The following is a 72089-nucleotide window of genomic DNA, read 5'->3' as shown; positions in this document are numbered from 1 at the left end:
ACACAAGCAATCACAAGTACAAATTTGGCTCCTAGACACAAACTGGTGCATAAATTAAAGAACTAATCACAGTGTCCCATGTCACTGGAGAGTATACCCAAGACAAATATAAAGGAAACAATTCAATAATATATTCGAATCCATCATTAATCAACCGCCATTCTATGGTACCTATAATTGATCAATTTTCAAACATTCCACAATTATCATCAATCAAAAGTTCACCAACCTTTCACAATTATCATCAACATTCATAATTAATCAACATATGACCATCTAACAACTATATCTTCGATAAGCACTAATAGTTATTTATTACCTTGCCAATTCTTATTTACTAATCCAAGTACTTACTATTCATCATGTACCTTCTAATTGTTATTTATACACTATTCACCATATAATAACTATTCATTGGTTAACAACTAGTCATCCTTCACCAACTAGTCAATAGCTAGCACATAGCCAAAATTCATTGCTAAGCCATATTTATCAACTAGCCAATATTTATTTTTAGGCATCAAACACTCACTAATTACCATTGATCCAATAACCGTTAATCATCAATTATTCACAATCTAATATATTAACTAAGCGTCATTTAGTAAATAGCATCACTAATCTATAAATCCTTATTTGGCAACTAGTCATCATAGTCAACTTAATCATTACTACCACTAAACATCATTGTTATAAGTCTTCATCTATGCTAAACATCATTATAGATAAACATCATTACTAACTAAATCACACGTCCTCATTGTTGCTAAGGTTCAATAATCCATAAGTCATTATTAACCTCTTAATTTATATTCACCACTAATCATATTTTCAACCTTAAATCAACAACTATACCACTTTATACCTTAATCATAAGAAAACTATGGTCGGCATCAATAATATCAATATTATACCTAACTACACAGGAGCATAAATAACATATAGTTGGATCTAGTCGGGCTCAAACCGGTAGATGTACTTATAAGTACATCAATAACCATCCTCTGGCCTTACCGGGTATATACATATCATCATAATCATTCTCCATTCTTTTCAGGTATCATCATATCATCATAATATCCTCCGGCCTTATCTGGTATCATCAAATCATTATAATATCTCCCGTCCTTGCCAAGAATCATCATACTATTATAGCATCCTCTGGCCTTGTCGGGTATCATTATATTATGATTATATCTTCTAGCCTTTCCATGTATTATCATAGCATCATAATATTCTCTGGACTTGTTGGGTATCATCATAATATCCAAATTAATATTAATAATAAAGAGCAAGCCCATGAGAGATAAAGTAAAGGACAAGCCCACGAGGGCTAAAGTAAAGAACAAGCCCCATGAGGGCTAAAGTAAATAAACATAAAATGAGAAGCAAGAAGATCATACCTTGTTATTTCCTCATTCATCATCAATGTCACATTATCAATAAGTTTATGTATATGTAACGTGAAATTTATAAATGATAAGTCAATAATCTAGTCGATTGGGCCATGAGCATAACCATAAGAATTATCATGAGTAATAGACCACAAGTAACATTAATTGGCCAACCATTAACATAAAGAAATTTTATCACTAACTTGAGCAATATCAATGCATGGCACAATCTATAGCTTCTTTATAGCATAGTTGATATCGCACTTTAGCGCTAAAGCCATGTTATAGTCAAGGTACCATTCAATATGGTATTCGTTGGCCCAATCAATAGTGAAGAAATGACCTAATTAATAGCATAAGTAATAGGCATATCCAAGTCTTAACAAATAACATGGTCATAGGCTTCTTTAATAGACTAAACAATGGCTTATTATGGCATCATCAATAAATTTACTATCAAGGTTTCTCAATATTGCTGAAAGGGGCCTTTTAAGGCATAATATAAGCATATATCAATCTCACAGGGACTACCTCAATCTTGGCTTAAGGCAGGGCAAGGCCCACTTCTATAACCCTTAATATACCTTTTAAGTTTATTTCTACCCTGATCTAGGCTAAGACATCTAATTCAACTCTAATATGTATAGCAAGCCACCATTAAGTCCAAGGTAGGGATCCTACTCAAATACTATTAAAAGTCCATTGAAACTAAAGCAACTTTATTTGAGTAAGCCTCTAAGGCTAATCTTGACCTAAGCATGAGTGACAAAGTCACTCTAATATAACTAGATTAGCTTTAAGCATTCTCATGTTAAGAATGAGACATTAAGTCTAATCCATTAAGTTTCAAGACAACAAGCTAGGAATTTCACAATATGGGTCAAAATGACCTAAAAGATCCAACTAATGGCATTTTACTATATGTGTTCAAATAACCTAAAAGATCCAATTAACCACGTATTAAATAATCATCAAACCAATACCTAAAACCCCTCCCAATCTAACAAGATATCATAGTTCTACTACAACAAAGCTTAATCTAACAAGGAATAAGCCTAACCTACCTTAAATCAAAAAAATGCTCATCAAGCTACCAAACCTTTATCTTCTCCTTCCTACAAGCCTCTTTAAGATGCCAAGCTACAAAAAATATAATCTACTCATCAATACAAGCATAAAGATACCCATGTTGCACCATTATACTTTGAGTCCAAAACTGACACAAAAATCCTAAATGGGCTCCACTTATGAAAATTACATTTTCGAGGTCAACCCAACATTTATACATGAACAAAGAATTATAACCCTCAAGAAATAGATGGGTGAGCACAACCTAATTTAGGGCTAAAATCAGGACCTCGAGCTATTGGGGGTTTTGGTCAAAAATTCAAGAAATTCGACCATGGATTTGAAGGATTCTTACCTTAAATCCAAAGATATTCACATTAAAATATGTTAATCAATCTCCCAAGTTATCTACAAGACTCAATTTAGAGTTATCTCACCCTTCTAGGGCTTCTAGGTCTCAAAGATGAAGAGAAAATGGCCAAATCGTGACTTGGGGCCCTATTTTAGCCCCTTCAAGCATGGATATTCTTATATTGACATCAAATGGACCACGATCACCATGTCGAGATTGCCATATACCTTTCTGCGATCGTAATGGCACCAATGCCAGCAAAGTCAAAAAAAATTTTGACCCTCAGAACTCATTCAAACTCTGATTTTCGCAAATGAACTTAGTGAAGTTGTATATTACATCCTAGGTCATTTTTATCAAATGTAGTTCCCACACCCATACTTTCTAATTTTTCAACTTTTTGATCAATATGTCGAAATAAGCTCAGATGCATTGGGGCCCAAACCAAAGGTCTACCTAGCCTAAAATCAATATTCTAGATTTTATGGAATAGTTATAATTTGTATCTGAGATCATTTTACAGAATTTTTTTCTTCATGGCCATTTACAACCAACAAGACTTCCAAGTAAGAAATTGGTTCTAAAAGCCTAATGAACTGCCTGGTAATTGAACTATCGGTCCCAGTAAGTTATAAATGACTTGGGAAAGACACAGATAATTTCTAATGATGAACATACGCAGAAATAAGAAAAATGACTAGAAAGAACCATTATTCCTTAGAAACCAGGAAATGTTTTCTTAATGAGGAGCTTAAGGTCGATCGAGGATATTTATTTAATTTCACCTGATTTTATACTATTTTACCTTGTTCTAGGGGTGTACTTCCATGCAACACATTTTTTTATTTCATGTTTCAAAGACAAACCACCTTTAAACCAAAAAAAAGCCATTTCACCTGTTCATCACTTCGGCTTTTTCTTATGCCTTCATTTATCATCATCTTCTCCTATGTGTTTTTCTTTGGTTTTGAGCTTAGATCTACACTGCTCCTTTTAATCTTTCATGAAAAATTTTATATTTTTTACCTGCTTAAGAGAGTTGTAGATTTCTTATCCCTACTTTGTTCTTCAAACATCACCATGTGTGATTTATATAAATAAGTTTATAAATAAGTTCTCAAGTCTACCAAAATTTAAAGATCAAATATAAAGAATTATTTTGTGATCTAGCTATAATAAGTATATATTCGTCATTGTGTAGCTGATTTGTTAGATGTAGGGAGGTAAAGAGAGTGATGATTAGAATAAAGAAAAGAGTGAATTACATGTGTAATCCATAGAGCCTATCGGACTGATATGCCGATACTCAATATCCTCCTCGAGTAAGCATAAAAATACCTATATGGACTTTAAGGGCATGTTGGTCTAACCATCGAGGTAAAGTTGGGTTTTAAAAGATCGAATAAAATAATATAGACAAGTAAATCTCCTATGGGTTCTAAGGTATTCCTTTAATTTAATTAATAAGAGTTAAGGGATTTACCATTTAAGAGGAAGTAGACTACTCGAGAATATAATTTTCATTGATCTTGATATGTCTCTTCATTTGAAGTAATTCTCAGTGTGCTTATGGGAGAAGAAGCGATGATGTTATCTGGGGCATAAGCATTCCTACTTAATTATATGTTACTTTAAAATTTCCAGTATCCTCTAACATTCTTATTTCTTGGTGATTCTGCTAGCTGTTATGTACTTTGGTATATCTAATTAGGTGACTTGGGTAATTTTTGAATTTTGAAAAGTTTTGAACTTATATTATGGAATATTGAAGTTGAATTTGCTGTTTGTTTGTTGATCTTTTGGTACTTCCAGGCTTAATTTATTATTTGGTTACATATAATAATTCTTATAAAAAGATTATTTCTTTATTCTGTTGGTAGTTGCTTCGAATAAGGACTTGGTAATTTGTTGAATTGTGCAAGTTGTATAGAAATGCTCTAGACTTATATTTTTTGAAATTGAAGTTGAATTTGGTCTTTTATTGTTTGGTCTTAGGAATTCTTTCTTTGTTTTGTTTTATATCAAGTAGAAGCTTTTATTCCTTTTTAAACAAGGACAGTGGTATATTGTTTGTTCAAATTTGAAAGTGATGGTAAAAAAGCTCTAAACTTTAAAATTTCTAAATTTGAAATTCTCTCTTATTATTTGATATGTAGAACCTTTACTGAGTTCTATGAATCATGCTTGTTTAACTTTATTGTATATCAGGTAGAAGGGTAAAATTTGTATTTGTGGCTTTGTTGTTAGTGTTTTGCTTTCTAAAGGGTGGAGTGAGATAATTTTATCATAGTGTAATGATCATATATTTGTATTCATTCATTGTATGTTTCTTCAACCCTAATTGGCTTAATAATATAGGAAAAATCCTTTATGTCTTGTTATTTACTTAAGTAAAGTGAATGATATGTATTGTAATTGGAGAAGTACCTCTTGATAACTCAATTAATTTAGATTTATGTTCAGAAAAGATAATCTGTTGGAGAGATTTCTTGGTACACAAATGTTAGTAGGCTCAAAATATCTTTTAAAGATTTCAGTAGTTGAGTCATATAGCGATGCACGGTAGAACCATCATTTGCTCAAAAAAATGATATCATATATCCACTTCAAAAGGTAATTAAAAACTTATATACTTTTCACAAATTTAATGATTCTAGTATATGTGTTTGGAGTACAATTTTATATATGAATGTATCACCATGTTACTAAGTATTCAAGTGCTTTTCTTTTTAAGAGGTGGAGTGGGACAATTTTGTTAAAGCATAATGATCATACATATGTATTCATTCATTTTATGTTTCTTTAGCCCCAATTCACCTGTAACGAATATAAAATAACATACCTACAAACTTATCGATGCTCTTTTAAATTTCTCATATAGATTGTATTTCTTTACTCTCTCTTTTGATATTGTAGTACATATTTTTAAAGTAATTAGAACATTAGCACTTCTCTATATTAGGTTCTTTTACTGATGGATTCTCAACAAACAAGGAATCGTTCTAGCAATACAATAAAATCTTATGATAAGAACACCAAATAGCGCTAGTCTTGCCATGATATGCTCCAGATGTAAAAAAACCACTTCTACTACAATGGTGCTTCCATATAAGAGAAGCAACAACTAAGGGTATTCTTGAAAATGGAGATGTTTTGAATCATATTGAATTAATTATGTTCGACCACACAATTTTGATGTTGAATGTTCTTCTTCTCCTTCAAAAGCAAGTTATGGTGTCAAATTGACTATTTTTTCTTCTACCTATATATGTCTTGCTATTCATATTCATATATATTTTCTTATAGTTGCTACTGAATGCAACACCCCTATAGTATCACCCATGCCTTAAGAGGAAAAAAAGTGGTTCTTTAATCCCAATTCCTAAAAAAAATTAATTTTATTAATCCTTCTTATTCTTGATATAAAGTACTACCTTCACATTCATATTATTGTACAATTTATATATCACATAATGACCAAGATTATTATTTCAAAGATTCTAATTAACAAAAATAACTAAAAATTATTTAGTCATTCCCCTATTTATCCTTGATGTGTTGTCCTCAATATTAAATTAAATTGCACCAGCATGCTGAAATACCTAGGGTTTGAACCCTTAGAAAAAATTCCCTTAGTTGAAGTTTCTGGGAAGGGTACGATTTGATCATGCCTCTCATATGCTTGGGTATGAGTAGTACCCTTCCCTCTCATATAATGATCAGCTTAGATTGATAAAATACTGTCCAAGATATGGTTTAGCCTCTCCCAAGTCATATGTTAGGGTATGGGTCGTATGTGGCCTAGTCGTATAAAGTGTTAGACTTGGTCTAGTGGACACTGTCTTGGGTACGCTTTGTATGGTACCACTCATACCTTAGGGTACGATTCATGAATGTATAGTCATATGATGGTCAATATGGGGGTCCTAGGTGAGGTATAGGGTATGATTTAGGGTACCACTCATACCCTAGGGTACGGGTCAAGGGTGTGAGTCATACCCTCCTGGGTTCACTTTTCAGTTTTTAAGTTGAGGATATTTTAGACTTTTAACACCCCTAAAACTTTATGACCCATGACTTATAACCTTGTTTGGACATTCATTCTTCATAAATATAGGTTCAAAAATACTCTTAAATCCTCTCTCAACTTCTCTAACATGATTGGAGGCTAGGGTTTCAAGAGTATTCATCTAAAGGCTAAGGGATCAAGAATTTCTCCATGAATTATCTTGTATAAGGAATGTGACTCTTCCCTTATTATTATTTCTCAAAAATCATGTTATTTAAACAAATTTTATAACTTATTAATGGTGGGTTTTGAAACAAATATTGAGAGTTTTGAAGTATAGTGATGTGTAATATTTAATCTTGCTTAAACTTATGTCTATACATGTTTTTAGTGTTGATTGGCACAGGTGGGCGCATATTGATTGTGGTTTAACAAGTGGTTCATGAGTATCCCTGATATTGATGGTTTTCACTTGGTTTTTAGTCATGGTAATGGGATGCCATCAAGGTATTTGTAAAAATATCTACAAGAAATAACTAGTCATAGGTTGATGGTGATTTGAATTGAGGTAATGTCTTAATGAGTAAGAATGACTGTTAAATGACCTTGTAAAGACCTTGTTGTCCCTTTAATGAGTTAATTGGTGACCTTGGTGGTTGGTTCGGTTAAAATGGGGTTTGAGTCCCTAAGCATGAAATTAAATTATATTTGAACAAAAGCTTGGTGTAAGAATGTGAGTGAATGGTTTGATAAAGGTCTAGAACATCACAACTTGACTTGAATGGTAGCTGAAACTAAGGCATTGTCCTATTAAGGTGATTAATTGATAATAGTTCATAAATACCTAGTATTCATGTATGGTGTTTAATGGTGGCCTTAATGGCTTGAAATGGCTAAGTGGGTTATAGTCCTTAAATGTTAAATTGAGTAGATGTGAATGCATGGACAAATAGTTAGATTACCAATGTAGACTAGTAATGGACACAATGTCTTGTGGTTAGAGTTCACTTATATAATAAGATGGCTTGGGGTTAGAGTCCACTTGTCTAACAAAATATTTTATGGTTAGAGTCTGTTTGTCTAACAAGAGGCTTGTTGTTAGAGACTACTTTCACAATAAGATGGCTTGGGGCTAGAGTCTTCTTTCTTGATATAACCTAAGCGAGTGGAAGGTTAGATTCCTCCTCTTTATAGTTCATGATTGGGTGTTTTGAAATGTATGTTATGGCCTTGTTATCTCTTAACACTTGATGTATTTATATATATCTATATGTTTATGTGTATAAATGTGGTGGCTTATGATGCTTTGACTTGGTATTGAATAATGACACTATTTGATCCTTACCCTTGAGTTACATACTAGTGCTCCAACTACTAACCATCTCCAAATGCTGTGTCTCCACATGACACAGGGGCCAAAGCTTTTTCTTCTCTTCTTAAAAGGTGATGAAATATTTGAGCAGATTATGTGTTGACTTTAAAGTGGTTAGCTTCCATACTTCAGAAGGCATATATTTCATAGTCTCTTTATCTCATGTCTTAGACTTGTATTAGACTTGGTTTTTAGATATTATCGGGGGTATATCCCAATTTATTATAGACATCGCATTGGTAGAGGCTTATAGATGATTATGGAATTGGGTAGGTTTGATGTTGTATGTTAACAGAATAAAAAGATCAGACATTCCTAAGTGATACTTATTAGTCTTTTTTCTTCTATCTAATTATATGTTCAGAGTACATATGACACTTATGGATTGATATGATGATTAGGTCAGGTAAATGGGGCAATCTCCGATCCTTGTTGGGCTTGAGATGCCCATACAAAAAGGCCAGGTTTTGGGTCATTTTAAGGTGGTATCAGAGCCTAGGTTCATGGTCATTTGGGTATCCACAAAGCGTGTTAAGTAGAGTCTCTTTTATGGGTGTGTAATATACCACACTTATAAGAGGGGCTATGAGACATTTAAGAATGTTTTCCTTTTTTGTGGTTCTATCTCAAGCTATATAGTCTAGGGTCTTGGATTTCTCTGATTCCTATTTGCTTACCTTTCTGATCATGTCTCCAAGAAATATAAAGTTCCTACAAACCCTTTTGTCCCAACTGGGAACGATGTTGATGGGAATCATTCTGCTTATGGAGTCCATACTCTGTCTAGGGATTTGGTACTTTATGGTCTGGGAGTTCCACCAGTTCTCTTTAGCTTTCTCTGATTTCTCAAGCTAACATGATAAATGTTGAGTTTCGTCAGTAGATTTATATGATTGCTCAGTTGGTAGCTTCTCAGGATGAACTTGATGGATCTTATACTCCATCTTTTGAGTCTACAAAGGTTGGCTAATTTATTAGGTTGAGTCCTCCGACCATTATCGATGTTAAGGTAGAGGAAGATCCCTAAGATTTTCTGGATGAGATTGAAAAGATTTTTAGAGTTATGCATGCCACTAATGTGGAAGGGATAGAGTTTGCATCCTATAAGTTTAAGGGCATAGCATACTAATAGTACAAGGAGTGGGAATGGACAAGGGGTGATGTTGATGAGTCATCTTTGTGGGAGGACTTCACTAATGCTTTTTTGGAATGCTTCTTTCCTCTAGAGTTGAGAGAAGCAAAGGCGGGGGGGTTTGTTAATCTTAAGGAAGGGAAAATGTCCTTCAAGGAGTATGCTATGCAGTTTCACCAATTGTCTAGGTATGTTCTAGAGATGGAGTCGGATTTGAGGGATTGGGTGAGGAAGTTCATCTCAGGATTGTCTCATGAGTTCGTCCTTGAGATCTAGGCGGACTTGTTGACCAAAGATATGGATATCTCTAAATTGGTTGTCTGCATGCAACAAGTGGAGGAAGAGAAAAAAAATAAGTTGAGATTGATGAGAGTTAGAGAAAGAGGTCTGAGTTTTCTGACCAAAGTTGAGGCCAATATTTTAGTGGTAAGTGGTCCAAGATGAAGAATTGGGTGAATCCCAATTACTATTCTATGGGTAGTGCTCCTTACTCAAGGTTATCGAGTTATCATCGATCTCAGTTTGGTGGTGGGTTCCGGGCACAGGGTGCCTAATTTCAGGCTAGCGGGCTCAATAGGCTCCATCCTGCCCTATTTGTAGATTTTATGGTCAGCATCATTGTGGACAACATGAGAAGGGGAGGAACAGATATTTTAGATATGGTCAGATTAGGTAGATGCAGCAAGAGTGCCCCTCTCTAGTGGCTTCTTATACCAATAAAGCCCTAATTGCTACTTCATCCACTCTTACACCGAAAGGTGGTGCTTTTGCTTTTTTTTTAGTACCGATATTAGACTGAAATTATTATATACACTTGTTACTCGCCAGGAGTTTGAGACATCTCCAGATGTTATTACAGGTATGTTGAGACTTTTCTCATGTAATGTGTATTATTTGATTGATCCCGGGTCCTCTCTCTTATGTGACCCCATATATGTCTATGCATTTTAGTTTTGATCCTGAGTGTTCGTCTGTTTCTTTTTCTATTTCTAACCTGGTAGGAGACTCTTGGTTGTTAAAAGAGTCTATAGGGGGTGATATTTGTTGGTAGTAGAGAAACTATGGTAGAGTTGATAGAGTTAGACATGGTTGATTATGATGTTATTCTGGGGATGGATTGGTTGCATTCGTACTATGCTTCCCTATATTGTCAGACCGATAGGGTCATGTTTAAATTCCCGACAGAGCTGGTCAGTGTATGGGAAGGGGGTTTTTTAGTTCCTAAGGGGAGGTTAATCTCATATCTTAGGGCCCAAAAATTAATTTTAAAGGGTGTTTGTATCATTTGGTCCAATTTAAAGATTCTAACTTAGATGGTCCTTCTCTAGAATTTGTTCCTGTGATTAATGCGTTCCCTGGGGTCTTTACCTGTGACCTTCCTGGTATTCCTCCCGATAGGTAAATTGATTTTAGGATTGATCTTGCTCTAGACACATGTTTGATTTCTATCCCTCTTTATAGAATGGCTCCAGTGGAGTTGAAGAAGCTTAAGGAGCAATTGAAGGATCTTTAAATAAAGGTTTATTCATCCTAGAGTGTCTTCTTTAGGTGCTCCCATATTGTTTGTGCGTAAGAAGGATGGTTCTCATTGAATGTGCATTAATTATTGTCAGTTAAACAAGGTGACCATAAAGAATAAGTATCCTCTTCCTAGGATCGATGATTTGTTTGATCAACTTCAAGGTGAGAAGTATTTCTCTGAGATTGATCTTAGGTCGGGTTTTCATCAGCTGAAGATTAGGGAAGTGGATATCCTTAAGACTGCCATCAGTACCCGGTATGGCTATTATGAGTTCCTAGTTATGTCTTTTAGGTTGACTAATGACCCCCATGGTATTTATAGATTTGATGAATAGGGTCTTTCATCTATTTTTTTATTTGCTTGTCTTTGTCTTCATTGATGAAATCTTGGTCTATTCTAAGAGTGAGGCAGATCATGTCGATCACCTTCGTCCCATGTTGCAAACCTTAGAGGATCATCATTTGTATGTTAAGTTCTCTAAGTGTGAGTTTTGGTTGAAAGTTGTGACTTTTCTTGGTTATGTTATTTGTAGTGAAGAGATCATGGTGGATCCACAAAACGTTATCATGGTTAGGAAGTGGCCTAGACCTGCGACTCTGATCATTATTTGGAGCTTCTTAGGTCTAGCCAGTTACTATAGGATATTTGTGGAGAGTTTTTTGACAATAGCTGCCTTATTGACTAAGTTGACCCTAAAGAAGGTCAAGTTCTTATGGTCGAATCCGTGTGAGGGTAGTTTTGAGAAATTGAAGAATAAATTGACCTTAGCTCCAGTTTTGACCTTGCCCAAAGGTAATTATGGTTTTGTAGTGTATTTTTATGCTTATCGTATTGAGCTCCATGGTGTATTGATGCAGCATAGTAGGGTGGTGGCCTATGCTTCTTGGCAATTGAAAGTTGATAAGAAGAACTACCCTACTCATGACTTGGAGTTGTTAGCCGTGGTATTTGCATTGAATATTTGTCGTCACTACCTCTATGGGGTTCATGTTGATATATTTTCTGAATATAAGAGTCTACAATATGTGTTTACTCAAAAAGAGTTAAATCTCAGCCAAAGAAAATGGCTTGAGTAGCTAAAAGACTATGATATGAGTTTCTTTTACCAATTGTTGATGCTCATAGCAGGTTATCTATTGGTAGTTTAGCTCATGTAGATGAGGATAAGCGAGAATTGGTGAAACACATCCATTATTTGGCTAATCTTGAGTTCATCTCACAAACTCTGCGGATGGTGGTGTATTTATGCATCAGGTGTTGCAGTCGTCTCTTGTTATTGAGATAAAGAAAAATCAAGTGTTAGATACCAATTTAATGAAGATTAAGATTAATGTGGGTCAACAAAAGGTTGTTGATTTTACAATTAGTGGTGATGGTATCATGAGGTACCAAGGTAGGTATGTGTTCCTAATGTTGATGGATTTAGGGAAAGGATTATGGACAAGGCTCATGGATCTGGGTATTCTATTCATCCAGGTTCTACGAAGATGCATCATGATTATAGGGAGTTTTATTAGTGGAATGACATAAAGTGGGATGTGGCTAGCTATGTGGCTAAGGGTATTGTGTGTGAATAGGTGAAAGTTAAGCACTTGAGACTCAGTGTTTTGTATCAATAAATAGAGTTGCTCGAGTGGAAGTGGAAAGTGATTAATATCGATTTTGTCACCAGACTTCCTCGGTTATGAAATTAATGTGATTCTATTTGGGTCATTCTGGATAGAATGACCAAGTCTGCCCATTTTTTGCTGGTAAGAACTAGTTATTCTACGAAGGATTATACTAAGTTATATCTTGCGTAGATTGTGAATTTGCATGGTTCTTTGGTCTTTATTAACTTGGATCGTGGTACTTTATTTTCCTCTCACTTTTGAAAGCCATTTTAGAAAGGTTTGGGGACTAAGGTATGCCTTAGCACTGCTTTCCACTCACAAATGGATGGACAAGCGAAGAGGACTATTCAAACCTTCGAAGATATGTTGCGTACTTGTGTGATTAAATATGGTGGTAGTTGGTATGACTATTTGCCTTTAATTGAATTTGCCTATAACAATAGTTACCACTCCAGTATTTGTATGGCTCCTTTTGAGGTATTGCATAGTAGGAGATGGCGTTCTTCTATTGGGTTGTATGAAGGTCGTGAAGGTAAGATACTTGGCCCTGATTTGGTTCACGAAGCCTTAGATAAGGTGAAGGTTATTCGTGATAGGTTTAAAGTCACTCAAAATCACCTAAAGTCCAATGCAGATGTGAGGTGTAGGGATTTGGAGTTTTATGTTGGTAATTAGGTATTCTTAAATGTATCTCCCATGAAGGGAGTGATGCAATTTGGTAAGAAGAGGAAGCTTACCCCTGTTATGTTGGTCCATATTTAATTTTGAAAAGTGTTGGTAATATTGCCTACGAATTAGAGTTTCCTCCTAGTTTGGGCTTCATTCATCCTGTTTTATATGTCTCTATATTGTGTAAATGTATAGGTGACCCTTCGTTAGTTGTTCCCTTGGAAGATATTAGTATTTTGGAATCTTTGTCCTATGAGGAGGTCTCGACAAGGATCTTGGATCGTCAAGTTCATCAGTTGCAAATGAAAGAGGTGTCTTCGATGAATGTTCTATGGAGAAACCAAAAGTTTGAGGAAGCTACTTGGGCGGTGGAAGAGGACATGAAATCCAAGTATCCACATTTGTTTTCTAATATGGAAACTCATACTTGAAGTATGTGTTAATCTTCTTAACTTGATTTATGTCTTTTATAGGCCATGGGTTCAAGTCCCTAAAATTTAAATTGAACAAGTGTTTTGTTAGATAATGGATTCGAGTCCCAGAGTCAATTTGAATGAGTGGTTATTGATAGTGATCATGGCATGTGTCTTATAATTAGTTGTATGTCTTTGTGTTCTAACTTGGTTAAAAGTTAGATTGATGTCTAATAATATGTTAACTCATGCTTGTGCTTGCCTTACCCGTCATTTGAGGATGAATGATCTAAGTGGGGGAGAATTAAAATACCTAGTTTTGGAGCCTTAGAAAAAAATCCCATAGTTAAAGTTTCTGGGAAGGGTGCGGTTTGATCATTCCTCTCGTATGCTAGGGTACGAGTAGTACCTTCCCCTCTTGTATAGCAATGAGTTTAGGTTGATAACATACTATCCAAGATATGGTTTATCCACTCCCAAGTCGAATGTTAGAGTATGGGTCGTTTATGGCCTATTCGTATGATGTGTTAGGCTTGATCTAGTGGACACTATCTTGGATACGGTTTGTATGGTACCACTCATACCTTAGGGTATGAATCATGCATTTATAGTCATATGTTGGCCAGTATGGGGGCTTCTAGGTAAGGTCTAGGTTATGATTTAGGGTACCACTCGTACCCTAGGGTATAGGTCAAGGGGGTGAGTCGTACCCTCTTGGGTTCACTTTTTAGATTTTTAGCTGAGGACATTTTAGACTTTTCCCACTAAACCCTTATGAACCATGACTTATAACCTTGTTTGTCCCTTCATTCTTCACATATACAAGTTCAAAAACACTCCAAAACACTCCTAAATCCTCTCTCAACTTCTCCAACAAGATTAGAGGTTAGGGTTTCAAGAGTGTTCATCTAAAGGCTAAGAGGTCAAGAATTTCTCCATGAATCATCTTGTATAAGGCATGTGACTTCTCCCTTATTATTATTTCTTAAATATCATGTTATTTAAACAAAGTTATTAAATTATTAATTGTGGGTTTTGAAACAAATATTGAGGGTTTTGAACTATAGTGATGGGTAATATTTACTCATGCTTAAACTTATGTCTATACATATTTTTGGTAATGATTGGCACATGTGGGTGATTATTGGTTGTGGTTTAATAAGTTGTTCATGAGTATCCCTAATATTGATGGTTTTCACTTGGGTTTTGGTCATGGTGAAGATATGCCCTCAAGGTGTTTGTGAAAATATCTACTAGAAATACTTAGTCATAGGTTGATGGTGATTTGAACTAAGGTCATCGATTAATGAGTAATAATGATTGTTAAATGACCTTGTAAGGACCTCGTCTGCCCTTTAGTGATATAATTTGTGACCTTGGTAGTTGGTTCAATTAAAAGGGGGTTTGAGTCTCGAAGCATGAAATAGAATTGTGTTTGAACTAAAACTTGGTGTAAGAATGCTAGTGAATGGTTTGATAAATGTTTTGATGACCACAACTTGACTTGAATGGTAGTTGAAACTAAGGCATTGGCCTATTAAGGTTATTGATTGATAATAGTTCATGAAAACTTTGTGGTCATGTATGGTGATGAATTATGGCTCTGATGGCTTGAAATGGCTAAGTGGGATAAAGTCCTTAAATATTGAATTGAGTGGGTGTGAATGCATAGACAAAGGGTTAGAGTCCCAATGTCAACTAGTAATGAACACGATAGCTTGTGGTTAGAGTCCACTTGCGTGATAAGATGGCTTATGGTTAGAGTCCACTTGTCTAACAAAAGGCTTATGGTTAGAGTCAACTTGCACAATAATACGGCTTGGGGTTAGAGTCCTCTTGCTTGATATAACCTAAGTGAGTGGAAGGTTAGAGTCCACCACTTTATGGTTCATGATTGGGTGTTTTGAAATGTATGCTATGGCCTTGTTATCTCTTAACACTTGATGTATTTGTATATATCTACATGTTTATGAGTATGAATATGGTGGCTTATGATGCTTTGACTTGGTATTGAATAATGACACTATTTTATCCTTACCCTTAAGTTACATACTAGCTCCAACCATTAACCGTCTTCGAATGCTGTGTCCCCACGGGACATAAGGGCCGAAGCTTCTTCTTCTCTTCCTGTGCAGTGACCATGTGTTTGAGAAGATTGTGTGTTGACTTTGAAGTAATGAACTTCCATACTTCAGAAAGCATACATTTTATAATCTGTCTATCTTATATCATAGACTTGTGTTAGACTTAGTTTTTGACTATTGTCAGGGGCATGTCCTGACATATTATAGACATCAAATTGGTAAAGGCTTGTGGATAACTGTAGACTTAGGTAGGTTGGATGTTGTATATTGACATGAATGGAAAGGTTAGACATTACTAAGTTATACTTATTAATCTTGTTTCCGCTATCTCATTATATGTTCGGAGTTCACCCGACGCTTTTGGATTGCTTTGATGGTTAGGTTGGGTTTACAGCGCAATCTCCAGTCCTTGTTGGGCTTGAGATGCCCATACAATAAACCCGATTTTAGGTCGTGTCACATACTTACAGATTTCTTTCTGACAGACTCATATATCTTCCAACTATAACATATGGTGAGATTTATTCTGATATATGACTATTTTTATGCAAAGGGGCACATACAATCAATCAAAATTAGCTTGCTACAAATCAGGAGTCCTAAGACAACCTGCTCTTACCATACAAAAACAACTCAACTTCCTGAAATAGGTGATATTATGATAGAAATATTCATCTATCGATTGATATGATAAGTATATTATCATTTTTATCTTTGAGAAAGTTAGATCTAGTACTATTCTCCTTCACCCTATTTTACACCTAGTTGCATTTGATTTCCGCTTATGTATGGCACTTTATGTTTTTAATCTTTGAAAAATTAAGGTTTTTTAATAATATGTTTTTCATGGGTGTTCTATTTTACATCTACTAAAATATCTCTGTGTGTTCTTTGTACCAGCTATTCACCCTAAATTATGTCTACCTACATCGTGCCACAATTCAAGAAAATCAAAAGATATGTACAGCCCCTTTGTGATTCACGAAACAGGTAACATTGTCCTTATATTATATGAAATGGATGAATACTACAATAGAAGTGATGTTTTTCTCCTTCCCAGTACAATTATTAGACCAAAATAACTTGCCAACATTTCACGTTAGGATCAACATCTGGTCCATCTCCCTTCGCATTTAAGAACCCTATTCTAATGGACTTCGCTACTATTTCAATAAAATTAGATGGAATTACCAAAACTTACTTATCAAATTTTCATGCTCAAGTGAATTGGAGAATTTATACTTGCGATTATATAACTGACTGTACATATATGTTGCAATTGATGTGTTAGCTAATGAATCTCACTTATGAATTTGAAAATAGACCATGACAAACAAAAGAATATGGCTCCTTCATTCTCCATGCATAAAGCTGGTGAACACCATGACAAAAATAATATTTTTTCTCCCTTATGCTATAATTGTTACATAAAAGTAACCCACTATTCTGCTATCAGGCTCAACATCTGCTGCATCAAGATCTGAATGTGTTGTGACTTCAAAAACTATTCAAAATAAAGGTTTGTCCAAACCATTTGCTATAATATGTTTATATTCTAACTGCAGTTTTTTCTCTTTAATAATTTATTGTAATATAATCTTTATTTTAGTATTTTTTAAAAAAGTTAGCCCCGAAGCGCAGTGTCTTTCCCTCTATCATCTGATATAAGTATCAATGCATCAATAATATTATGAATTAGGTTTACTATTGAGTACTACAAGTCATTCCTTTATTCCCACCTTTGGCACGATTAAAACCAGTGGCTACTATGACCCCTCCCTATTTTTATCACTTTCGTTACTTTCTTTCTTAGAGTTGTTTCTAAATACAAACCTTATAAAAAAAACTATCATTAATATTAGTCTGCTACGTTCTGATTATGCTGAATTACAAAACATTCTAAATTATAAGTTTTGCAGCACCAAAAAATTTTAGTATGAAGCCCCTGGCTTTTGTTGTGGAAAAGGTACGACAAAACTTCTCATAGAATGCCAGCTAATCTAAGAAATTTATATTTGAGAAATGATGGAAAATCCAATCATTTCAAACATATATCAGAATATATAACAATTTATTTATTTTTACATCACTTGGTGTTAATAACAATAAAAATTTAGCCCAGAGAGATCCTGGTATCTACACATTTAAAGTTTAGGGACAGATGTATCACTCAATTTTTGCCTTATATACCAAAATAAAATGTCCAATAAATCTATAATTACACTTTTATGACAACACAAATGAGCTTAAAAATCGAATGGCTCACTCTAAAAAATTGCACAAATCAGTTGTAATACAATTAATGGACATAGTAAGATATATTCCATACTCAATATTTCTATGGTATTTAACTAAGATGCCAAACCTACAAAATATTCATATTGCACTAAAATATGATGATGGATTGGATTAGCGAGTGTATAATTTAACTACTACTACTGAGATTGTAGCAACATGGATTAATAAAGTTGATGATTCTGTCATTCATGCACCGCATGTTCAAATTTATTCTCACTGTGATAGAGCATAGAGGATAAACTATTATTTTAGTTGTTATAATCCTTTGTAATAACAATTACTAAATTCACACGTACAAAGTGGGTGGCATTGTGGTATTAAAAAGTTTTATGGTGAAAAATTGACTTCTAAAAAAATTGCTTTGTCTGACTTTGAACAATTGCCAAACATAAAAAAATTTGTCGTTGTTGATGGATTCCTTGATGTGGAAGCTAAGAACTTTGAAAAAGGAAAACAAAAAAGAGATATAATGTCAGTTCAAGAATATTATTGTTATAAACTTAAGATGAAAATGATGAGAAGATGAAATTTTGCATATGGGGAAGATTGTTACAACAATATTCTGTTGATGAATACATAAAATTGGAGACACAAAGATTAGACTTTTTTTCGTTCAATCAAGATTTATTCAGAATGAGCGTGTTACAATGAATTCTTGACATTTTGAGACTTGATAAACGAGATATTTCTAATGTTGAAAAGCAAACATTTCTCCTAAATTCCTTTACAAGCAAACCTAGAGCTATGCATCAACGTTATATAGATGTTATTGCATTAGTACAACACTTTGGAAAGATCAATTTGTTCATAACTATATCATGCAACCTATCTTGGCCAAAAATAAAAGAAAATCTACTATCAAGTGAAAAGACACGAAATAGACCTAATTTGATTAGCCGAGTGTTCAAACCTAAAATGGAAGAACTGAAAATAGATATATTAAAATGAAATATCTTTAGAAAAGTTGTTGCTTTTATGTATACTGTGGAGTTTCAAAAATGAGATTTACCCCATGCACACTTTCTTATTATATTAAGTAATGAGCACAAGCTATTGGTAGTAGAGGCATATGATGATATAATTAGTGTCGAACTACTAGATGAAAATACAGAACCTGATGTGCGAAAGATTTTCATTAAATATATGATGCACGACCCTTATGATAGTTTAAACCCATTAAATTCTTGTACCAAAGAAAAGGATTGTTGTAAATTCAAATATCCAAAAAGGTTTGCTCACCAAACACCAAAGAAAATTGATTCTTATGCAGTTTATAGAAGAAGAAATATAGGAAAAGTTGTAAAGAAATAGAATAATAGTTAGATAACTTTTTGATGGTTCCATACAATCCATATTTACTTGGCAAATTTAATTTCTATATAAATATTAAAGTTTGATCAGACATCAAGGTCGTGAAATATCTCTACAAATACATTTATAAGGTCATTACAAAATTACATTCTGTGTACAAAATAATGATACAGCCATGGAGATAGATGAAATTAAGGAATATCAGTCTGTTATATGGGTTTTTCCTTCAGGTTGTATGGCGTCTCTTTAGTTTTCCTATAAGTGAAATGGCTCCTAGTGTTTATCGCCTTCAACTATATCTTGAAGACCAATAATTTATTTCATATAAGAGCAATAAAGATATAAATACAACTGTAAATAATCCCATCATCAAAAAAATAATGTTAAAAGAATTCTTCTATATGAACAAAATTAACAAATACACTACAGAGCTTAATTTACTATACAAAGACTTTCCTGCATAATTTGTAAGGTCATCCACTGATAAATTTTGGGCACCAAGACAAAAATGTTATGTCGTTGGGTGCATTGTAATATGTCATCCAACAAAAGAAGAAAGATATTATATTAGATTACTACGAATTCATGTATGAGGACCAATATTGTATAAGGATCTTATAACTGTTGATGGAGAGTGTTGTAATACTTTTATAGAATCTGCGGAGAAAAGAGGATTGTTACATTGTGATAACAATTACATAGAGTATATGTCTGAAGCTGTAGCATCTCAAATGCCACATAATTTGAGACATTTATTTTCTACATTATTGATATATTATTTTCTTACCATCCCAACTAAACTATGGGAATAATTTAAAGATTCAATGCTCGAAGATTATTAAGTGTTACGAACTATTAAGAAAAAAGGCATTCAGTATCAAGCTTTAAACCATATCAACTAGATTTCCATGATATTAATGAATATGAACTCATTTTAAAAACTATCATATCTTTCGTAGTAGCGAGAGAAGAAAGATCTATTACTGTCAGTGAGGATGATGTGCTCTTACATAAGAGATTAAATAAAAATCAAATGATTGCCTATAATGTCATTGTAGATAAAATATTTTCAAACAAAGTAGGTGCATTTTTTATAGATGGTCCAGAAGGTATAAGAAAAATATTTTTGTACCATGCCTTATTAGCAACCATACGATCTATGGGATATATATCTTTAGCAACAGCCACCTCTAGTGTTGTTGCTTCTATTTTCCCAGGTGGATGCACTACACATTCCTATTTTAAAATTTCTATCGACCTTGATGAACATAAAGGCTGTAACATTAGTAAAGAAAGCTCGTCTGCAGGTTTAATTGAAGATGCAAAATTGAGTGTCTGGGATGAGGCGTCTATGGCTAAAAGAAAACTTTTGGAAGTTTTTGATCTATTGTTTCAAGATCTAATGGATACAAATGAATTATTTGATGGAAAATTTATAGTTTTAGGAAATAATTTCAGATAAACTCTCTCTGTTGTATGATATAAAAAGAAAGAAGATTTCATAAGCGAAAGCTTGTTATATTCTACCATTTGAAATAAACTTGAAAAATTATAATTATCTGAGAATATGAGAGCAAGAACAAATCTTGTATTGTAATTATCTTCTAAGAGCTGGAAATAGGCAAGAAACAGTCAATTCCGTAAATAAAATTGAAATACCAAAATCTTTGATTATTCCTTACACAACCAAAAAAAAAATCTTTAGATAAATTATTCGCAATGACATGCTCAAATTTGGATTCATCATGTTCTAATTCATCTTCTATAGATTTTTGTGTGATCAAAACAATCAAAAATAATTTTGTTGATGAAATAAATGACATGCTTATCAATCAATTCACAAGAAAAAGAAAAACATTTGTTGCCATAATGAAGCTTTTGAAATTAACAATAAAACATAATTTGAAGACCTTCTACACACTCTAAATCCTCCAGGTTTTCCCCCGTATATATTACGCTTGAAAAAAAATTGTCCAATTATATTATTACAAAATTTAAATTTATGTGAAGGTTTATGTAATGACATGCGATTGACTTGATGTGATTTAAAAATTCATGTTATTAGTGCTAAAATAGCCACATGAGTTTTCAAAAGTACACATATTTATTTCAAGAATACCACTATTATCATCACAAGATAAAAAGATACTCGTTAAAAGAACACAATTTTCTATTAGATTGTGTTTTCTATGACTATAAATAAAGCATAAGGACAAACTTTAGATTCTATTGGAATTTATCTACGAGAACCTATATTTTTGCATGGTATGCTCTATTTTGTCTTATTCAGAGCTGTGAGTTCAAATTGTGTCAAATTACTCATTCGGTCATCTACGTCAACTAGACATGATGATCATTCTACATCTAACATAGTATATGAAGAAATTAAGAAAGGTATCACATAATATTTTTATTGTGTGTTATCCTATTCCCTCATTCTACATGTTACATCAATCTTATTGGAGCATTTTCTTTTTTAAATTCATATGACATATCCTCCTTTTCATACTTGTTTTTCCCATGGAGCCTAATATTCTTACCCTCAGAAAGTTTAACATGACTAATTACTTTAATTTTTCTTGCTTTAATATTATTTGTAGTACATGTTCTTCGTGAAGTAGGATCACATTTGAAAAAATAAAGTTTGATGATTCTGCTACTTTAGAGAGCACTGCGAAGGAAAAAACCAACACAACTGATGAATTGTACCCCAAAAAACCTATAACCTAAATGTTATATTGTTTATGCTTTTACTTGCATACGCATAATCAATGATAAATATAATTTCCCTTACAGCAGCTAATATATCTAAAACGAACACTGCAACGATCGCAGCAGTCGCTGACAAAGAAAAGTCACCATGTATTAACATGTTGTATGTCTGTTAAATATTCAGTGAAGTGTAAGCTCTATGATCGTTTTTAGGTATTTGCTTATTTCTGTATTTCACCATTTTCTGGTATCATGATGGATATTTATTTTCTTCTGATATGTATGGCTAATTTGAAGAGAATTGGAACTTCCTACTGATGTTTATTTTCTTTTCTTGTTATAGAAAGTCAACATAATTGGAAGTTGTCCGATCCATTTTAGTCCTTACTTTTATAAAGTGATTTTGATTATCATTTTATACTTCATTAGGTCTTTAATATGTTTTTGTTCCTTTTTGGTATCCTGATTTATTTGTTTGTTGCATACAGGTATTTGCAAGTTTATTAGTTGATGCATATCAAATAATACTGGTTAATATTGCAACTATATTACAGCAGATCGGTTATGAAAGTGAGGTAACTTTTGTAAAGAATTATGCCATACTGAATATGATCACATATGCTTTCAGCTTATCAAATAATCAATCCTTTTCAAATTGTTGCAATTTATGTTAGTAAAACCTCAATTGAACATTTTTAAAATTAAGATAATACAAATTATGTCTGAGAGTACTTACAAGGCTTTAGAGGATGTTAGATTTGAGAATTGAGACGTTCATTATGTCCTCTTTAAACCCCACTTATAAGATTATCGTGGATGTGTAGTTGATGTGCTAATAAAAATTCCATAAGGAGTTTAGTCTTGGTTTATGTCACGATTCGAGTCGGGGCCTTGGCCGCGATGAGCATCTTGAACCATCAAGGCCTGAGAGACCCTGTAACGGCCCAACCCACTATGATATTATCCGCTTTGGGCCCAGGCCCGCACGAATTTAAAATGCATCACTAGGGTGTAAGGCTTGTTTACTTATATACCAAGCATCCCTCTTGTGTTTTGTCAATGTGGGACTCCTTATCCTAAGTTGGGGTGTTACATACACCCCCTCCCCTTATGGACTCAGCATCATCGGTGAGGTTTGTCCCACCAAATATGATTTGCCTAGACTCAAGGCTGAGGTTTGTCCTGCCTTACCGAAATTTGCATAAACTCAGTTTGAACTCTGGCCCACATCAATAGGGCTGACAAAAAATGGCTCTGATACCATTTTTGTCACGATCCAAGCCAGGGCCCTAGCCGCAATGGGCATCTCAAACTATCAAGGCTCGAGATACCTCTGTAACAGCCCAACCCACTAGTGATATTGTCCGTTTTAGGCCAAGCGATACACGGCTTTAAAACACGTCACTAGGGAGTAGTTTACTTATATACCCAGGATCCCTCTTGTGTTTTACCGATATGAGACTTTTTATCCTAAGTTGGGGTGTTATAGTTTAAGACATTATTATGCAATCTAATAAACATGTAAAATAAAAATAAGAGTATTTAAGCAAAAATAAGTAGAGATTATTGTGATTCCATGCTCCACATTGTATCACAATTCTACCGTTTATTAGAAATTTTGTGTTATGTGTTTCGATTTATTACTTCTACTCTGATGAGGGGGGTTTAACCTATTCAGAGTTTATAACGTTTTGCAGGTCAATACTATCACAGAGACAATGAAAGTTTGCTTATCAATCAGTGAAGATTCCTTCACTACCCCTGCACTAGCATTTTTCCACATCCAAATGCCAGAAATTCATCAAGGTCCTATAAAAGATATTGTTGGCATTGCCGGGAATATGTGGCATGTTCATCAGTAAACTTCAGAGTCTTCACGACCTTTATATTTTTAGGAAATATTAAGGCTATTTTTATAGGTCATGATCATATTAATGATTATTGCGGGAATCCAAAAGGTATATGGTTTTGCTATGGTGGAGGCTTTGAATATCATGATTATGGTGTAGTTGGTTGGCCTAAAAAAGCAACGGTAATACATAAAGAACATAGGAATGGGAAGGAAGCATGGATAGGTGTAGAGAAGATCAAGACATGAAAGAAACTTGATAACGGTGTACTGATAAGTTTGATGAGCAAGTCTTGTGCGAGATTCATACATTAACATGAAAGTATCAGGTATAAATTGTTCTTACGTATGTTACATGGTTATATTTATATTTTTAACTTTTCATTTTAATTGTCTTATTTATTTATTCAAATTTCTAAAATCAACTTATTTGAAAAGGTTTTTTTATTGAAAAGTAATTTGTATTTGGCTAATTAACTAAAAAAAATATTTTTGAATAATAATTAGTGTCTGCTGAAACTTTTAAGAAGTGTTTATCAGCGCTATTTTTATGATTTTTGATGTATTATACAAAGACAGTTTTCTGGTTAATCATGCTTGTGTCGTTTCTCCTCCGTATTTCCACTGAAGTACTTGGTTTTGCGGATTTAGATTGATGTCTGCTCTACTTTAACATATATTCTAAAATATTCAAGCTATCGATTTTGAAGTACTGATCCCAAATTGGCTGGGATAAGGTGGGCTATCCAAGAATTAGCAAGCCCGGTATAAAATTTATAACGTATTTGATTGACTATCCAAATTTATTCAACTAAGTGTTGTATAAATCCTATTCTAGTCTATATATATATCTCACCTTATCTCGCATACCAAACGACTCCTAAAGGTGGTTCACTTCTTTTAATAGACAAAATGCAATTGTCTGTATTATTGAGAGCATAAAGGAGCTACATATCACCAATATGTAAAAAGTTGTGGACCTCATTACTGGGTGGTCAGCTTATAAAAAATTAAACTCATGATATAATTCAATGAAGCTTAAAATAATAGGAGAGTTGGCAGTGATTTTGAACAAACTATACCTTAAAGGTTCAGGGCAAGAAAATCTTCTGCAGGCAACACATGAATATGATATAGAATTAATAGACAAGAAGCAATTGTCTGTATTACTGAGCGCATGAAGGAGACATGTATCACCAATATGTAGAAAGTTGTGGACCTCATTACTTGGTGGTCAACTTATAAAAAATTAAATTCGTGATATAATTCAATGAAGCTTAAAATAACAGGAGAGTTAGCAGTGATTTTGAACAAACTATACCTTAAAGGTTCAGGGCAAGAAAATCTTCTACAGGCAACACATGAATCTAATATAGAACTAAAATTAAACTCTCTGGAGCATAGCAAACCAAAAAAAGTAAATGATATGGTTAATGATTTTCGCATTATACAAACACATGAGGCAGTCATGGACAAGAAATTTTCTTTGTTGTCCAGTAAGTTTGTCTGTCTTTACTCCTGTTTCTGCTTGACTTCTCACCATAATTATGGCAACCTCTATACTCTAATATTTGTGAGATTTGTTTGAGACTGAGGCATAGTTATTATTGTAGGAGGTAGTTGCTACAATTCATCACGCTCGACTTAAGATGTTCTTTTCTGTGTGTTTTATCTTTTTTTTATTAACAAAATGGAGAGGGGAACAGAGAGATGGACCGTCGATTGCTACTATGGCCTTCAAGATTCTCACATGTTTTATCTAAATACACCATTTTTAAATGGGTAATTCTTTTGATTTGTAATCGATGTTATACACTGTTGTAAACAAGCAACCTCAGGACTTAGTAAAGATAAAGTGAAACAGTGTGTTGATGCTAGACTAAATACAGATTACCCTCCGAAGACAATTGCAAAGGTACGTGCACTCAAAACAAAAAAAAAATTTACCTATGAAATTAGATTCTAAGTAATAACCAAAAGGAGCGTATGAGGTGTGCATCGATCGGTTCGATTCGATTTTATGTATTATCAGTTTTGTTTATCGGTTATCGATTTTTAAATATGCTAAACCAATAAGATATTTTTTATCGATTTTCGGTTTGTCGGTTTTTAGTCCTTAACAGTTCGATTTTCTGTTTAACCGATAAGAAAATATGCATAAAATAGAAATAGTAGCAGATAACAAGAAAAGAAACGAAATCATAGTTGCAGCAAAAATTTGACATTATGTGTTTTATTTTACAAGAATCCTCACGCTTGAATAGGTTTTTGGGAAATTGAATAGGTTTGTAGTAATGAGAGAGAAATATATATATATATATATATATATATATATATATATATATATATATTGGTTATCGGTTTACCCAATAAAAAAATCGAAACCGAACCAATAACCCAATAAAAATTTTATAAAACCACTAAAAAATCGTTAACCCAATAACCCAATAATAATAAACCAATAACCTTTTTATCGGTTCGGTTTATTGGTCGGTTTGATTTTTGCACACTCCTAGTCTAAATAAGTGAAAATATGAAACGTTTAATTATATCCATCATTTCTGTTCAATTTTCATAATCTTCATTTTCTTACGTCTGCCTTTTGCTGAAACAGATCGGTGCAGTTGCTGCCTTATGCGTGCCATATGAAGCTGACTTCCGGCCAAATATGAGCATTGTAGCAAAGGCTCTTCAGCCTCTGTTGCCTCGGCATGTAAACATCAAGCACATGCATGTTCTCCTCACCCCAGCCTTTACGTGATGAAATCAGAAAAAATGAGATCGACATTGGTACAAGTCACAAGAGGATCATGATACTGATGGTCACCTGGACGACTACTGCACAACAATGTCACCCGCATCCCCCCTTTTTTATATCTTTATGTCGATTGAATGCCAATTAAGTATTGTATATTCACTGTAAGGGAAATGACTTTGCATATTGATTTTCATGGATTAATTTGCTGCAGAAAAAGAGTTGCAAACCCGTTTGGTGATAAATTCCTTAATGGCGGAATTGCAAATTAATAAGCCATGAATTTATATAAAAATAGAACTTTGTAATGCCCCAATTTCTCTACTTGCTATTGTCGCCTAATAGTTCTTGTGTTTGTTTTTTTTCTTTTTGTGATTTGAGCTGGGTGCACCTTGTGAAGTCATTTTTCTCATTCCTACCAAAAGGTCAGTGTACTAACAAGAAGATTCAGTTTAAAGCATGACAACCCATCGATTAAATCTATACTACATCATCTAATTTTTACCACAGCCCGAGCTCACCCCACTAGTATAAAGAGAGACGACAATTTTCTTCTAGGAAGAAACTAGTTTATAGTTCTTACGTTCAGAATCTTTTGAGGGCTACAAGTATCTCATAGATTGAGAAAAAAAATGGGGAAAGCTATAAAGGCACATTTATCCAACTTTATATACAGAATGAAGCTCTCGTGTTGGTGTTCTATTTTCTTTCTTTTCTGTATTTTTCAGTCCTGTTATACTAACAGATTAAAATTTGTTGAAAGGGATAAAAACCCATAAGTACTTGAAACCAATGATCCAAGTGTTTACTCGTGAAATAACCACAATGTCTATGGTCTTCCCCCTATACTTTTTTCCATCTAACAACCATTGAAATAGTTGGGAAAAAAACACTGAAATACATTATTGCGCATAGAGAGAAGGCAAAGGCACAAAAAGTAAAAGAAACAGAAAATTGGGAAATCTTGATCTGCTACAAATATACGAGACATTAATAGGATGGAGATCACTTCTTTGAAACTGCTGACATCTTCTTGAAGTGGTACAAGATACGACCAAAAAATAGGTTAAAGATCACCATTCTCTGAAACTGTAATATCCTTGTGGCCTGATTTAGAGAAGTGTTACTTTCGGATGTAACGTTACTGCCCATTCCCTTCCGTCTTCTTTCTCATCTTGAATTGCAATGTGGCAGGAGCACAATCCAGTGGTGTTTCACCTTATACAAAATGAACACGAATATAGAATCATCATCCAACTGACAAAAATAGATGCACTAACAGATTTTTAGATTGTCAAGGACCAGAATATTTGCATCCCTGAGTTTCGAACCTGTGTGCCAACTAGGGATTGACTAGCTAACTCTCCGGCGATGCTTGGTCAACCCACCCTCACCCCCCACCCCAAAAATAAAATTAAAATAATAATAATAATAATAAAATGAATATTCTAATATATATATATATAAGCACGCCAAAAGCTGTATTATGTACTACCCTTTCAGCAGGAGCAGAATATTGGTCTAAATTATGCTCTGTTTAACAAATGTAGAAACATCCCTTTACTTGGTTATGAGGTCTCAAAAAGGGTGTTGGAATTTGGATGCTAGTTGCAGCTCCAACTAAACTAAAAAGGTTCTATCCTTCAGATATACTTTACCTTGAGAATTTTTGCAGTACAAACTTGCTCCACTATCCATGAGGGCAAATGCTATTTCTGTTCGATTGAACACCGCTGCCTGCATCAGATAATGTCACTTATAATTGTCACCATCTAAAAAGAATTATATGCTAATTGTACTATGTTAGTTGAGCATGAAATAAGAGTACCAGATGTAACAATGATGATCCTTGCTTGTCACGGTAATTTGCATCAACTCCCTGATAAAATAGAGTTCAAATGTCACCAACTATGACTGACAAATGCCATATTGAATTACAAGAGAGAGAGTCTACATAAATACCTGACTTAGGAGCTTCTTTGCAGCACCGACATCACCATTTTTTATTGCTTCTCTTAAACCCTGCACAAAAATTGGCCCCCCAACCTATAATTTAACGGAAAAGGAAAGAAAAAATCTCGAATTCCTCAATCACACTATCTACTGTTTACAATCTAGCAATGTTTATATAAGTACATTTTACAACAGTAAGTTCCTAATAAACTTTGGTACTCTTTAGGGCCCCTTTTGTCATTTGTTTTCTATCTTTATACAATTACCTTGTGTTCCATATAACTAAATGGCTGATGAATCATTTGGCTTCAAACATCTATGAAATGACTGGGTATCCAATTTTGTACTTCCTGCTTCTTCAACTACACCCTCCTACAATCTTTCACTTTTCCCAGAACCAAGCTACTTCACTATCTGTAAGTCTATTCCCCCATGTGCAAATTCAAGGTTATCATCGAAAAAGCAAGGTAAAAGCACTATACCTCGCCACTGACTTCATAATCCGGTGACACTCTCTCCATATTGCAGCTGGTAGCTGGACCAATATTGAAAGTTGTACTGCAAAATATTTGCTTAATTAGTTCTGTGATTAAAGTCCTAAGGCCTAAGCAGGTAAATTGGGAGAGCATGAAAGCTTATGGATTTTGAAGAAAAGATTTTCTAAACTAACACTTAAGTGTCGAAAGTAGGAAGATGAGAACAACAAAGGTTATGGCTTTTGAAGAAAACATAAACTAACAATTAGCGTCGAAAGTTGGAACGGAAGAAGTAAAGGGCAGTCTAGTGCAATAAAGCTCCCGTTGTGCGCGGGGTCCGAGAAAGGGCTGGACCACAAGGGTCTATTTATTTCCACTTTCTTGACTCCCACATTTAGTTCGCATCTATTTATTTCCACTTTCTCAAAAGGACATTTTTACTACACTTTTAAAACCTTTTCATATCTAGTACCAAAAAGACACTTTAGAATCAATTATATTTTAAACATCCAGACTTCTGTCATGATCTCTGACTTGGGAGAGTGCCCATACTTCTTCAATCTTCAAAATATGCTTTGACAAGAATTTTTTCTAGTGATAGCTCGTTTCAGTTCTTATGGAAGACAAAATCTTCTTCATTTCAAGCGATAAATCTGTTGAAGTAATCGACTCAGGGGATGGGCGGTATGATCTTATTGAAAGAAGCAGAAGATTCAGGAGTAGAATCAAGACTGATGAGGAGAATCTCCAATGGACTTGTGATGCCCTCATTGAACCATCTCAGGGAACAGGAAATTCATATAGACATTGATGAAGGAAGATCAAGAATACATCTACAGGTTGTACGAAAATTACAATTTTATGTTCGTTTCACTCACATTGAAACTAGGTTAGAGATAGGACAACTGTCATCATACTAGAGACCATACACAACAGGACTGGAGCGATGTAGCTCAAGGAACATTTTACGCTTTTTTGGACAAGTCATGCACGATGGTCAGTTGCTGGAGAGAACACCAACCAATCGAAGTCTTACACAAATACAACTTCGATTCCCCAATGGCTTTGTAGAGGAAAGTTACAATAGCCCCAACCATAGCCAACCTAGACATTGAAGACAACAGCTTCCAGTACCTCATATCTAGTAGGCACCTTTTAATGCATGCACGCCAAGCCAAAATAAGGAGTTCAAGAGATTTGGATCAATTCAATACTTTGGAGGCTTGAAAGGAGCTTAGAATGAGGGCTTAAAGCTTAGGAGCATGCGCCATATATGCAAAGTGGCTATTCTGACATGCAAGCCTCACCCTTAAGAAGACTTTTGCTTCATTAAGGGTATTTGAAATTATTAGCGTAGGCTATCAACAAGGAGAACACTCCTTTAGACTTGGACTATTTAGATAATGATGTGTGAAACTCACATGAGAGTTGGGCTATAATAGCCTTGGTTGCTAAACAATATTTGATGGGATTGCTTCCTAGAGGAAATCATTCCTCCTGAGGGCTATCTCTACAGTGTAGGTGTTTGATTTGAATTAATCAATTGAGGTCTTAGGGTCTATTATGCTCTTTAGTTGCTTTTGGTTTTCTTTTCTTGGTACTTGTTTGGATTCTTAAGTGGAGGATTTAGCTTTAATATAGCTATTGTTGTCAATTAGTTCCTTGCTTGTCTCTTCTTCTCTCCTTTATCTTTGATTTCTTGTTATTAGAGTTAGGGTTCGCTTCCTCGTTTTCCGTACTACATCTTAAATGACCCATCTAATCACAGCCAAAACTTGGAGGTGATACAGAAATGGTTCTTGGACCGTCATTTTACTTGAAAGTCTTCATGAAAATTTTAGATGGTATATCACAGGGGGTATGGAGTATGGACCCCACGCTAATGCAAAAAGGGAAGATTTTTTTGCAAGAACTAGGAGGAATAAGGGAGTTTTGGGGTGATCAATGGGTGATTGCAGGTGATTTCAATGTGTGCAGGTTCCTAAATGAAAAAACCACTTGCACAAGAAGAAACAGGGCCATGTTGATTTTTTCAAACACAATTTCTGACCTCCAATTGACTGACCCGCCTCTTCAAGGCGCTCAATATAGCTGGCAAGGGAGGAAGACATCCTTCATGCTTCCTGAATTAACAGGTTCCTCTTCTCTCCAAAATGAAATGATTCTTTCAATCCATCAAACAATTTGCAACCCCAAGGATAAACACCTACTATTGGAAAATGGAGATTGGGAAACAAGAAGTTCCTATTTCAATGGAGAACATGTGGCTGCAGCAAGAGGGCTTCACTGACAAGTTAAACGGGTGGTGGAAGAGCTACAGAGTAGGTGGTTTCCCGGATTTCATCCTCGCTCAAAAATTGAGTAATCTGAAAAAAGATATTACCATCTGGACTAAGAATGTATATAGTGGAGTTGAAGAAAATAGAGGCAGAGCTCTGGCAGAAAAAACAGCCTTCAGAATAGGCTGTTGAGAACAGAACCCCACTCAATTGGTAAAGCAAAGGTTAATTAAACTAAAGTTGGATGTTAAAAATTTGGTCAAAGCTGAAGCAATTTCTTGGAGGAAAAAGTCACGAAGTGCAAATTAAGAGATGCTAAGATACTAGTGGAGCCAGTACATTGAAATTGAAGCTTGGAGGCCTCCTACCAATTTTGAAGATGTGCCCAACTTACCCGGATATGATAGAGACGACAACAACAACAACAACAACAGGCCCAGTGTATTCCCACAAAGTGGGGTCTGTGGGGGGAGGGGGGTAGGATGTACGCAGTCCACACCGCTACCTCCGAAGAAGTATAGAGGCTGTTTCCGATAGACCCCTGGCTCAAGATAAAGAATAGTAGACATGGGGATAGATGACATAACAGAAATAGAAATAACAGACACAGAAATAACAGAGATAAGGCGTAAGGAATAATAAAACATAAATCAGAGAAATACGCACTACGAGATATAAGGCAACACGCAATAAGAAAATAGGAACTGAGAAATTATGAATGGGACAGCCGCGTATAAGTAACAAACACTCACAAACCATAGGCACCTATGAGCACAGTCCTAATAGTACTAGCCCACTAGCCTTCTACCCTTATCCACGACCTCTACACCTTCCTATCCAGGGTCATGTCCTCAGTAAGCTGCAGCTGCTCCATGTCATGTCCGATCACCTCCCTCTAATATTTTTTCGGCCTACCTCTACTCCTCCTGAAGCCATCCAACGCTAGCCTCTCACACCTTTGAACTGGGGCACCCGCGTCCCTCCTCATCACATGTCCAAACCATCTCAGCCTTCCTTCCCGCATCTTGTCCTCCACCGAAGCCACTCCTATCTTCTCTTGGATAATCTCATTCCTAACCCTGTCCCCTCTAGTAAGCTCACACATTCAACGCAACATCCTCATTTCCGCCACCCTCAACTTTTGGATGTGGGAGTGCTTGACTGGCCAACACTCCACTCCATACAACATGGCCGGGCGGACTGCCACTCTATAAAATTTGTCTTTAAGCTTAAGGGGCACCTTCTTATCACACAACACTCCCGAGGCGAGCCTCTACTTCATCCAACCTGCTCCAATACAATTAGTGACATCCTCATCAATCTCACCACTCCCCTGGATCATAGACCCAAAATACTTAAAACTATCCCTCTTACAAACCTCCTGGGAGTCCAACCTCACCACCACATCGTCCTCCTGCCTCGAGTCACTAAACTTGCATTCCAAATACTCCGTCTTGGACCTACTCAACCTGAACCCCTTAGATTCCAGGGTTAGCCTCCAAACCTCCAATTTGTCATTCACGCCCCTCCGCATCTCATCAGTCAGTACATCATCCGCAAATAGCATACACCAAGGCACCTCGCCTTGAATACTCCGCATCAACACGTCCATCACCAACGCAACTAAGAACAGACTGAGAGTAGATCCCTGATGCAACCCTATCTCGACCGGAAAATGCTCTGAGTCTCCCCCCGTCATCCTCACCCTGGTTTTCCCTCCATTATACATGTCCTTAATAGCTCTAATGTACGCCACCAGGACCCCTCTCACCTCCAAAGAACCTCCCTCGGGACTTTATCATACACCTTTTCCAGGTCGATGAACACCAAGTGTAAATCCCTCTTCTTTTCTCTATACTGCTCCACCAATCTCCTCACTAAGTGAATTGCTTCCGTCGTCGAGCGACCAGACATAAATCCAAACAGATTCTCCGAAACAGACACGACCCTCTTAAATCTCCGTTCAACCACTCTCTCTCAAATCTTCATAGTGTGACTCAACAGCTTAATATCCCTATATTTGTTTCAACTCTGAATGTCACCCTTGTTTTTATATAGCGGAATCAACATACTCCATCTCCAGGCCTCAAGCATTCTCGCCGTCTTGAAAATGTCGTTAAACAAATCTGCCAGCCACCTTAGACCTGCCCCATCAGCAAACTTCCAAAAATCTACCAGAATCTCGTCCGGCCCTGTCGCCCTACCCCTCTGCATCCTACGAATAGCCTCTTTGACCTCCTCAACCTTAAAACGCCTATAATAGCTAAAATCACAGCTCTCCTCCGAGTGCTCCAGCTCCCCTAACTCAAAGCCTTTGTCCCCCTCCTCGTTCAAAAGTCTATGAAAGTACTCTTGCCATCTCTTCTTAATGTGAACACCCTCAACCAGAACACTACCATCCTCCCCCTTAATGCACCTCACTTGATCAAGGTCACGCCCCTTCCGCTCCCTAGCCTTTGCAAGCCTAAACAACCTCATTTCTCCTCTAACCCCGCATACAAGCTCTCGACACTGCTGACTTAACAGCCGAAACTGCTAACTTAGCCTCCCTCTTAGCTACCTTGTAAGCCTCCCTATTCACCCGTTTCTTTTCTTCATCTTTACTCTTAATCAACTTAACGTACGCCCCTTTCTTAATCTCCACTTTCTTCTTCACTTCTTCATTCCACCACCAATCCCCCTTATGCCAACCTGCCCGACACCTCAAAACACCCAACACTTCTCCAGCCGTCTCCGAGATGCAGCTAGCAGCCCTATCCCACATAACATCCACGTTCCCCCTGCACTCCTACGACCCCCATACCTGCCACCTTTTTCCCCATCTCCAGAGCACTTTCTAGCGTCAAATTACCCCACTTAATCCTAGGTCGACCCTCCCCGACCCTTCTCTTCTTGCTCTTCTTGATAGACAAGTCCATCACTAAAAGCCTGTGCTGGGTCGAGAGGTGCTCACTCGGAATGACCTTACAGTCCTTACATAACACCCTATCCCTCTTCCTAAGAGGCAGAAAGTCAATCTAAGTCTTGGCTATTGCGCTTCGAAAGGTAATTAGGTGGTCCTCCTTCTTTGGGAAGCTCGAGTTCACTACCACCAACCAGCCCAAAGGCCCTCGCAAAATCTAACAGGGTAGCTCCCTCGCCATTCCTATCACCGAAACCAAAACCACCATGCACATCATCATAGCCTCCCAGTAAGACCCCAATGTGCCCATTGAAGTCACCTGTTATGACGATCTTCTCCGAACTAGGCACACTTCTCATCACCTCGTCCAAATCCTCCCAAAATTTCGCCTTCACCACCTCTTCCAAGCCCACCTGCGGCGTATAAACACTACACACATGCAACGTAAAAACCCCAATGACCAACTTAATCTTCATCAGCCTATCACTGACCCTCTTAACCTCCACCACCTGACCTCTAAGCTCCTCATCCACTAAGATGCCGACTCCATTCCGACATCTCGCACTCCCTGAGTACCAAAGCTTATACCAATCCACATTCCTAGCCTTAGATCCTACCCACCTAGTCTCCTGAACACACGCAATATTAATCCGCCTCTTCTTAAGAATCTTAACCAACTCTACGGACTTACCCTGCAAGGTCCCAATGTTCTAAGACCCTACCCTCAACCTATCTTCTCTCGACTCTTGCCTCCCTCTAACACCCCTCCCTGACTCAGCCCTAACACCCGGCCTATACCCCCCATCCACCCCTGCCCTCCCTCCTTCACCCCCTCTCGAAACTGCCCTCACCCCCAACCCCCTCGGACATGACCCTATTCCACCATCGACCTCTCCAGCCACTACTCAAACACCAAAACAAAGCCCCAGGCCAACTAACCAACAACGGACAAATCAACCTTACAAAAACAGTCAGAAAAGGACACACAAAGTACACTATCCGGCCTAGCAGCTAGAACAGACAACAAAAATTCACCAATACGCAAAGCAACCAGTCACCAATATACTCACAAGCAACAGGGAATAAGAACAGGAAGAAACGAGAACAAGAGACCACAAATAAACAAAAGATAAACAAGAAACCAGAAACAAGAAACAAACAAGAAGGAAACAAGAACAAAAATTTCAAAGAAACCAAATAGTAGGAAGTGACTAAAATAATAAAGTATAGATGTCACCGGTATGCCTGTGCGCTGCTGTTTTTCAGCAATTTTGATGTTGAAATTGGATGCCGGAATAAAGTAATCAGAAAAAAAGGTCGTTGGTGCTTCGCCGGAGTGTCGTCGGAGCGTCTTCCGGGTATTGTCGGGATTTGGACGTCTGCTGACATCGTCCGACCTGCTTAACCGCTGTTGCACAGTTGAAACGTTGCCGGAGTCGAGCCGGCGGGCAACCTTAATCCCGCCGACGAGAGCAGTGAAGAGACAGTAGCAAAGGGTAGAGAGAGAGGGCGAACACTAGAGGAAACTGCGAGGAGAGAGAGAAACTCGAAGGGGGGTTAACCTTACCTGTTGCCATCGCCGGTGTCGGCGTCTGTCGGTCCGGCGAAGTTGACCGTTACGGGTGAAAAGGTTAGGGTGAACGTTGGTATTGTAACGTTCAAAGCGTCGCCTCAACGACTAAGATTAATTCCCACTTCACATGGTTGTTATATGGGTGATAACATGTTAATTATTATAGAGATGGTCAGGATATGATAGAGACAAGTCTGAAAAAAAATTTGGTTTTTTTTTTGATAAGGTGACACCTTGGATTTTGGCCCTTGGAAATCCTGAGCTTTGAGCTCACTGCATTGATTACGACTTGATCATACGAGTCATATGGTGTCTTGACAGGTCAGGTGACCCTAGTCATAGGGTGTCCAATGGATGGTGGTTGAGTTTTCTGTCTTGATTACGACTTGGTGGTGACGAGTCGTTAGGACAAACCATAACCAAATCAATAACTTATTGGCTTGAATTAGCTCTTAGTACGAGTGGCTCACTAGGAGACGTGAGGATAGGTTACGAGTCATGAGGTGAAGTCGTAGGTTGTCCCGTGTCTAACCTATTTGGGTACTGTGTTAGTCATGGCTAGACACTACAGGGCGTAGGGTCAAGTTACGAGTGGGATCATGGAGTCGTCAAGTGGACAGTGTATGGGTGGCCAACTCACTGACAAGGATACGACTTAAGGCTACGAGTCGTATGATGTGGTGACGAGTCAATGGGTCGACTCGTAACCAAGGACGGCTTTGTACAGTTTTAAGTTGGGGACACTCTGGACATTTCCCAATTTAAGTCTTTTTGATACCACGACTTAAAATCTCATTTGAGACTTCATTAACATATCATTCCCAATAAAACTATCGCAAATTCTATCTCAAAGTCTCTCAAGCTAAGGCTAGGGTTTCAAAGAAAGTGGTCATCTAGGGTTCTAAGTAGGGGTGTCAAATGGGCAGGTTGGGTTGAGATTAAAGATATTTAATGGGTTGAATTGGATATCGGGTTGGGTCATAACCCGCTCAAATTCACTTTGGGTTGAAATGGGTAAAAATCAAGTTAGGTCTTGACCCGCCCAATTTAACACACTTAATCTAAAGAATATTAACATATTAATATTTACCTCTTGTAAAGAAAATAAATTTGAATGGATTTGAAAAGTTGGGTGGGTGGGTACGGAGTGAGGGTGGGGTAAGAATATTTCTTTAAAGTTAAATTTTTTAAAATAAAAATTTATTTTTTAAGGAGGGGTTGGGTGGAGGAGGGGTGGGTTTTAGGATGGGTGTTGAGGTAAACAAGAATTTTTTAAAAGAAATTTAATTTTTTTAAGAAAATAAATATTTTTTTCTTAAAAAAAAATTTGGGAGCGGGCGGGGTATAGGGATGTGGGTGTGAAGGGTAGGGGTTAGAGAGAAAGGATGGGGATTGAGGTAAGAGTTTTTTAAACAAAAAAATTAAATTTTTTTTAAAATATACGTTTTGGAGGTTTGGGGGAAAGGGGGATATGTCGTATAGAGGAGGAAGATGTGGGGGTGTAGAGAGTAGGGAGAGATGGGGGTTGGGGTAAGATTAATTTTTTTGTTCATTTATTTACTTTTAAAAATTAAATTTATTTTAATTTTTTAGGGTGAGGTTCGGGATAGGAAGGGAGAATGGGGATAAAAAGAAAGTTTATAGAGATTTTTAAGAAATAAAAATAATTTATTTAAAGAAGGCAGAGTGGGGTGGGGTAAGTTGGCTTGTGGTGGGGTTGGGGTGAGGTGAGGTGGGTGATTTTGAAAGTGGGAGGACACATTTTCACTTTTTTCCCTACTTTCATTTAGAAAATTTTTCTATTAAACGGGTTGAAGTAGAAATTGATTGGGCTCATTTGAACCCAATTTCAAAATGGGTTGGGGCTTAATGGGTTGAGATTTACCCAATAACAAATTATCTTGAACTCAACCCATTAAGTTTTGGGCAGGTTGGGCGGGTCAACTCAAATTGGGTTCATTTTGACACCCCTAGTTCTAAGGGTGCAATTTCTTCCAAATTCCTTGGTATTTCAGGCATGTTACTCCTCCCTTATTGTTATTTTACCTAAAGCATTGTTTTAATGTATGGCTTTCATGGTATTGTTATGATTTTGAAATAAAGATTGGGGGGTTTTGAATGCTTAGGGTTGAATAATGTTTTTCCATGGTTTAATTATAGTTTTCTATGTTTAGATATGATTTTGAACATGTGGATGCATAGGTATGGTGGTGGAATTTGATAACGGTAACTTCCTCTAAACTTGTGACTTTTGAAGTGGTTATGAACCCCAACCCCGTATTGTAAAGTTGGTTAGTAGTTATGAGAAAAGTGGAAATTTGAATTAGAGGCACAATGGAATCCCGAAAGTGTTTGGTTTGACTTATTTCTTGAAACTAATGTATGGAATAATGGTTAAATGGTTAAGGATGGTTTTGAAAATCTTGTGGGGTACACTGAAATCCCCCAAGTGAATTATATAATGAAAGACTTGCGGGTACATGGAAATCCCCCAAGTGATTTTAATAATGGAATCTGCGGGATACATGGGAATCCCGTAATTGTTGGCAAGTGGCATTGCTTGCAAGCTATAATCGATATGACAATACCATTTATAATGCGTTAATAATTGACTCCTGGAATTGGTGGTTTGGTTGTGTGCTAAATGTTTTAGTTGGACAATAATAAGGGTTGTGATAACTAGCCGTGAAGGTGTGAGTCCGAAGGAAGGACACTGGAAACTCATGTTTGCCGACATGAGGGTTGGTCTTGGTGACCATATGCTTATGGGATACATGGGAATCCCCCAAGTCTATACTTGTATATGTGTATCATGGAGGGCAAAAGGTACACGAGCATCCCCAACCATCTATGATATCTCCGATTCGTGCGGCTACATGCAATGGGGTCCCTTCAGGGAGTAACACTGGACCCATATAGCCCGTGGGTGGATTTATGACGACAAAGTTACACAATCCAGGTTAAGGTTTTAAATGCATGTTAAACCTTGTTCCCTATCACGGCACAATATATATGTATGTATGTCATTGCATATTGCTGGTTTTAATAGAGATGAGTTAGAGAAGAACGCAGAGTTTTTTTTTTAAAGCTATATATTTTATTGATCATCAACTCTTCCTTGAATAGTGCTATTACAACTAAAAACAAATTAAACTTACCATAAAAGAAAACCTATTTGCTACAAAAAATAATAACTAGTCAATCTCCTAGAACAAATAGGAATCCCAATTTGACTAGGGGTTGTATGTAAAAAAAAAAAAAAAGGAGAAAATCAAAAAATAAATTGCGTGCATTATTCCTTAAAGCAACTTTTAACAATCCTCCTTTCTTTAGGAACTGCAAAATTTTGATCTTCTGTCTTGGGATCTCCATACTTGATAACCGAAAGCGCCCTTGTGAATAAATCTACAGATTCATCTTTTGGCTTGTAGCGAACTAAATTCACTTCTCGTCTTGAATGCAACCCTTGACTATTAAATCCTTTTGGCATGTCTTCCTCCTTTGTTTTGCATCTTGAATTTAAACTTGCCCCTTTTATTTTTCTGAATCATAGACAACTCCATTACTTCAATTCCTTTAGGAAAATTGAAATCTCCTTTAAACCTAAAGAGGTTCACATATTGCTTGTGCTTTTTCAATTAGAGGATCATCTTCTAATTTTTTCTGTCTATGCTCTTTTCATGTTCTACAGAAACATCTTCCATTGGATCAAATGAGAAATGTTTACCTTTTATCTTAATGTTTAAAATTTCTTTCCCAGCACCATCATTGATGAAGCAATGTTTATCCTCAAAGGATACTTTGTATCCTTTTTCTACCAACGGACAAATACTCAACAAGTTTTGATCAATATCAGGTACATAAAGACATCTGAAATTACTTTATTACCTGAACTTGTTTTGATGACAATAGTTTCTTTTCCTTCAACAAGAATCTGGTCACCATTTCCGATCCTAACTTTGGATATTTCGGTAGGCTTTAATTCTTTAAACAAACTCTTGTTATAAGTCATGTAGTTGGTGCAACCGCTATCAATCAACCAAAAATTTGTTGAAACCTTACTTAAGATACATGTTGCAACAAAAAGATGGTCTTCTTCTTCATTGACCACACGTGCATCTGCTTCATGGTTCTCAAATTTGCTTTTACAAATAATTGCATCATGGCTAAGTTGATTGCATTTGCTGCACTTTGCGTCTGGCCTTTTCCAACATTTGTATGATAGATGATCCATTTTTCCACAATACTCACAATGTGGGTAATTTTTTTTATATTTTTACCCCTTTTTTGAGTTTTGTGGTTGGCTATTAAGGCTCCTTCAACCATACCATCCTGCCACATAAGTGTTCTTTGTTCCAGTGCTTGAAAAGAATTTAACAACTCTGTCAAGGTAATCTTGGACAGATCTTGCGTATTTTCCAAGGTAAGTTATACATGTTTCATATCTTTCGGGCACTGTAATAAGAATTTTTTCAACAACTCCTGAATCTTTAAAGTCAGTGCCTAGTAATCTAACCTTGTTAACAATGCCAAGTAATTTGTCCGAGTATTCTTTGACTGTCTCGAAGTCTTTCATTCTCTGCAACTCGAAATCTCTTATTAAATTCAATACTTACATTCCTCGAATTCCTTCATCTCCACCATATTCTTTCTTCAGATAATCCCAAATTTCTTTTGGTGATTTGAGAGACATGATTCTTGTAAAAATAGTTGTTGTAACAGTAGCAAATAGAGTTGCCTTCGCCTTGGACTCCGTGGTTTTTCTTTTCCTTGTGACTCTTGATTTGGGCTATTGTGGGATTATTTGAATTGATGGCATTACTTTATCTTTATCCCTGAATTATATGTTAGCGTTAAAGCAACTTTAACACATATGGTTATTTGAATTGATGGCATTACTTTATCTTTATCCCTGAATTACATGTTAGCGTTCACCCCGCTAACCGTCTTCAAGCATTGTATCCCCAAGCGATGTAAGAAACGATCATACTTTCACTCCTCCTGCACAGTGACTTGGTGATTCGGGGACAGCTTTTCAGTCAGACTGAAGTGGTGAGTTTCCATACTCCGGAAGACCCCATTTCATGCTATGGACTTCTTTATATTAATTTTATTTCTTTGGTTTTGGCTATGGTCGGGGGTATGTCCCGACTGGATATCCTCTGATTCTGATTAGAGGCTCTGTTTGGGCAGTGTTGGTATTAGTGTTAGCATTGGGACAGGTAATCGATGGTTAATTGGTTGTGGCTTTCAATTTTGGTTTTAGACTTATTGCCATGTCTTTAATTTAATATATCTTATCTTGTTATGTGTTCGGAATTCATCTGACATGGGGTGTAGGGCGATTAATGGTTTGAGTATTAGGGGTGGTCTCCGGTCCTGGTTGGACTTGAGATACCCGACACGACTAGGCCCTAGTTCGAATCATGTTATAAGGCCTGGCAAAAGTGTTGTTGAGGAAGTTCACTCTATCATTTAGTCATGTGCTCCTAACAAAGCATCACGGCCTGATGGTTTCACCATGGCTTTCTTTGAAAGACGAGAGATTTTATCAAGCTAGAAGTGACGGGAATTGGGACCTTACAACCATTTCCATCAAAATTGCCATATAGTCAAATCATGTAATGCTTCTTTTATTGCACTAAGAACCTAAAAGATAGGAGCAGTGGAGTGGAATTAAAAGACTGCAGGCCAATTAGCCTCATTAATAGAATAAACAAGATTGTGTATAAAAGCTTGTGGCAGAAAGGCTTAAGAGGATTATTGGCAAAGCTTCAACTCATCAGAATGCTTTCATAAAGCACACGCAAATTGCAGATGCAGAATTGATTGCAAATGAAGTGCAAGATTAGAGGGTTAAAAGTGATGAATCTGGTGTGATGCAAAGTTGACATTGATAAGGCTTTTGAAGCACAACTGGTCTTACCTTATTCCTATTCTAAGGAAGATGGAATTTGGAGACAGATGGATAAGATTTAATATTTCAACCGTGTCATTGTAAAAAAGAGGACCAGTGGCTTTTTCTCTCTTCAAAAAGGAAAAAGGCAAGGAAACCTCTATCTCCCTTTTTTTTATCATTATAGCAAAGGAGAGTTTGAGCAAAATGTTGGAAGGCTAGACAAAAGTAGTGGATTCACGATTTTGGTATGGGTCCGAGTCCTGGCTTCAATCACAACATCACACCTACTATATGTTGATCGACACAAATGCTACCACTCAACACAAATGCTATAGCTGAACCTTACTCTCTGAAGCTCTATCAGGCTTGTTAAAGAAATGGGCCATGGGATTAACTCAACCCCAAAAGCTAGCTCAAAAGATAAGAATTGTCCAATCCATATTAAAGAGATCACTCATCTCTTTAAGTCCTGAGCCGGGGGTCTATCGGAAACAGCCTCTCTACTTCACCTGAGGCAGTGGTATGGTCTACGTATACTCAACCCTCCCCACACCCCACTATGTGGGAATACACTGGGTATGTTGTTGTTGTACTCATCTCTTTAAGGGGTAGGATCATACACACACTCTCTATCACGCCCAGGGCTGGGGTGGGGGGTTGTCATGGAGCTAACATCAAAAACAATGAATTGGGAAGGGCTTGACTCTAATACAATGTTAAAAAAAATGAACCTTAAACCTAACTCAACCCCAAAAGCTAGCTCAAGAGATGAGAATTTCCCGAAGTTGCTCGGACTCTCCAAAAATACTGCCGCACCTGTGTTAGATCCTTCAAAAACATACTATTTTTGGAGGATTTGACACGCACCCATTGACATTTTTGAAGAGTCCATGCAACATAGGAATTTCCCAAGCCATATTAAAGAGATCATCCATCCCTTTAAGGACCAATGTGGGACTTTTAATAAGGCTTGCATGTCAATATGCTGAAAAGCATAATGTATCCGGTCAACAATGTCCCTAATATTGAAGAGCTAGTACGTATCATGAGGTGTACTATTGAGAAGCTTCTAACCACATACAGGCCTACCCTTGGGTAGCAAATTTAAGAATGTTGAAATCTGGAATGGCATCATAGAGAAATTTGAAAAAAGACTTGCCTCATGGTAGATATAATATCTATTAATGGGTGGAAGACTAGTCTTTATCAGCAGTGTCCTTGATAGCACCACATATTTGTCACTTGTCCAATTCATCGAAAGATCCTTAATCAACTGGATAGAGGAATTTTTTTACGAGAAGGAAATAGAAACTCTCACCGATTTCATCTCATCAAATGGGCCAATGTCATACAACCAAGAACAAGGGAGGATTGGGCATTAAAGAAATTAGCCCCTCACAACAAAAGCATGCTCATGGAATGGCTATGGAGGTTTAGTACAAATTACTCTAGCCTCTATAGAAAGAAGTTGCTGCTAAGCATGGAAGAAGGGGAAAATGAAGCACTAAAACTTCCAAGTTACCCTATGGGATTGGCTCCTGGAAATACATTAGCAAACTGTCGAGTGAATTTTTTTCTGAAGGTCTGGTTCAAAGCAGGGAATGGTTCACATATTAAATTACGGAGGGACAGATGGCTAAGTAACATTCCACTCATGGAAGTTTACCCCAAGCCTGTTCCGGATTGCTCAAGACAGAATCTCCACAATTGCACAGAATAGATGTGGAAAAATATAGCACGAATCACACATGTGCTGGCAGATTAATATGGGGAATAAATAACACTTCCAATTGAAAGAATGATATCATCAGATATGCTGCCAGAACCAGATTACTGAGCTTTGGCCCAGGAAACTTCTTTAGAAGACCAAAATGGCTATCAAGATCATCTGTTTTTGTTGGACTGCTCTCCAGGAAGCATGTGTAACACAGGATAATCTTAACAAAAGAAGCATCCAACTGGTTAATAGATGCTACATGTTTCAAAGTAGCACAGGCACAGTCAATCACGTGCTCCTTCACGGTACAATGGCCACGGACTGATGGAACAAGTTCGGCTGCATTTTGGGCTTACAAAGGGTCATGGCCACAGAATGATAAAGAAGCCTATGCAAGCTGGAATACATGGAGAGTTGGTAAGTCCATCAAGAAAGTCTGGGTGATGATCCCTGGAGTTAATTTTTTGTGTTTATAGACTGAAAAAACCATAGATGTTTTGATGGGATTTCAACTCCAAACCACTCTCTTAAAGCTAGTTGTCTATTTCTATTCAGTTAGTTTAATTTAACCCTTGTATTTAGCACCAAAATTATTTTTGACTTTGTTAGCTTCCTAGTGCGAGTTTGATATATCGTAAAGGATGATCAACTTCTGCTTAAGCTCTCTGTGAGCCCTATTGTTTCTTTTGCAATTCTGCATCTACTTTATGCTTTTTAATGAAATACCTTACTTCATCAAAAATAAACATTTAAAGTTTTGTTTACTCTAAATATGGACCCACTTTTGTTTACATGTAGTAGTGGTGAAACTGGCCAAGTTTTGGCACAACGGCCGAGTAGTTCCAATCTGACCTATTAGTTGTGGGTTCAATACAAGGAAACATACTTCGCAAAATGCAAGGCGAAGCTTTCACAGTATATGCCCACTCTCTTCCCTACCAATGTATTAGTCGCAAAGCATTTAACTCACTATGTGAGCCCTTCAGTTTAAATATACTACAACTTCAAATCTTGCTCTAATATTTGTGTCCTCAACAAATGAACCACTTAAATTGAATTGGAGCGAGTAGTCTTTAATAGTAACGAGTCAATTTCAATTAATTCATATAGAGTTCAAAATAATTCAAACCAAATAAACAACTATATTAGATTTAACATTACACAGGACTATTGAGGACATTAACAAAAAATATACACCAACTAGTTGGGGGTTGAGATGTAATTGTTTGTTTATTAAATTTAGGAATATGTTGATGAATTATAGTTTTACTTGAGCCTTTATCCAACAAAAACAAGCAAAAAAAAGGGATTATTAACAGTACTATAATATTTATGTATTTGAAGCATTATCTTGCATTAATAAAGCACAAAGTTCAAGGACAATTCCTTTGACCCCTAAACCAAACAACAACTCTGAGTTATTGAGAAGAATTTAAGGGTCAAAAGAGATATATATCACATAGTAAGAGGTTAAAAATACATGCTAGATCACCAGTAGTTATCCAAAATGACATCCCAAGCACATACAGGTTTCCACAAGTAACAGCTCAAATATTCGAATTCCGACAAAAAAAGGATTCTAATATTAGTCAATCAAGACCTCACTTAATATTAGTCAATCAAGACCTCACTTATTAAAGATAATAACATCAACTAAATGGTCTCAGGGAAGTTGGAAAAGATCCAATGAAATTTTCTTTGGGACACAGCAGATAAGGCAAGGAAGTTTCACTTGGTGAGATGAGAGACTCACTTCTCCTAAAATATGGGAAGGCCTTGACATTAAATACTTACAGGTGTTTAACAAAGTTTTGTTGGGTATATGGCTTTGGAGGTTTGGGTGGAGGTTAATGCTTTCTGAGAGGTGAAAATTGACAAATACGGGTCTATGGAACGGGAATGGAGAACTAGAGATGTGACAATGCCTTTTGGGTGTGGTTAACGGAGATATCTTTAAGGGATGGGAAAATATCAAAGTAAACAACTCATTCAAGGTGGGAAATAGGAAAAGAGTAAAATTTTAGGTACATAGTGGTGTGGAGAAATTTATTGAAAGATGACTTTCCGAGCCTACACAGAATTTCTTTCCAAAGAGACTTAACAATACAACAAATTAGGGGGCCCAGGGTGGAGAGACTTTTTGGGACTTGCGATTTAGGAGGGACTTCCACGACTGGGAGGTGACTGAGTTTCAAAGATTGTTGGATTTGCTCCACAAACAAGTCACAACAGTAGATAATCCCGATGCTTTGTGGTGAGATATGGGGAATAATGTGTGCTCGGTCAAGTATTATTGTGAGAAACTTCTGGTTAGAGAGGTGGATGTTTTTCTTGTAACATTGTTTGGATACCAAGGTACCAAGGAAGGTGTGTTTTTCACTTGGCTAGCTATTAGAGGGGTGATCTTGACAATGAAAAATCTTTGAAATCGAAAGGGTGTCTTCAACAACTGGTGTTATACATGCAAGGAAGTGGGCGAGGACATGAATCATCTTCTTCTTCATTGTGATTTTACCATGAGATTATGGTGGGGTATGTTTGGGTGGTTTGGTACTTCATGAGCAATGCCAAAAACTGCCAAAGAATTGATGTTTAGTTGGAAGAGCGTGAGAAGGAGAAAACATAGAATATGGTTCCACTCGCGCTGTGGGTGGTATAGAGAGAACAGGAGAGCTTTTGAGGGGTTTAAATCGAGCTTTTCTTTTTTGAGGAGTAGCCTCCGGTCCCTTTTTTTCTTTTGTTGCACCCATAGAATTCCAAGTTGTATAGGCAATTGGGTGGAGTTCAGTGTTTAGCGAAGCATAATGCGGAAAAAAAGCGACAAGGCTACACATCACGCATTATGAAAAGGGTGAAGCGATGCGAGCGTATCATTGAAGTGAAGCTCAATTTAAAAGAAAAACGACTAAATAGAGCATCCACATAGTAAGATGGAACTGATAAGACCACAAAAACTCAACAATAAAGACAATATATATAAGCAGAAGTTCAAATTAAACACCAAAAATCACAAGTTTGACCACTAAAACATCTATTGCGAATCAGGGAAACAACACAAACCACAATAGCAAAACAATAACAAAATAGCAAAACAAACTAGAAAAAGGAAGAAAAACAGTGGTAGTTGCAGAAGTGAAGAAGAAAAAGTTGCAAAAGTGGACTCCAAAGTTGACACTAGAAAATCACAACAATGGTAGTCGCAGCAGTAGACTCCATTTTTTTAAATTTAAAATTAAACCTAAATATAAAATCAACATGAAGTGACTTTGTTTTAATTTAACCCTAAAAATAAAATCAACATGATACGCTAGCATTAGCTCACTTCTCGCATCAGCTCGCATTAGCTACATGAAGCAAGAGGGGCTGGCATTGCTTCACATCATCGCATTATGCGAAAATGCAAGCGCATTCCTGAACACTAGTGAAGCTGTAGAGAATCATTTACTATTGTAGATTCTTGACCTTCTGGTATACCCCTTGTATATGGCTAGCTTTTTGGCCATGTTTATGAATGAAAATATATTTACCTAATTAAAAAAATTAACCTCAAAACCAGCAATAGGAAGTCCATAAAAAGTAACTCTAAATAAAAATGATACTAATGTTTTCTCGTGGATAGTATTTTAAATGAAACATATTACCCCTTTGTCCATGAGTGTCCTGCTAGATATTAAGGTGAATGTTAAACCTGTAGGTTATGCAATTAGTAGGTATGGAAATATCAGAAGGCCATAGTTTCTTGCCTTTTAAGGATTAGAATAGGAGAATTAAGTACATTGAGAAGGTCAAAACTCGGGTCTATTTATGTTTTTCTAGTGTCTGATACATGGGTAAAGTTTTCTTTATGGAGGGTAGTAATATACAAACAACAACAACAACAACAAACCCAGTGTACTCCCACCAAGTAGGATCTGGGGGTAGAATGTACGCAGTCCATACCGCTACCTCCGAAGAAGTAGAGAGGTTGTTTCCGATAGACCCCTGGCTCAAGATACAGAATAATTAACAAGGTTATAGTAATTGTGAGAAATATAAGAGAAAAATATCATTGAATTGTTGTAACTACATTATTATATTGAGGCCCTATTTATAGACAATACATTCCAATCCTTTTCCTAAAAGGACACTACATTACAATCCTTTTCCAAGTAGGATTTTATATGCTATTCCCATTCCTACTCATATTCTAACACTCCCCCTCAAGCTGGTGCATAGAAAACATATGTACCGTGCTTGTTATGGATGTAACTAATATGAGAATCGATGAGGGACTTGGTGAAGATATCTGCAAGAAAACTGATAAGGACTGCTTTGGACGTCTGGGAAACCTCAATTGAAATGGAACAAACTGAAAAAATGATCCGAAAAGTAGTAAATATTGCCGTAAAGTCAATGTGTCGTTGGAAAATTGCCCAACACTGGTATAAAATATACGGGTCATCTCGAAATCAAGAGACGAGTAGATCTTGAACATGAAAGTCACCGGAAACTTAGCCAAAACACGCTCACACGCCGGATTATTAGATTTGATGGCTAAAAAGTGACTACAATCTGAGGAAAAAAAAAGTATATGGGTAGGGTCGGAATGATGACACGACCCTACTGAAAAAGAGAAATATGTGTAGGGTCGGAATGATGGAACGACCTTATTGAGAAATAGAAATTATATGAGTAGGGTCGGAATGACGGCACGATCCTACTGGAAAAGAGAAATTATATGGGCAGGGTCGTTATAATGGCACGACCCTACTGAAAAGATCTGAGGATAGTCTCATTCCCACATCTTGTCTTCCACCGACGCCACTCCAACCTTCTCCCGGATAGTCTCATTCCTAACTCTATCCCCTCTAGTAAGCCCACACATCCAACGCAACATTCTCATTTCCGCTACCTTCAATTTCTGAATATGAGAGTTCTTGACTGGCCAACACTCCGCACCATACAGCATGGCTGGGCGGACTGCTACTTTGTAGAACTTACCTTTAAGCTTTAAGGGCACCTTCTTATCGCACAACACTCCTGAGGCTAGCCTCCACTTCATCCAACCGGCTCCAATACGTTTAGAGACATCCTCATCAATCTCGCCATTCCCCTGAATCAAAAACCCGAGATACTTAAAACTATCCCTCTTACAAACATCCTGGAAATCCAACCTTCTTATTAGACTCGAGATACTTAAAAGGAAGGGTAGTAATATACCTTTTTTTTTAATCAAGTAAAAGTATTTTCATTCATAAATATGTCTAATATACCTTCTTATTAGACATTGTCTTCCTTTCACACATACATCTTTGTTGATACAACCATTCCTGGTGAGTGTGGTTTCAATGACAGTTAATGAAAATGCTTCCAAGACGCATAACACAACCTTGACTCAACCCCGCAAAAGTTACAACAGCTATAAAGAAAAAAATCTGTTTCAAAGAAAATAGATTGGACCTATTTCTCCAAAAGGACAACTAGATACATCATTTACATACCCTTGCTTGTTGTCTGATGTTGAAGCTCTACTTGTAGGAATTCTATTTTCCTTCTTTGGTTTTGGATTTATATTTATCACTGGATTTGGCATAATATTTCCCTGCTGGAATCAAAAGAAATATAAGGGAATGTCATTTGCTCAAAAAACATTTGAAGGGCAGTAAATATGTCCTTTCCTGTGGGGCAATGGATGTTGTTGGTGCATTCGTCACTTGACATATACACAAAGGCATCCCACATTTGCATTCTGTAATGCCTACAGCAGGAGTTTGCTTGACAGTGTCTTCAGTTCTGATATCTGCAACGGCACCGACATCTAAAGTTGAAAATGAATCTTTCAGCACATTGACTTCATTTGCAGAAGCTATCACGCCATCTCCAACGGGTCTACTACGAATCAGATTAGTAATAAGATGTAAAGCTTTTAAATGTCCTCAAAAAGAATTTAAGAAAGTAATTACCAATTCTATTAAATGACAAAAAAAAAAAAAAGCATGCTGTATAGGCAGATAATTTTTGTGTCAGACTATCAACAACAGATGTAACAGAATAGCCTTTCAGTCTCATCAAAGATCTTTAGGGAAGTAACTTTCTAAAAGTGGGAAGCCCCAAAATTAGAAGTTGAAAGGTCAATTTGCCCATCAAATATTGAACGACCATTTTGCCCTTCAACCTAAAACTATGTCTATGACATTTTATGTACTAAAAAGCAAACATACGTTGCAATAAATATTATTAGACCATTGACCATTAAGTACAATTTTGTTTCTTCATCTTCCACAATATTTGCACGTATATTTATGTTCTTTATTTCACTATAGATAGCACACAAGAAGTTGTTTTAATTCAGGCTATTAGTTAGTACTAATATTTAGAACTGTTTCAAATTTTTAACTTTAGTTTTAAGTCCTTTCATCTTTCACGATAGTAAGTGGTAGTATTAATTTTGCTGTCTTCTTATGTTTTTAACTTCACAATGCACTCTATAAAAGTGCATATCGCTTCTTGATTCTGTCAAAAAATTCATTGATTTCTTGCTTGATGTACTACTCTACAACACATTTGTCGTGGATGCGTGGAAGTCAATTAATTAATTATTTTTAATTATTATGTTAAGTAGCTTTATTTATTATTTATTTATATTTTAAGTAGCTTTTATTTATTATTCTAGAATAGGATTTAGTATTTCCTACTTTCATTAGGATTAGACTTTCTAGAATAGGGTTTTATTTTCCTACTTTTGTAAGGATTAGACTATTGCTGTAATACTCCTATTTAAAGGGGGATATCGAGAATAAATCAATAAGTTGTATTTCAGCAAAAAACAAGAGATTGGAGTTCTCCCTTTAACGAGCTGAATTTATATATCACCCAGTGAATTGATCCTTCATCAAAATATCATAACAATTTGGTATTAGAGCCTAACACAATGGGTAATGAGATTAATTCCAAATTCCAAAAAGAACGTGCAATTAAAGAAACCCTAATGGACTCTAAAATTGCAGCAATGGAACAATGCCTCGACGAAAAAATTGGTCAACTCATCCAAAAACAATTGTCTAACTTGGGAATTAGCTCCACAAAACCAGCAACCCACGGACCAGGGTCAAGCAGCACACCGACGACTGGATCAACAATTCCTGCTACTAAAAACAATACACCACCTATTCAACTGGACAATCGGAATGACCCAACAAGTAGTAATTCCAATGCAACAGTACCAAGGTATGTAAAGATGGATTATCCTACTTATGACGACACCAATGACCCATTAATTTGGGTTATCTTACTTATGACGACATCAATGACCCATTAATTGGGGCACATTGTTGGGAACAATTTTTTGAAAATCAACATACAATGAAGGCGGAAAAGGTTGACAACACCAATGACCCATTAATTTGGGCTATCTTATGACGACATCAATGACCCATTAATTTGGGCACACTGTTGGGAACAATTTTTTGAAAATCAACATACAACGAAAGCAGAAAAGGTTGGAGTGACTTGGTTTCACATGTTCAGAGGAGCATCATTATGGGATTATCAGCTTAAACAAGCAAAAGGCCCGATGAGTTGGGAAGAATTTTGCAAAAGTTGTTTCCAGCGCGTTAGACCTGCTGAAAGTAGCAACAGACGAATTAGGCACACTTCAGCAAACTGATAGAGTTGAAATTTATCAATGTTAACTTCAAGAAAAGTTGTCTAGGGTTGGAATCGAATAATTAAGTTGCTGCTACTCCAGATTTTCTGGATGACTGCCCTAAAATTTGAGCTTGAGGACAAGCTCTTTAAACGTGAGGGGAAGTAATGTTGTGGATGCATGGAAGTCAATTAATTAAGTATTTAATTATTATTTTAAGTAGCTTTATTTATTATTCTAAAATAGGGTTTTATGTTTCCAACTTTCATTAGGATTAGGCTTTCTAGAATACGGTTTTATTTTTCCTACTTTCGTAAGGATTAGACTATCGTTGTAATACTCCTATGTAAAGGGGTTTTTGGAGAACAAATCAATAAGTTGTATTACAGCAAAAAGCAAGAGATTAGAGTTCTTTCTTCCATTGAACTCTAAGGTTTCAGTCTCCCTTTAACGAGCTGAATAGATCGGAGTTCTCTCTTCCATTGAACTCAAAGGTTTCAGCTTCCCTTTAACAAGGTGAATTTATATATCACCCTGTGAATTGATCCTTTATCAAAAGATTATAACGTCACAGGTACATTTTCAACTTATTTGACTTTGTAAAGTTCTATTATTTTGTATGTGTTGAATTAGAATAAAGTAACAGTTCGGGAAAGCCTATGTGGAAGCCCTAGCTGCTAAACAGATAGCATCATAGGATGCATACTCCGGTTCCCCCCCACCCCCCGACTGCCCTGAAATTTGAGCTTGAGGACAAGACAGAGCCTTGTGACAATTGATATGAGATGCACGTTTCCAGAGACTCACACCTCAAAGATGACAAAATTATACCCTTCCAACATATGGCAGTAAATATGATAATCCTTTGCCGAATGAATACACCAGACAGAGCCAAGACGGCATACTTTCGAAAACTTTCCCCTTTCTGTTAAGTCCTGAATCAAGTGCTTGACACAGAGAGTATCGCAAGCAACTCTTCAGATGGTTTCCAACTCCTGTCTCTAGCTTCTATTTTCACAAATGATGCACCAATAAGGGCTTCAACATTTTTAAGGGTTTCTATTTATTATTCTTTTAGTTGAGAGTTGTGTTTTATTTCTTAAAGTGTTTTTTCTGCTTAATGGTAGATTTCTAATCTTTCATGAACCAGTCAGCAATCACCCACGAGCTAATGTGAGTATAGTATTGCTTCATAGATTAAAGATTCTTAATCATTACAAAATTGGAGAATACGATGGAATTGGGAGAGAGAAGACGGAATTCCAAGAATAAATTCCTCATAGCTATACGACAGCATCGCTGACCTCCAAAACTTGGGGCAAAAGACAAAACAATTTTGCCATCAATACTGAGAAGTATAAGACTTAAACACAATGGCAGAAATTTACCGAGAAGAGTTATTGAAACAATCTCCACAAACTCTAACACTTGAGTGAAGCCCAAACTGTGGCAAGGCCTGAAAAGATTTGGTGTATAAGCAAAAAGGTAAGCTAACAAAAAGCTTAAAAGATGCTCAAAAGGTGCATAGAACAAACTTAACTCACCATCTGATTTGTTGAATGTTCAGCACATAATGTTCGGCCACAGCATCTGCAATGGTGCTACAGAAGAGGATGAAGACAGTCAGATACATTATTTATTTATTTATTTATTTATTTGGGGATTAGAAAGTAATCACAATATCTGAAACTAATTTAAAACAATAGCAGAAACCTTACTCAGTCCCTGCAAGTTAATTGAACAGGTGATGAGAAAAAGGCTCAACACTTGCGACGAAATGAGTTAAAAAAGAAATTGTTAGGCATAAAAGGAACAGAAAAACAGGTATTAACGAAAAAAAAATACCAATTCCAATAACAAACCAGAGAAATTGATATACAACGTATTTTAAATTTTATGATTTCAAAGCTACGTTCATGCATGATACCACCACAAGGGAAACAGCATTTACTCAAGATGCAAATATCAGGGGATTGTCGCTAATGTTGGAGGAGATAAAAACAGTAATAATAAAACTATAGGCAGAGATACATCACAGCATCCATGGCAATTCTCTCTTTTCTGATTGTAGACTAGATTACCTTCTTCATTTGTAGCCTACTTATCTGCTAAGGCATGGAACTGAAAATAGTTGATATCAACAACAACAACAACAACAAACCCAGTGTATTCCCACCTAGTGGGGTCTGGGGGGGTAAGATGTAGGCAGTCCATACCTCTACCTCTAAAGAAGTAGAAAGGCTGTTTCCGATAGACCCCCGGCTCAAGGCACGAGATACCACACAAACACATAGTAAAGCACAGCACAAGATTACATATCATAAATACGGCACCCATAAGTAATATAAAACAGAGAAAAGCACACAGATTCGTAATAAAACATGGAACACGGAATCATAACAGGCATAAAACCCCTGCCAAGTAATTCCCTACACTAGCGACCCAAACTGGCCCTAGTCCTCTGCCCTAATCCGCGTCCTCCAGACCTTCCTATCTAGGGTCATGTCCTCGATGAGCTGTAACTGCTCCATGTCCCGCCTAATCACCTCACCCCAGTACTTCTTCGGCCTACCCCTACCCCGCCTAAAACCATCCAACGCTAGCCTCTCACACCTACGGACCGGGGCATCCATGCCTCTCCTCTTCACGTGTCCGAACCATCTCAATCGGGCTTCCCGCATCTTGCACTCCACTGGAGTCACACCAACCTTCTCCCGGATAGTCTCATTCCGAACTCTATCCCCTCTAGTCAGCCCACACATCCAGCGCAACATCCGCATTTCTGCCACCTTCATTTTTTGGATGTGGGAGTTCTTAACTGGCCAACACTCCGCTCCATACAACATGGCCGGACGGACTACCACCCTGTAGAATTTGCCTTTAAACTTGGGTGGCACCTTCTTATCACACAGCACCCCCGACGCGAGCTTCCACTTCATCCATCCCGCCCCAATACGGTGCGAGACATCCTCGTCAATCTCACCGTTACTCTGGATCATGGACCCGAGATACTTGAAACTATCCCTCTTACATACCTCCTGTGATTCCAGCTTCACTACTACCTCATTCTCCCGCCTCACGTCATTAAACTTGCATTCCACATACTCTGTCTTGCTTCTGCTCACCCTGAACCCTTTAGACTCAAGAGTTTGCCTCCACACCTCTAATTTGTCATTCACACCCCCTCGAGTCTCCTCTATCAGAACTACATCGTCTGCAAAAAGCATACACTACAGCACCTCCCCTTGAATACGCCGCGTCAACACATCCATCACCAACGCAAACAAAAAGGGACTAAGAGTAGATCCCTGATGCAATTCTATCAGGACAGTGAAATGCTCTGAGTCTCCTCCCGCCGTCCTCATCTGAGTTTTCGCTCCATCATACATATCCTTAATTGCTCTGATATATGCCAGCGGTACTCCACTCACCTCCAAGCATCTCCAAAGCACCTCCCTGGGGACTTTGTCGTAAGCCTTCTCCAGGTCGATAAACACCATGTGCAGGTCCTTCTTCCTTTCCCTATACTGTTCCACCAACCTCCGTACCAGGTGAATTGCCTCCGTCGTCGAGCGGCCAGGCATAAATCCAAACTGGTTTTCCGAAATAGACACTATCCGTCTCAGCCTCACCTCGACCACTCTCTCCCAGATCTTCATAGAGTGACTCAATAACTTAATCCCCCTATAGTTATTGCAACTCTGGATGTCACCCTTATTCTTATAGAGAGGGATCATGGTACTCCACCTCCAAGCCTCGGGCATCTTTGCCGTCTTGAAGATTTCATTAAACAATCCAGTCAACCACGTTACACCAGCCTCTCCAACGAACTTCAAAAACTCCACCGGTATCTCATCCGGCCCCGTCGCCCTACCCCTTCGCATCTTGCGAACAGCCTGTCTAACCTCTTCTACCTTAAAACATCTACAATAGCTAAAATCCCGACACTCCTCTGAGTGCTCCAGTTCCCCTAACACAATAGCTCTATCCCCTTCGTCATTCAAGAGCCTATGAAAGTACGACTGTCATCTATTCTTAATGTGGCCGTCCTCCACCAACACTCCACCGTCCTCCCCCTTAATGCACCTCACCTGATCGAGGTCACGACCCTTCCTCTCCCTAGCCTTAGCGAGTCTAAACAACTTTTTCTCCCCTCCTTTCCCCTGTAACCCTGCATACAAGCTCTCAAAAGCAGCCGTCTTAGCTGCCGTGACTGCTGACTTAGCCTCTTTCCTCGCTAGCTTGTACTCTTTCCTGTTTACCCGCTTCTCCTCTTCGTCCTTACTCTCCACCAACTTAGCATACGCCCCTTTCTTGGTTCCCACTTTCTTCTCCACCTCCTCATTCCACCACCAATCCCCCCGATGGTGCCCGGCCCGGCCCCTAGAAACACCCAACACCTCACTTGCATTCTCCCTGATGCACCTAGCCGCCCTATCCCACATACTATCCACGTCCCCCCTACACTCCCACACCCCCATTCCCGCCAACTTCTCCCCTATCTCCCACGCATTCACTGGCGTCAGGCCGCCCCACTTAATTCTAGGTCTACACTCCTTACACATCCTCTTTCCATTCTTCTTTATACCCAAATCCATAACCAAGAGCCTATGCTGGGTCGAAAGATTCTCACTCGGGATGACCTTACAGTCCTTACACAACGCCCTATCCCCTTTCCTAAGCAACAAAAAGTCAATCTGGGTCCTGGCTATCGCGCTTCGAAAGGTGATCAGGTGCTCGTCCTTCTTCGGGAAGCCCGAGTTCACCACCACCAGCCCAAAGGACCTCGCAAACTCCAATAGGGTAGACCCCTCTTCATTTCTCTCCCCAAAACCAAAACCACCATGCACATCACCAAAGCCTCCCGGTAACGCCCCGATGTGCCCGTTGAAATTTCCTGCTACAACAATCTACTCCGAGCTAAGCACACCTCTCACCACCTCCTCCAAAGCCTCCCAAAACCGCATCTTCTCCTCCCCCTCCGATCCCACTTGCGGCGCATAAGCACTACACACGTTCAGGGTAAACCCCCGAAAGACCAACTTAATAGTCATCAACCTATCGTTGATCCTCTTCACCTCTACTACCTGCCCTCTAAGCTCTTCATCTACTAAGATGCCAACTCCATTCCTACGCCTCTCGCTCCCAGAGTACCACAGCTTGTAACCATCCACATCCCTAGCCTTATACCCTACCCACTTGGTCTCTTGAACACACGCAATGTTGATCCTCCTCTTCCTAAGAATCTTCACAAGCTCTATGGACTTACCCTGAAGGGTCCCTATATTCCAAGACCCAACCCTCAGCCTACCGTCACTATCCACACGCCCTCCACTGCCCCCCCCCCTCCCCGCAGCCAAACCTTGGCCTCCCTCCCACTCACGCCCTTTCCTCATCCCCCGCCCCCACCACGGCCCTACGCCCCAACCCCCTCGGACCTGACCCTATCCACCCATTACCGCCCACAGCCACAACTACACGAAAGTATAAGAAAATATAAAGATATAAACGATGATAGTAGCAAAGCAGCAGCAAGAAATACAAGGCTCACACAAATTCAAAGAAATACTCCAGGAACAAAACTATACTCAATTAGGGGGCAAACACCACTGGACTCAACACCCACAGCCCCAAACACAGATTCCCAAGCCGATAACCCAATCCAAGCAGTGCAAGAAACGACCACAGCAACAGCAACAACAGACAACAGGCAATATCCACAAATCCCACGCAAGTCAAGGTACAGGGGCTACTACTAGCATAATACGAAGAATGAAAGAATGCAGAATAAAGAATGAAATAACAAAGGTTAGAAGTCACCGGATTACGCTTATAGACCAAGCCGGAAACCAAGCCCAGCGTTGACCGGCGTCCGGGGGGTTCCGGTGCTGAGATGGAGCTGCGGCTGCTAGAGACCGAGGGAACTGGTCGGAACTGCTGCGGATGCTGGCTACCGGGGGGCGGGTGCAGACGGAGCTGCGGCTGAAGACAGAGCTTCGGCTGTTGGGCTGTTGTACCCCGCCGGCGCCGGAGGGGGGAGGGGGAGGGCTTGGAACCGTAGGTCGGCGACGGAGGACGGCGAGGAGCGGCGACGAGGGTCGGCGCCGGGGGCCGGAGGTCGGGTCGGGTCAGCGCCGAAGGTCGGCGACGGCGACGGGGGCCGGGGACCGGGGCGAGAGAGAGAGAGGGTAGGGAGAGAGAGAGAGAGAGAGCCGTTAGAGAGAGAGGGGGCCGTTAGAGCGGCGACGGAGGTCGGCGCCGGGAAACGCGGGTCGGGTCGGCGTCGAAGGTCGGCGACGGCGACGAGGGCCGGGGACCGAGGTGAGAGAGAGAGAGGGTAGGGAGAGAGAGAGAGAGCCGTAAGAGAGAGAGAGAGCCGTTCACAAATATTTCACCGAAAGATCTCAAATAGTTGATATCAAGACATGGAAAATGCAGTTCAATAGTTTGATCAGGATCCCATGGGTTTGGTGGTACCACTATTATCAAAGGTGAGCTTAAGCCCTAAAGCGAGGCTCAAAACGTGTTGAGTTTTTCGCCTCGCTTAATGTGCGCTTCAGTGTTGTCATCAGTTCTCCAAGGCATACTTTTCCTCGCCAATGAGCCTCTTGATACTAAACAACTGATATTTCACTTTATCGTAATTTTTTTCAATTTCTTTCTTTGTTCATATATTTGTCATTCATGCTTATAATTATTAATGTTGGACCAGACATATAAATTTGTATTTTTTTCTCCCTTTGCGCTTTTTTCATTAAAGCCCACGCTTTATTCGCATTTTGTGTTTTTAAAACCCAACGGACCTTGGAGCTTTTTTGCTTTTTGCTTTTGATAAAATTGGGTGAAACTTGAACTTTTCATGTAGGTCCAAATTTGTCAAATAAATAAAAATCAACGTCAGTAGTTGTTATAGACTCATTCATGGGTAAACTTGAAGAGATACAGGCTCTCCTTCACGAGACGCAGGCAGCAAATGAAGCCCGAATTGCAGAAGCAGTGGCACAATCCGAATCAAAGATGGTTACACAATTGCAACTGTTATCGCTACAATTGCAAGAGTTCATTGTTGGGATTACCAAAAATCAAGGAAGAGATTCTGATGCGGGGGTGAGCAGCAATATAGGTGACCATCCATACAGACCAGAAAATCTATCAAACCAATTGACAGGAAATAGTGTGGTACCAAGATACACAGAGCTATATTTCCCTGCTTTTGATGGACCCGATGACCCATTGGCTTGGCTACACTGTGTGAGAAATTCTTCTCCGAAAGGCATCTATCTTATTATATTATATCAAAGATCAGAGACCAAATGAGGCGTATAAGGTGGTATTGGCTGCATTCCATCTTCTAGGAGAGGCATAGTTATGGTATCATCAAGTAGAACAAGAGTCTCACTAACTTGACTGCCCGGAGTTTAAGGAATATTGTACTCTAATGTTTGGGCCTCCACTGGGAAGTAATCCATTAGGTGATCTGGTTAACTTGAAGCAAATGGGCTCAATTGAAGAAGATCAGCGCCAATTTCAAAAACGGCTAGCCAGGGCCAGCAAGTATGTTTGCGTAAACCAGCAAGTTGAGTTGGTCTCTTCATTGTCGACCTGACTGATCCCATTCAGCTCGATGTTGAGATGTATAGTCCACCAGATTTGGTTCATGCCATGAATATAGCTTTGAGCATTTGCAAAGAACCAGAAGGTAATGCAGGCAACATCTTCTCAAAAGGAGACCTAACAAGGGACTAAAGGCTATTTTAGTACTACTGCAACTTCAATAATTCCAACTCCTACATGAAACAACACATTAAGTGGGATTATTGAACCAAAGTTGGTATGTTCATCTACTCCTTTTATTAAAAAATGGCAAGGGCTAAAATGGCGGAGAGAAGGAAAACAGGATTGTGTTATAATTGTGATGAACTTTATCCAACTGAGCATCAATGTAAGAAATTGTTCTGATTGGAACTAGCTGAACCAGGTGATGAAAATCCTGACCATAAAGATGTGCAAGAACCAAAATTTCCTTGCATGCAATCATGAGACTGAAGAGCGCAAGAACAATGCAGTTATGTGCACTAATGAAGGGTCAAGCTGAAACTTATAGGTTGTTAACTGGGGTCACTCTGTCAAATAAAAATGTTATTAGTTGCATCTTAGGGAAATTGAAACCTCCATTGAACAAGTCTATCAGAAATCAGGCACCAAGAGCACCAATGCAAGCTTACAAGATTGCTAAGCTACCGGAAGAGGTCATCGAAGCACATGCACAATCATGGGGAATTATATGTACTTTGATCTATTAGCTGAAATCAGAATGCTATCTTACCTAACCCACTCCCTCATAAAGTATTGAGGCAAGGTGATTAAAAAGGACATGGTGCAGTTTCAGCTTTCCGGGGACATGACGTTAAAATAGGCAGTTGTGGAGGACACGAATTAGGGTAGTAGGTTAGTAGGTAGAAGCGTGTTGTCTTGTTGTTTGTTTATATTAGAAGTCATACTATCGCTCATGTAGCTTCTTGCTGCCCTTTGATTTCTGTTACTATCAATTGATTCCTTGTGCCTCAATTATCGTATTATTCTATTGTAGTTTATATTCTGTTACTACCTATTGTTATGCTATTATCTGCTATTTTTATACTCCAGTTACTTCACTTCTTTTTTTGGACTGCTTTGGACCCTTTTTCCTTTAGGAGAGTCTATCGAAAACAGCCTCTCTACCTCTAAGGTAGGGCTAAGGTTTACATGCACTCTACCCTCCCAGACCCACTTTGAGGGACTAAGCATATGTTGTTGTAGTTAGTGAGGTTGCTTACAAGCTATTGTTGCTTGCAGCTGTACTTATCCATCCTACCTTCCATTTTTCTCAGCTTAAGAAATGGCATGAGTTTCCTTCACATGTCTAGTCCCTGTTGTCTAAGAATACAGGGGAGAGGAGAATGGTGAAAAGGCGTAATAAGATTGGGACAAAGTTTGGTCATATGGCTTGACATTGATGTTGCCCAGTCTACTTGGAAATTTCTTGCTTATCTGCAGCACATATTTCCTTCATTCACCCTTAGGGACAATATTGGTCTTGATTAGGGGCTATTGATGCAATGTTGAAGCTGACAAGTTTTGGCTTGAGTAATTACTCAGTGGTTGAATCAGTTGCAAAATTAGTTAGGCAGTTAAAATTCAAGAGTTAGTTAATAATAATGTTCATTAATAGTTAGTTTGCTCCACACTCTCATCTCCACCACCTTCTCCTCCACTTTCCTAGTGTGGCTCAAGATCTTAATACCCCTATAATTGTTGTAGTTTTGAATGTCACCCTTGATCTTATATAACGCAATTGTTGTACTCCACCTCCACTCTTCAAGCATCTTTGTTGTCCAATAAGAGCATTAAACAACCCCGACAACCTCTTCCAAAACTCCATGGGAATCTCGTCAAGCCCAGTTGCTTTTCCCCTATTCATCTTACGCATAGCACCCTTAAGCTCGTCGACACCGATAGACATGCAATCCCCAAAATCTCGTTGTCACTCGAAGTGCTCCAACTCTCCTAGCACGTCTCTATCTTTCTCGTCGTTTAAAAGCTTATGGAAGTATGAGTGCCTCCTCCACCAATACTCTGCCTACCTTATTTGATGCATTTCATTTGATCTAAATCTCGGGCCTTTCTCTCTCTCACATTGGCTAGCCCGTACAACTTCTTATCATCACCTTTGTCTCCTAGATCCTCATACAAGCATTCAAAAGTTGTTGTTTTAGCTGTCGTAACCGCTAACTTTGCCTTCTTCCTTGCCACCCTATACATTCCTCTTGCTTATCTTCCTACTCTTACAAACTTCACATAAGCCATCTTCTTTGCTTCCACTTTTCTTTGGACTTTACCATTCCACCACCAATCCCCTCGATTTCCACCAGAGATATCTTTCGAGGCCCAGCACCTCTTGCAACTTCCCTCATGCAATTAGCTATCTTACTCGCATCCCCAATGCTTCCCCAAGCCCCAATCGCCACCAACTTCTCGTCCATCTTGAGCTCTAATAGGAGTCCAATCACCCCATCTAATCCTTGGTCGTTCATACCTCGTTCTCTCCTTCCTCTTCCTCTTTTTAACAGTTATATCTAACTTTATGGATTTCCTCACAAAGGCCCTGTGTTCCACGAACCTATTATCAGCCTACATGTTCCCTCAACCCATTTACCGCCCCTGACCCCAATCGAGAAAATGACCCTAGTATACCATCGCACACCAAAGCCACTAAAGCAGCTGACCCTAAACAGGGGTATCCGGAAAAAAAAAAGAACAAAAGTAAAGTCAAGAAGTAATCTATGCAAGAGGGACTAAAGGCAAGAATCAACAAGAAAGCACAAGTCAAGGCCATGCAAGAACTAGCAAGGAAAATATCTAAACAAGCACTAAGAACATGGGGCTAAAGAACAGCAAAACACAAATAAGCCACAGTGCAAATTGCTACACGATCTAACAAGCAAGAAACACTAAAGTAAGAAGAATATCAAATAAAATTGAGCATCGACTGAAAACTAATCGACTATGCAGGAATCAACGTATTAAATTTTTAAAATCTTGAGTCATCATATCAAACTGTTGTGACAGAGAAATGAATCTAGAAGAGTACCCGACGCCGGAAGGTGTTGAAGCTGCAACTGCAGATATCACAACGTGAAGCTTCTTGGAATTGCGGTGGTTCCGACGACATACTCCGAGTTCTCTCTCTCTTTCTCTCGGTCGCTTTCTGATATTTTCAGATTTGGAGTACCTCTTTTTTCTTTCTTTTCTCGGGGTGGTTTGGTTTTGAGATAAATTTTTCATCAGTACAAATTGTAGTATTTGCATAAATAATTCTGAAAGTAATTAGTACTACCTCCGTTAACCAAAAAAATACTACTACCCTAAGGCCTCAACCAACCGTAAAATAATACTATAAGATTTGCATTTTATATGAGGATATTTATCCTATAACTCACCTCAAACGATCCTTTACAGTACTATTTTTTGATAAAATTGAGTCATCCACTTGGCTAATCCAACTCAAAAATTCTAATTTTTGCACAGACTCGCCTATTTCCATATTTCAAGGATGGTCTTCAATTTTTTCCCCTTAAATTTATGGTTCTTAATTTTTGTTTTTATTACTTATTTAGCAAGCAATTTGTCCATGGCACTCCAAAAGTTTTGAAGCTGGACTTGAAATAAATTTTTCAAAAAATAATGAATATGTCTCATGATTAAATGAGCTTAATGAAAATTTGTGAGCTAAAGTATTCTTAACTATATCTATTAATTTCACAGGGCAAAATTATCAGAGAATGTTTGTGTTGGGTTTTAAGTTCTATAGTATCTGAATCACACGCAAGACTTTTAGAAAACTTTTGTCTTGGACATAACTTTTGCTATTGAACTAATATCTTGAGGCATAATTTGTGCCACTGAACTTATACCTTGGACATTACTTGTATCACTGAACTTATATCATGGGCATAATTTGTGCCAGTTAACGTATGTCTTGGGAATAACTTGAAACACTAAGTAGGCGTTTGACCATAAAAACTAAAAAATTTTGAAGTTGGAATTGGAGTTGTGTTTGGTCATGTATTTTTGAAAGATGTGCTTCGACTTTTGAAAAGTCTTTTTTAAATTTAATTTTATACCCCAAACTTTTTAAAACTATCAAAATTGCCAAACCAATTTATCTACTGATTATACTCATGAATGAAAAGAATTTCACATCAATGATGGAAGTGGTCCTGAGCTTAAAAATAAAAATATACCTACAAATAATGAAAATATACCGGTCTTTTAGCTTAAAAATCTTTATTTGTTGTTCAAAAATGTCTTTTACCGAGAAGAAATGTCTTTCAAAAATGTGTCCGGACTTGATTTGTTGTTCACAAAAAATGTCTTTCTTTTCGGATTTGTTCTAAAACTCATCTAAACCATTTAAGGCCTTTAATGTAATATTAAAAAAATTAGGGTTATATGTAATAAAAAAAACTTGGAATTGGAGTTGGAAAAAAGTGAAAACAACAAAAAGTTGTTTTCACTTTTTTTCAAAAAAAAATTGAAATGTTTTTGGAATATCTATGGCCAAACACCATGATTCCATAAAGTGAAAAAAAAATTCGGAAAAAAAGTAAAAAATATCTATGGCCAAACGACCTCTAAATTTGTTCCTTGAGAAATAACTTGTGCCTTGAGCTTAATTTCTTTTTTTCTTTAGGCATAATTTGTTACACTTATGTCCTGGACATAATTTGTGTCTTAGACATTATTTATTTTCTCTTGTGATATTGTGTCACTAGACTTATGACCTAGGACATAACTTGTGTCATGAACTTATGCTTGGGGCATAATTTTAACTGAATTTATGCCTTGTGATTTTTTTTATTGTTAGAGGCATTTTCGATCACTTTTTATTACTTTACTATAATATTGATGGGTGAAATTATAGACTAACGATTTTAAGGGAAAAAATAAAAAACCACCCAAAATAGGGGCATTTGTTTGGATGACCCAAGAAAATTCAGGAGATGTGCTAATTTACTTATCTAATTGATATAAAATTGTCATGTTTTAATTATTTGGCACAAAATGATCATTTTAAACTTTTTTGCGAATAAAAGTAGCACCACATGACCTATAAATCTTGAGCAAAAGTAAGTCCTGGTGGTAGTTTTCCATTTTCTAAAAAAATCATTCTATCGTAGAGGTTTCACTCTTTCTAACTTTTTCCCCTAAAATTTCTCTGCAGTTTCATTCTATCACGATTTGATTTCATGAGTCATGATAGCCCCTACTTTAATTCACGAGTAGGAAAGCTAAATCATAGCCTCAAATGACAAGTAATAATCCAATTGTTGAAAAGTAAGGTAGATATCAAAATTTTGCAAGTAACAGAATAGTGGTAAAGATGGTAGATAGTGGTCTAATAAGAAGAATTGGGGGAGTTCCAATTCCTATTCGACGGTTAGTGCCCCTTGTCCTAAGCCATCTGGTGATCGTCACTCTCAGACTAACAGTGGGTTTAACGCAGAAGGTGCCTAGTCTCAGGCTAGTAGAGCTCACTCAACCCCGCCCTGTCTAAAACACCCAAGATCTTGGCCTTGCAAAAATTTTTTATCTTTGGACATACTGTCCATGATAAGACTTGGGCATGTCACTCATACCCCTTAGACATGACTCGATCTACTCTCTCCTCCACTCTCATACTTTGAGTAGCCTAGAAGGATAGTATATTGTCCACTATACGAGTGACCCTCTTCCTTAATCGTACCCTAAGTATACGAGTCGTACCCAACATGATTGTATAGAGGAAAGTCCTAGCTTGAGTGGACTATTTTGGATATGGGTGGTATATACGAGTTAGGGGTTAAGTCGTACCCCTTGGATAAGACTCAAGGGTGTGTGGTCGTACCCTTAACAGTGTAGGTGACCTAGGAGAATCCTAGGGTATGAGTTAGGGTACCACTCGTACCCTAGGGTACGGTTCGTAAGGTAAGTCATACCCATACACGGGTTCATTTTATAGATTTTAAATAAGGGCCTTGTGGTCATTTCCCATGCCTAAAACCCTAAGTCCCCTCATTATATAAGTCACCTTAGCCTTTCATAACACTTGTGTGGTCGATCAAATATTCCAAAACTCTCTCAAAGGTCCTTGAAACAAAATTGGAGGCTAAGGTTTAAAGAGGGTTTATCTAGAGGCAAGAGAGGTGTCAAGTTCTTCATTGAATCGACTAGTATAAGGCTGTAAGTCTTACCCTTATTAAATAACTATAACCCATGTATTTTACACTTGGATTAGTAAGTGTACATAGTGATTTTGAAATCAAATGAAAATGGTTTTGTTGCCTAATGATGAATAATGTTATTTCTTGCTTAAACTTGTGTTTATGCATGTTATTAATTATAAATTGCACATGTGGGTATTTTTTGTATGTGGTTTAACATGAGGGTCTTGAGTAACCCTAATTTTACTGATTTCTACCATGAAAGTAGCCTTGTTAAAGGTCTGCACACAAGGTGTTTTTGAAAATGTCTAAGTGAATTGTCTAGTTACATGTTGGTGATGTTTTGAATTAGGGAAATGGACCAATAAGCATGAATGATTGATAATTGATATTGTGAAGGTATTGATAGCCATGTATTGTATAATTGATGACCTTGTTGGGTTAATGACTAATAAGGGATTGAAGCCCTTAAACATGAATATGAATTTGAATAAGGTGTTAAAGTGAGAATGTGGTATAAGCTTTCTAATGAAATATGAATAGTAATGTGGGTCTTGATGGCCATAAATTGAATTAATGATGAATTAAATCAAAGTATTTAGTCCATTGGAGTAACTAGTGGTTAATTGGTTTTGTGATGGTCAACTATGTATCTATGGTATTAGTCTAGTGGAAATGAATGAGATAAGATGTTGTTAATGAATATGAACTCTTAGTAAATATTTGATAGGGGCCTTATTAGCTATGTGAGGAGTAAGGGGATGTCTTTGATAGTTGGTTGGGTAAATGGGTCATAGTCCCTAAAACATGAACTCGAACTGTGTTTGAATAAAAAAGTATGTATAAGAATAGTAATAAGGAGTGATTTGTTCATAGAGGTCTTAGTTACCATAAATGAACTTGGATCGTGTTATGAACTAAGACCTTAGGTCTATCTATACGATTAATGGTTAATTTGAGTTGGCAAAGACCATGTGGTTGTCAATGGTGTTGATATGTAACCTTGGTGGCTAGAATTACTTAAATGGGTTCGAGTCCTTATGCGTTGAATGGTATGGATGTTGATACGAGATTAAAGAGGGCTAGAGTCCAAATATTGACTGTTAATGATATGAGACGTGTGTTGGTTTATGGCCCGAGTCCACTTACCGTGAGCATTGGTTCATGGTTTAAGTCCATTTACCATACGAGTTGAGTTGGTTTGTGGTTCAAGTCCACTTATCATATGAGGCGTATTGGTTCGTGGTCCAAGTCCAATTACCATTCAAGACATGTTAGTTTGTGGTCTAAGTCCACTTACCATACAAGGTGTGTTGGTTTGTGGTCCAAATCTACTTACCATATAAGGCGTGTTGGTTTGTGGTCTAAGTCCACTTACTATATATGGTATGTTGGTTTGTGGTTCGTGTCCACTTACAGTAAGAAGTATATCGGTTCGTGGTTCGTGTCCACTTACCATATATGGTGTATTGGTTTGTGGTTTGTGTCCACCTATCATATAAGATGTGTTGGTTTGAGGTTCGTGTCTTCTTGCCTATTATAACATAGACACAGTGGCTAAAATATAAGGGTGGAAGGCTGGGAAGTCCTTCACCCCATGTCTCATAATTGAATGATTCGAGAATGTATGTTATGACTTGTTTCATGGTTGGCATGTTGTGTAACTGTATGTACATGTATCTTCATATATGCCTATACTTATGTAAATGTGATCGTATATTATGGTTTGACATGGATTTGAACAAATGCACTATTTTATCCTTATCCTTGGGCTACATACTAGCGCTCTAACTACTAACCATTTTCAAACGCTATGTCCCCATGCGACATAGGGGCCGGAGCTTCATCTTCCTTTTATGCGTAGTGACCAAGTGTTCAGGCAAATCGTGTGTGACATTGAAGTGGTGAGCTTACATTCTTCCGAAGGCACATATTTTATAATCTCTTTACCTTATATCTTAGACTTAATGTTGGCTATTGTCGGGGATATATCCTGACATATGTTCATATATTTAGACTTTGGATTTATATAGAGGTATTGTGGATGACTGTGGACTTGGGTATATTGGTCAGTGTGTTGATATTTATGAAATGGTTAGACATTGTTAAGTTATGACTTCTAGTATTATTTTCACTATCTCGTTATACAGTTGGGATTCACCCAACCCTTGTGATTGATGTGATGATTGTGATGGGTTATCGGGGTGACCTTCGGTTCATATTGGCTTGAGGTACCCATACGATATGGCCCAGTTTCGGGGCGTGTCACTATCCTCCTTTCCGATTCTGTGGTCAGCTTTATCGTGGTTATTGTGACATGGGAAGGAATCAATATTTTAGTTATGGTCACCATGGGCATATACAGAAGAACTATCCCACGGGTAGAGTAGTCACGGGGGCTAATAAGGTCCCAATACCATTTTTTTTATCTCCTAGACCAAAAGGTGCTACTTCTCATTCCAACACTGGTCGGAATTGACTCTATGCTCTTTCTACCCGCCAGGAGTTTGAGGTATCTCCTGATGTTCTCACTTTTATGTTAAAGCTTTTCTCTTACAATATATACTATCTTCTTGATCTGTGGTCTACTCTTTCTTATGTGACCCTTTATATGCCTATTTATTTTTGTTTTGGTCCCAAGAGTATCTCCGATCCTTTCTCCGTGTCTACCCCGGTGGGTGATTCTATTGTGGATAGAAAGATTTATAGGGGTTGCGTGGTATCTATCTTTGGCAGGGAGACGTTGGTGGATTTGATAGAATTGGATGTGGTGGATTTTGATGTTATCCTGGGGATAGATTGGCTCTATTTGTGCTATGCTTCTCTAGATTGTCGGATCCATATGGTCAGCTTCTAATTCCCTAGTAAATCGATAATTGAATGGGCGAGGAGTTCCTTAGTGCCAAAAGAGAGATTTGTTTCGTATCTTAGAGCCTGGAAATTGATTTCCAAGAGGTGTCTTTATCATCTGGTTTGTGTTAGAGATTCTAGTTCAGAGGGTCCTACCTTATAATTCATCTCCGTGGTTAATGAGTTTCCTGAATTAGTTCCTAAAGATCTTTCTAGTATTCTTCCTGATAGAGAGATAGACTTTGGGATTGATCTTCTACCGGATACCCGTCCTATCTCTATCCCTTTGTATAGAATGGATCTGTCTGAGTTGAAGGAGCTGAAAGAGTAGTTAAAAGATCTTCTTGATAAGGTTTTCATTCATCCTAGCGTTTCTCAATAAGGTTCTTCTATTCTTTTCGTATGTTGGAAAGATGGGTCCCTTAGGATGTGTATAGACTATTGGCAGTTAAATAAGGTAACGGTAAAGAATAAGTACCCTCTCCTGAGGATTGATGACCTTTTTGACCAGTTTTAGGGTGCTAGATATTTCTCTAAGATTGATCTTTGGTCGGGTTATCATCAGTTGAAGATTAGGGAGGTGGATATCCCTATGACCATTTTTCATACCCGGTATAGTCATTATGAGTTTTTGGTTATATCATTTGGATTGACTAATGCTCCGACATATTTATGGATCTTATGAATCGACTATTCAGGCATTTCTTGGATTTTTTCATGATAGTGTTTATTGATGATATCTTAGTATATTCTAAGAGTGACGAGGATCATGCTAATCACCACCGAGTAGCGTTTTAGACTCTTAAAGATCAGCAATTATATGCCAAATTTTCGAAATGTGAGTTTTGGTTGAATGTTGTGAGCTTTCTGGGTTGTGTTATTTCCAACGAAGGGATCATGGTAAATCCACAAAAAGTTAAGGCGGTTAAGAAGTGGCCTAGACCCACGACTCCAACTGACATTAAGAGCTTCTTGGGCTTGGCCGGGTATTATAGGAGGATTGTAGAGAGCTTTTCTTCTATTGTTGTTCCATTGACTAAGTTGACTTAGAAAAAAATGAAGTTTATGTGGTCCGATACTTGTGAGGGTAGTTTTGAGAAGTTGAAAGATAAGTTGACTTCCGCGTAGTTTTGACCCTGCCCGATGGTACTGATGGTTTTGTGGTTTACTGTGATACGTCTCGAGTAGGACTACGCCGTGTCTTGATGCAACTGGGTAAGGTGGTAGCGTATGCTTCTAGACAGCTTAAGGATCAAAAAGAAATTATCCTGATCTTGATCTAGAGTTGGGGATATGGTGTTTGTGTTGAAGATTTGGCGTCACTACTTGTATGGAGTGCATGTTGATATCTATTCAGATTATAAGAGGTTGAAGTATGAGTTTATCTTGAAGGAATTGAATCTCAGGCAAAGGAGATGGCTTGAGTTGCTCAAGGACTATGATATGAGTCTTCATTATCACACAAGTAAAGCTAATGTGGTTGTTGATGCTCTTAGCAGGTTGTGATAGGTAGCTTGTCTCATATGAATAAGGAGGTGTGAGGATTGGTAAAGGATATTCACCGATTGGCTAATCTTGGAATTCGGCTTTTGAACTCCGAGGATGGAGGGGTAATTATTCAAGAAGTGGTTAAATCATCTCTTGGTGTTGAGATGAATGAAAAACAGGTTTTGAATCCTATCTTGATGCAGATTAAGATTGATCTGGGTCAACAAAAGGTTATGGCTTTTGAGATTGGGGGTGATGGTATCTTAAGGAACCAAGGTAGCTTATGTGTTCTGGATGCTTATGGGCTGCGAGAAAGAATTTTGACTGAGGCTCATGAGTCGAGGTACACAGTTCATCCTGGTTCGATGAAGATGTATGACAGCGCCCAAGCACAGACGCAAGTGTACGTGGTCTACCAAGTAACATAGTGGCCTTCAAGAAAGCCGAACATCGATCACATGGGGACTTGTTCCAACAACTATTTGATTTCAGTTCACAATTTAGATCAATCTAGTACAAGCGTAACCAAACAAGAGTTTTGAATATTAACTAAAGTAAAGAAAGCAATGCATAAAATAAAGACTTGAGACAATCAATAAGAGAAAGCCCATGGTTAAAGCATTTCGAACAATCATACTATGTTATTGAACTTCATTCATTAACTTACTCATCTTGGTTGTCGATTCGTAGGGTTAATTGCATGATTATGGTCTCCCGACCTCTAACTGGTTACCTAATTTGGACATTACAACTACATCATTGAGAGAGGATGTAATAATCCAATTACGTTCTTTAAGCTATCCTCTTACATGTGAATCAAGTAAGGCTTCTAGATACATTTTTGTCCTAGATGCTAATTCGAATTCCTTATTTCATAAAAGAATAAGAACACCTACTTTGTTCATCTCCACGTTCTATCTCCGTATTCCCTCTCCCGAGATCACAAAGTTGACAGTATATGTATTCTAAGGGTGATCAATCCTCAAAATAATTAAAACAAGGATAAACAAGCAACCAAATATGTTAAGCAAATTAAATGAAATTAATCTAAAACAATAGTCATCATGATCTTGCCTTTAACCCCAAAAAGGGGGCATTTAGCCACTAATAGTCATAATCATCATCCAAGTATTTGAATTCATGATCAAATCTATTAAAAAACTAAAACAAAGGGTAATTAAACCTAATTTTCATGTGCAACCACTTCCTCTCCAGTCCTAAGACGTCCAAAGATATTTTAATTGATCTCACGTGTTCTTTTTATAGCTGGGCAAAAATTATCCCATTTTTGTACTTCACCGCATCGCGGTATGTCCTCGTCGTATAAGACTGCGATACAGCATAATTGCATTGAGCTACTGAAAATAGACAATCAATGATTACTCCTTTTCTACGACGCGCCACCATGGTCATCGCTATTTGCACCGCGAAACACCTCTAATTGTGATGAGCTCCCAGGCGTCCTCTTCTCGTCACATTGTGTCCTATGCTTTCGTAAATCACTCCAAGCTTTTGTGTGATGTTTTCACTTGATTTGAAGCTTGTATATTCTTCATGTATCATCATAATCAACTCACCAAGCCACCTATAACATTACACACCCCGAATTAAAGCTCTAAACAACACAACATTCAAGACGATGAACTAGTAACTCAAGTTAGAACACTTATTTTCTCGTCTAGACTTTAAATGCTCAATTTGAACCTAAACGCATGTGAAAACATCTTTAAACATTGTAAACACATACTTGAACACTTAGATGCACGTTTATGTCATTATTAACACGTAAAACATATGAATTGTCCTCATAACAAGGCTTATTAAGTTAGGATAACCACACTAGAGTGCATAAATACACCCAACATCACCACCCCACACTTAAAGCCTTGTTCGTCCTCGAACAACTCTTAACTATGAACATCATAAGCTGCGGAGACTCTATACTTCTACTACAAGCAAGAAATTTAAGCTAGTACTACACTGACTACAAAAGATGCAAGTTTCTACACTAATCATGTTATATACAAAATTGAAAGATGACAAGCACTACTCCAAAACATCCTGGCCTCAAGAATTGACTCACCAAGTTTGCAAACTCATGCTAATTACTCAATAAAATACATCATTATAAATCACCCATATTCATCAAACATGTGCCCTCACAACAAGAGAGTTACCCATAATCACTCACATAAAAGCAATTTATAACATAATGGGTACAAAAATCAAATTTCGCTCACTCTCACAAAGAATTTAAAAGTTACACATAATTAACCATAGGCTTGCCCTTAGTGTAGCACTCCACTAATATCAAAATGCAAAGCTTAGGATCAAATAGGTCTTTTCGGGTTGTAATGTAGGCTAAGGGCCGGGTAGGAACTATGTTGGCTGAATAGTGACTATCTTCCCTAAGAGCTTTAATACACTACATTATGCAATTAAAACCAATCTCCAACAACCAAATCACACCATTTTTGTTTACTTCATTTTTTTATTTTCACCCCATCTCATTAAGATCATTTACATACACTATGGTGGGAGTATTCTATGCACAACTTATTCAATTTGAATAAATTTTTATTCTTATAATTACTCAATTCCCCACCACAACACTCTGATTGGCCAAAAACTAAACCTATAAGGCCAAAGGACACTCCTGAGTCAAACGATATGCCAATTTGCCCATGTTAGTCGAGTTTTGGCTCAAGGCAGCCGCAACCACATTAGCCTTGCCCGGATGATAGAGAATAGTAAGATCACAATCCTTAAGCCACTAAGCCAATGGTGCTAACTTATATTAAGATCTCATTAGGTGAAGAAATACTGAAGGCTACGATGATCTGAGAAAATCTCATAGCGGACTCCATACACGAGTACTTTTACAACTTCAAAGCAAAAACAACCGTGCACAACTCCAAATCATAGGTAGGGTAACTCCTCTCATAGGGTTACAACTGATGAGAAGCATATGTAATAACCTTATCCTCCTGTATTAACACAACACCTAACCCAACTCCAGAAATATCACAAACA

At 37.6% G+C, this 72089-nt stretch overlaps 1 protein-coding gene across 2 annotated transcripts; it reads right to left on the bottom strand.

Annotated features, from left to right (window-relative positions):
* Positions 1 to 27305: 27305 nt before the first annotated feature.
* Positions 27306 to 61916, bottom strand: LOC107873330 (vacuolar protein sorting-associated protein 27). 2 transcript variants are annotated; one of them, XM_016720139.2, is made up of 10 exons: positions 61607 to 61916; positions 52521 to 52577; positions 52365 to 52432; positions 49010 to 49223; positions 48833 to 48933; positions 28989 to 29064; positions 28516 to 28575; positions 28382 to 28432; positions 28212 to 28290; positions 27306 to 27771 (listed from the first exon to the last, which is right to left on the bottom strand). In XM_016720139.2, exons 1-10 carry the CDS (start codon positions 61685 to 61687, stop codon positions 27695 to 27697), a joined length of 864 nt encoding a protein of 287 aa, XP_016575625.1. In that variant the 5' UTR covers positions 61688 to 61916; the 3' UTR covers positions 27306 to 27694. The 2 variants fall into 2 exon arrangements, with proteins under 2 accessions (XP_016575625.1, XP_016575626.1); XM_016720140.2 differs by having other exon boundaries at positions 49010 to 49220.
* Between the last annotated feature and the right edge of the window lie 10173 nt (positions 61917 to 72089).

This window comes from Capsicum annuum, chromosome 6 (genome assembly GCF_002878395.1).
Source record: "Capsicum annuum cultivar UCD-10X-F1 chromosome 6, UCD10Xv1.1, whole genome shotgun sequence".
Taxonomy (NCBI): domain Eukaryota; kingdom Viridiplantae; phylum Streptophyta; class Magnoliopsida; order Solanales; family Solanaceae; genus Capsicum; species Capsicum annuum.
Note: the sequence above shows the minus strand (reverse complement) of the source record. Positions and strands in the feature narration are given on the sequence as shown.

What these genes read in the sequence shown, in the direction of transcription:
- LOC107873330 (XM_016720139.2), bottom strand. Translation starts at nt 61,687, where the DNA reads ATGTCGTCGGAACCACCGCAATTCCAAGAAGCTTCACGTTGTGATATC. An exon ending in ACATCAGACAACAAGCAAGG is followed by an intron (nt 29,065 to 48,832) that starts GTATGTAAATGA and finishes AATATTTTGCAG; the next exon opens with TACAACTTTCAATATTGGTC. An exon ending in GATCATCATTGTTACATCTG is followed by an intron (nt 28,291 to 28,381) that starts GTACTCTTATTT and finishes TATCTGATGCAG; the next exon opens with GCAGCGGTGTTCAATCGAAC.